The 72,089-nt window shown below is 46.0% G+C and overlaps 2 protein-coding genes across 2 annotated transcripts in view; both read right to left on the minus strand.

Moving 5' to 3' along the window:
* Positions 1-10,668: 10,668 nt before the first annotated feature.
* On the minus strand, positions 10,669-35,514 carry axin2 (axin 2 (conductin, axil)). Its single transcript, XM_064987050.1, has 10 exons — positions 35,007-35,514; positions 32,647-33,587; positions 28,188-28,319; positions 22,755-22,857; positions 20,388-20,528; positions 19,476-20,206; positions 18,990-19,214; positions 18,628-18,756; positions 17,914-18,099; positions 10,669-12,551 (listed from the first exon to the last, which is right to left on the minus strand). The coding sequence occupies exons 2-10, from the start codon at positions 33,474-33,476 to the stop codon at positions 12,425-12,427; spliced, it is 2,604 nt and encodes an 867-aa protein (XP_064843122.1). The 5' UTR covers positions 33,477-33,587; positions 35,007-35,514; the 3' UTR covers positions 10,669-12,424.
* An 8,738-nt stretch (positions 35,515-44,252) lies between these two features.
* cep112 (centrosomal protein 112) overlaps positions 44,253-72,089 on the minus strand; it is a 236,846-nt gene continuing 209,009 nt past the window's right edge. The window contains exons 24-27 of the mRNA XM_064987051.1: positions 61,654-61,743; positions 51,101-51,202; positions 46,200-46,264; positions 44,253-45,727 (exon numbers count right to left, since the gene is read on the minus strand). Coding sequence (XP_064843123.1) covers positions 45,724-45,727; positions 46,200-46,264; positions 51,101-51,202; positions 61,654-61,743 — 261 coding nt within the window. The 3' untranslated portion in view covers positions 44,253-45,723. The remainder of the gene's footprint in view (positions 45,728-46,199; positions 46,265-51,100; positions 51,203-61,653; positions 61,744-72,089) is intronic.

Below are 72,089 nucleotides of genomic sequence, written 5' to 3' on the forward strand. Positions count from 1 at the left end.
TTTAGGAAGCATCTATGGAGGGCTCATAAAGGCTTTATGAATGATTTAGGAAGCATTAAAGGCTTTATGAATGATTTAGGAAGCATTATGAATGAGTTAGGAAGCATCTATGGAGGGCTCATAAAGGCTTTATGAAGGCTTCATAATGCCTTTATTGGTTGATAACCTGAGGTTGAAAACATCAACAGATGAAAACATCTCTTACTAGTCTTTGTGATCCTGCAGTTTCTGTCTTTCCCGACCAACGCTCATTTTCCTGTTTTCTGGGTGAAACATTTCACGGTTCAGCAGATCAAACACTCTCATAAGCTCAGAGTTTGTTTATTCCTACCCACACCCACCGAGAGAGAGAGACAGATATGCAAGCAGCACTGCTCATTTTCCACATTTGCCTCAACCCTTCCTCAACCCTTCCTCTTTCACCCTAATCACTCTAACATTTTCCTCTCTCTGAACAGCCTGTCATTTTAAACACCTCCCTCTCCCTTTTTTCTTCACATATTTGTACCTGCTTTTGGGACTTTCCCCAATCCTCTGCCTCCTCAATCCTCCCAAACCCTTCTCCCTTCCTCAGATCCTTCCCAAACCACTTCTCCCTTCCTCCACGCTTTCCTAACCCCTCCACCCTCCCCTCCCTCCTCCTTCCACCCGTCCCTAATCCCTCTAACATTTCCCTCTCCCTCCCTCCCTCCCCCCTCCCCACCTGTCATTTTCTCCCTCCCTCCCTCCCTCCCTAACCCCTCCCTCCCTCCCTCCCCCTCCCTCCCTCCCTCCCTATCCCTCCCCCCTAACCCCCTCCCTCCACCCTCCCTCCCCCTCACCCGTCCCTAACCCCCTCCCTCCCCCTCCACCCTCCCTCCTTCTCCCTTCCCAAACCCCACCTCCCTAACCCCCCCTCCACCCATCCCTAACCCCTTCTCCCTCCCCCTCCCTCCCTAACCCCTTCCCTCCCTCCCTCCCTCCCTCCCTCCCTCCCTCCCTCCTCCCTCCCCCCTCCCTCCTCCCCCCTCCACCCATCCCTAACCCCTTCTCCCTCCCTCCCTCCCCCTCCACCCGTCCCTAACCCCTTCTCCCTCCCCCCCTCCACCCGTCCCTAACCCCTTCCCTCCCCCCCCTCCACCCGTCCCTAACCCTCCCTAACTCCCTTCCCCCTCCACCCTCCCTCCCTCCCCCCCCCTCCACCCGTCCCTAACCCCTTCTCCCTCCCATCCCTCCCCGCATCCCTAACCCCTTCTCCCCCCCATCCACCCATCCCTAACCCCCTCTCCCCCCTCCACCCATCCCTAACCCCTTATCCCTCCCTCCCCCTCCACCCATCCCTAACCCCTTATCCCTCCCCCCCCCCTCCACCCATCCCTAACCCCCTCCCTCCCTCCCCCTCCACCCATCCCTAACCCCCTCCCTAACCCCTACTCCCCCCCTCCACCCGTCCCTAACCCTCCCTTCCACCCGTCCCCTCCTTATCCCTCCCTCCCCCTCCCTAACCCCCTCCCTCCCTCCACCCCCTAACCCCTTATCCCTCCCCACCCGTCCCTAACCCCTTATCCCTCCCTCCCCCTCCACCCGTCCCTAATCCCCCCTCCCTCCCTCCCTCCCTCCCTCCCCCCTTCATCCCCCCCCTCCCTAATCCCCCCTTCTCCCTCCCTCCCTCTTTTCTCGGTGTGTACCTGTATCCCCTCCCCAGTCACCCCTCAACTCTTTTCCTGCCCCTCCCCTCGCCTCTATCCGTAAACACAGTATACACTACTTTAAACCCCATCTCTCTCTCTCTCTCTGTGAGAAGGTCTGGTGCAGGTTGAGGTGATGTGTGTGATCTCTAGCCAGGACCATTCCTTTCCCAGGCAGACGGTTGCTGGGCAGGCATGTCTGACTTAGATCTGAGACCTGCTATTCTCTCTCTCTCTCTCTCCTCCCACCCCTCTCTCTCTTCATCTCCTTTAAAGGAGGCAGTGGAGGAGGATGGAAGGATGGAGGGATGACAACACCAGGGGAATGCTGACAGACCGGCCTTTAGAACACTGTATCCCAGCTTATTAACACTCAATACCAAACAACCTCCACCATAACTCCTAGGGTAACCTCTCCCTCACACACCAAGCCAGGGGGACAGATGTATTCTCCCTCAGCTTCAGGTTAGTGCACTATGGGACCATGGAGATCAATATACTACATTCTGCAGTCATTAACTAGACAGAAGAAAAGGCTCCATCAACACCATTTGCAGCACCAGTGTCAGTGTAACAGCACCACATAGTACTCCACAACGATCTCCACTGTAAATATGCCTCTGTAAGAGCAGGAGTACTGTCTGTCCTTCAACATCATGCAGAGCCCTGGGCCACAGTCTGTTACCTATCAGTTACAGCCAATGGGACTTGGCTGTACAAATATACAGAATTGAAATATACACTGAGTGTACAACACATTAGGAACACCTTCCTAATATTGAGTTGCACCCCCCTTTGCCCTCAGAACAGCTTCAATTCATCGGGCATTGACTCTAACAGGTGTCGAAAACATTCCACAGGGATGCTGGCCCATGTTGACTCCAATGCTTCCAACAGTTGTGTCAAGTTGGCTGGATGTCCTTATGGTGGTGGACCATTCTTGAGACACACGGGAAACTGAGTGTGAAAAACCCTGTAGCATTGCAGTTCTTGACACAAACCTTTGCACCTGGCACCTACTACCATATCCTGTTCAAAGTCACTTAAATGTTTTGTCTTGCCCATTCACCCTCTGAGTGACAGACATACACAATCCATGTCTCACTTGTCCCAAGGCTTAAATCCTTATTTAACCCGTCTCCTCCCCTTCATCCACACTGATTGAAGTGTATTTAACAGGTGACATCAATAAGGGATCATATCTTTCACCTGGATTCACCTGATCAGTCTGTGCCATGGAAAGAGCAGGGGTTCCTAATGTTTTGTACAGTGTATATACAGTATACTGCAAATGTGCGTACTATACCATGATAAAAAAGGGTTTCAGTCCTAGTCTTTGCTCTTCTGATTTGAGATTGGAGAGGGTTGGTTGATTTATTTGTTATACGGTGTGTTGTGTTTCTGTCTGTTGTTGAGTGGGTGGGAGAAAGAGCAACATACTGTTTAATAATCAGGAGGATGTTTAGATTGCAGATGCACATTGGAGCGAACAAACCTAGTCTCCATGTCTTGACTCTCCAAACGCGACCCATGTATCTCTCTCTCTCTTTGTCTCGTTCTCTACCCCTCTCTATCCCCTCTCTCTCTCTCTCTCTCTCTTTGTCTCATTCTCTACCACTCTCTATCCTCTCTCTCTCTATCTCTCTCTCTCTCTCTTTGTCTCGTTCTCTACCACTCTCTATCCTCCTCTCTCTCTCTGTAACGATTGTCGTCTCTCTGTAACGATTGTCGTTAAATATCGGACCAATGCGCAGCGTGGTAAGTGTTCATGTTGTTTATTATAACCAGAACACTGAAACAAAAACAAAAGTGGACCAAAACACAACAGTTCTGTTAGGTACTCACACAAAACAGAAAACAATCACCCACAACTCAAAATGGGAAAACAGGCTACCTAAGTATGGCTCTCAATCAGAGACTGGGAAACATGGAATCACAGATATCCAAAAACACATGGTTAGCCATAAAACTTCACATGCACTCTCTGTACCCCCCCCCCCCCAACACATATCCCCACAAGAGCAGGCATGAGAGGAGACAGTGAGACAGTAAGACAATGAGACGAGAGGAAGAGGCAGAGGGACAACAATCAAGGCTGTCTCTGTGGTGGAGAGAAACTAACAGAGGGACAATAGAGACAATGATAGAGAAAGGAAGAGAGAGAGAGAAGTGACTGCAGGCTACCATTCCACCAGGGGTCCTGAACAATGACTATCCTGTTGCTCTACAGGGCATCACTAGCTTACCCCACTGAAACATTAGACAAGCGTAAACATACCAGGACAATGGTCCTCGGTCTCCACTGTCTCATTCAAAGGTGTCTTTTTGCTTCTGCCGTTGGCTGGGTGTAGAGGAGATATCCCACCTCGCCATGTGTCCTCAGTGCCCACTCCATATGTATCTGTTTCTGTGTATCGTGTTCCTGAACGTCAAAACCCTGTCTTCTGTGCTACCCAAAGCATTTATGAGATAGAGAATCTCCTCAGATCAGTGACTTGTGATGGGGAACAAGAAATAGAATTCCCTTTTTTCCAGTGTCATTTCAGAGCCTACAACAATGCACGTCTTCCAGTGTTCTGGGTACATACCATTAAGTTACCAAGACAAATAGTAATCTATCTAATGTCTGCTTCCCTGAGTCATAGATGTACAGTGCCTCGGAAAGCATTCAGACCCCTTGACTTTTTACACATTTTATTCTGTGACAGCCTCATTCTAAAATGGATTAAATGAAGTAAAAATCCTCAACAATCTACACACAATATCCCATAATGACGAAGCGAAAACAGTTTTTTTCAAATGTATTAAATATAAAAAACATAAATAATTTATTTACATAAATATTCAGACCCTTTGCTATGAGACTCGAAATTGAGCTCAGGTGCATCCTGTTTCAATTGATCGTCTTTGAGATGTTTCTACAACTTGATTGGAGTCAACTGTGGTAAAGAAGCCACTCCTCAGTAAAAGGCACATGACAGCCCGCTTGGAGTTGACCAAAAGGTACCTAAAGACTCTCAGACAATGAGAAACCAGATTCTCTGGTCTGATGAAACCAAGATTAAACTCTATTGGCCTGAATGCCAAGCGTCACGCCTGGAGGAAACATGGCACCAGCCCTACGGTGAAGCATGGTTGTGGCAGCATCATGCTGTGGGGATGTTTTTCAGTGGCAGGGACTGTGAGACTAGGCAGGATCGAGGGGAAGATGAACAGAGTGCAGTACAGAGAGATCCTTGATGAAAACCTGCTCCAGAGTGCTCAGGACCTCAGACTGGGGAGAAGGTTCACCTTCCAACAGGACAACGACCCTAAGCACACAGCCAAGACAATGCAGGAGTGGCTTCAGGACAAGTCTCTGAATGTCCTTAAGTGGCTCAGCCAGAGCCCGGACTTGAAACCAATCAAACATCTCTGGAGAAACCAGAAAATAGCTGTGCAGCAACTCTCCCCTTCCAACCTGACAGGGGATCTGCAGAGAAGAATGGGAGAAACTCCCCAAATACAGGTGTGCCAAGTTTGGAGCGTTATACCCAATAAGAATCGAGGCAGTAATCACTGCCAAAGGTGCTTCAACAAAGTACTGAGTAAAGGGTCTGAATACTTATGTAAATGTGATATTACCGTTTAAAAAAATATAAATGAGCAAAAATAAAAACATTTTTTTGCTTTGTCGTTATTGGGTTTTGTGTGTAGATTGATGATGGGAAAAAACTATTGAATCAATTTTAGATTAAGGCTGTAACATAACAAAATGTGGAAAAATTCAGGGGGTCTGAATACATTCCGAAGGCACTGTGTGCCTATAGATAGCTGCTTCTAATGGGATTCTGCTTGAGGTCATTCTACTTTAATCTGGATATATATGTGACGTTTTTGTTCCACTCAGTCAGTTGAACAGTAAGACTAAAATTGAAGAGTCCTCTGCATGTCAGTCTGAAATAATAAGCCTAAACCCTAAACTGTTTTTGATTGATACCTTTCTGCTCCTCTGGCCATAGCAGCCGTCATTCATGAGGGGTGTGTTTGTGTGTGTGTGTATTTATGTATGTGTGTGGTGAGTGTGTTACATCAGAAGACCGGAGCGTAAGTACCTAGTCATGTGATTGGTCACATGCCAGGGTTCTGTTACCACAGCGGCGCCTGGCAGTGGTCCAGACCAGGCCCGGGGTCCTGACCACAGTCCCACGGTCGTCTAGGGAGATGCCTGAGTGGAGCGCTGATCTGCAGACTCAGAGCACAACTCAGGCAGACACAAAATGACAGGGTTCAGGAGCCAAATTGGGGGACTCGCTCCCTCACATCCGTCTGAGGCGCGGTGGGGAATGGAGGAGGGAGGAGGGGGTTGGTTGGGGAGAGAAGGGGGTTGAGGATGGTGATGACAGATAGTGAGCAGAACTGTGTCTCACTACTGGGCTGGGCTGTGTTCTACTGTGTTGTGCTTTGTAATGTTGTGCTTTCTAATATTGTGTTGAACTTTGCGATGTGCTTTCTCTACTGTCCTGTATGGACCACCTGATGAAGACCTTCACTGTTGAAACAATGTTTGTCTGAGATTCCCTATAAAAACACCACTTTGATACAGCTACGACTGGAATGTATTTTTTTGTAGCAGATTATGAGAATTTACGCAGCAGGTCAGGAAAATGAACGTAGCAGGTTAGGAGAATTAGGTTAAGGTTAGGAAAAGGGTTAGCAAAAATGCTCTCCTAACCTGCTACGGAAAGTCACTTCTGGTCATAGCTGTATTAAAGTGGTGTGTTTTTAGGCAGCCCCGTTTGTCTCTATGACGACAATACAATTTCTGTATTGATACAATACAATTTCTGTATCTCGAGGCCTCACTTCCTGTTTAGTACTGTTGTCTCGCCAACAGTCTTTGATCTCTCCTGTGACAGGCAACACAAGGAGCAGATTAACAGATGCTAGGTATCTGTGGAGGAATAACAACAGAGAGAGAGAGAGAGAGAGAGAGAGAGAGAGAGAGAGAGAGAGAGAGAGAGAGAGAGACAGAGAGAGAGAGAGAGAGAGAGAGAGAGAGAGAGAGAGAGAGAGAGAGAGAGAGAGAGAGAGAGACAGAGAGAGAGATGTGGACAGTCCAGGCTCAGGAGACAGAGAGATATCAGATAGGCACACAGGCTGGCCAAGTCATTATGGATGTGTATTGGTAAGAAACACCCAGTGCTCCAGTGATAATGATCACTGTCACTATTCATTCCCATGGACAGGGAATCAAGCGCAGTATGGGAGAATGTAAGGGAAGAATTTAAATGCAAACAAATGTGTTGATTAGATGGATGATGATAAGAGGAGGATGAGGCGGAGATGGAGAAGGACAAGGAAGTGATGGAGGAGGAGGAGGATGAAGAAGAAGTGGAGATGGAAAAGGAGGAGGAGGAAGAGGAGGAAGAGATGGAGGTGAAGGAGGAGGAGGAAGAGGAGATGGAGGAAGAAGAGATGGAGGAGGATGAGGAGGAGACGGAGGAGAAGGAGGAAGAGATGGAGGATGAAGAAGAAGAGGAGATGGAAGAGGAGGATGATGATCTGGTGAAATGGCTATGACCTTCTGATTGAACAGATTTGGGTGTTGGGTTAAGGAATGAAGCATGCATGTCCTATACTTGAAAGAACAACACCATCACACCAACTGTCCTCCAATGTGCTCTATGAAACTTCCATAAGCAGGTTTCAATGATTCAATATGCCAGCTGTCCTCCATATTGAATAGCTACCGTATTCCACAGTAGCCAGGGTTTTGAAAAGCGATTTGGAGGTTACCTAGCTTAGTCCAGGCTTTTTAAAGACTGACCCTATCCAAAATAGCCTTTCATACAAAGAGCAGTTCACTGAGTCTTGACTCCACAGAGCCTCTCTGAATACAGCAGCTTGCCTGTGAAGACGGAAAAAGGCCTTCAACTGTATTAAGTAACCTTTGCGGATGAAAGCTGTGAAAATGGTATTTTAACAATATTGTGATGCCCTTTCAATATGAAAGGCGGCGGTATAAGGGATGCTCTCAGCCAATGAATGGATAGGAAGAAGGAGAACGGCATGTGTGTTGAGGAAGTGGTGATCATCCTCTAGTAATACAAGTCTGCCTCTAGTAATACAAGCCTGCCTCTAGTAATACAAGCCTACCTCTAGTAATACAGCCTGCCTCTAGTAATACAAGCCTGCCTCTAGTAATACAAGCCTGCCTCTAGTAATACAAGCCTGCCTCTAGTAATACAAGCCTGCCTCTAGTAATACAAGCCTACCATCCTAGTAATACAAGCCTACCATCCTAGTAATACAAGCCCTCTAGTAATACAAGCCTGCCTCTAGTAATACAAGCCTAGTAATACAAGCCTCTAGTAATACAAGCCTGCCTCTAGTAATACAAGCCTGCCTCTAGTAATACAAGCCTGCCTCTAGTAATACAAGCCTAGTAATACAAACCTCTAGTAAGTAATACAAGCCTAACTCTAGTAATACAAGCCTGCCTCTAGTAATACAAGCCTACCATCCTAGTAATACAAGCCTACCTCTAGTAATACAAGCCTACCATCCTAGTAATACAAGCCTGCCTCTAGTAATACAAGCCTGCCTCTAGTAATACAAGCCTACCTCTAGTAATACAAGCCTGCCTCTAGTAATACAAGCCTACCTCTAGTAATACAAGCCTACCATCCTAGTAATACAAGCCTGCCTCTAGTAATACAAGCCTGCCTCTAGTAATACAAGCCTGCCTCTAGTAATACAAGCCTACCTCTAGTAATACAAGCCTACCATCCTAGTAATACAAGCCTACCATCCTAGTAATACAAGCCTACCTCTAGTAATACAAGCCTACCTCTAGTAATACAAGCTCTAGTAATACAAGCCTGCCTCTAGTAATACAAGCCTACCTCTAGTAATACAAGCCTGCCTCTAGTAATACAAGCCTACCTCTAGTAATACAAGCCTACCTCTAGTAATACAAGCCTACCATCCTAGTAATACAAGCCTACCTCTAGTAATACAAGCCTACCTCTAGTAATACAAGCCTACCTCTAGTAATACAAGCCTACAATCCTAGTAATACAAGCCTACCTCTAGTAATACAAGCCTACAAGCCTGCCCTAGTAATACAAGCCTACCTCTAGTAATACAAGCCTACCTCTAGTAATACAAGCCTACCATCCTAGTAATACAAGCCTACCATCCTAGTAATACAAGCCTGCCTCTAGTAATACAAGCCTACCTCTAGTAATACAAGCCTAACTCTAGTAATACAAGCCTACCTCTAGTAATACAAGCCTACCTCTAGTAATACAAGCCTACCTCTAGTAATACAAGCCTACCTCTAGTAATACAAGCCTACCATCCTAGTAATACAAGCCTACCATCCTAGTAATACAAGCCTACCTCTAGTAATACAAGCCTGCCTCTAGTAATACAAGCCTACCTCTAGTAATACAAGCCTACCTCTAGTAATACAAGCCTACCTCTAGTAAACAAGCCTACAAGCCTACCAAGCCTCTAGTAATACAAGCCTACCTCTAGTAATACAAGCCTCTAGTAATACAAGCCTGCCTCTAGTAATACAAGCCTACCATCCTAGTAATACAAGCCTACCTCTAGTAATACAAGCCTACCTCTAGTAATACAAGCCTGCCTCTAGTAATACAAGCCTACCTCTAGTAATACAAGCCTGCCTCTAGTAATACAAGCCTACCATCCTAGTAATACAAGCCTACCTCTAGTAATACAAGCCTACCATCCTAGCTGATGGGTATGTCAGATGTGCAGTGTGATGACAATCATCATGGCCCAATCTAAAGTGTTTAGAGAAAATAAATCAGTCAGAAATCATATCCCCACAATCCACTCAATAAAATACTAATTGTATTAATGTAAGAAATGCACACACACACACACAGAGAGAAGGGCTCTAGTGGTCAAATTAGAGCTGTGTATTCATTTCCAGCAGGGAGCATATTAAAAGCTGATAATAGGAACACATATGACAGACTTCTCTCTGGGTCCTGAGAGCTCCAGCAGCCCACCACAGCAGTGTGTGAGCTCAGGGGTACCCAGCCTAATCCTCCAGTTATCTCCAGGAGGTCCCTCTGGCTTACCCAGGACCCCCCACACCTCCCTGGGTAGAGGTAGAACTGGGAAAGGAAACATGTGGACAAATGTCATTCAATCCATCATCTTCATGTCGACATGCAAAACCAGTGCTGGGCAATCAGTACTTTGAGGTCGGTTTGATAATTCAAAAATAAATAGGGTTGTCATTATTTTTCTAAAGATGAAATGCACTATTCATTGTGGGTTGAAGGATGTACCATAGAATAAAACAATTAATAAAATAAAGTCCCATGATGGCAGTGACTGACAATTACTTATTAACCACAAGTTATTCACATTTTCTTTGAAAATATTTTGTTTTATTTGAAGACTATTTAGTTCCAAGTCATCTCATCTCTATAGAGCTGCTGCCTATACTGTCTGGCAAAATGACTGTTTTAGTAGTTCTTAGTATTTTCAGGGAGCGCATGGAAGCAAGTACTCCATGTTTCCCTGGATCACGCATTCTTCAGTCTGTTATGCAGCAGGCGTAAAAGAGACAGACCAGACAAGTAGGCACGCACTGGATTATGGGCATTGTAGTTAATCATCACGTTTTCTGTGCAAAACTATGTTGAACACTGGCCTGCTGGAATCTACAACTCCCTACTACACCACACAGTTCAGACATTAACTGATTTATCTCTAGAGAATCTGCAGGGAAATATGAACAATGAGCTCACAGAGAAAACTACATTCAATAAAAATGATTGAACCAACTTTGGTTAATTAGTTGTTGAAATACCAAAAAATAACCAATATTTCTGTTAATCGGTCAGCACTAACGCCTTTTAGGGATTTCAGGTCAAGACACACACACACACACACCACGTCCCCAGTTTGTTAGACAAGTCTGAAACACACACGATCCCATACACTTGAAAAAAAGCAGAGTAGAGCATTCTCATTTCATTTGAAAAATATAACATTTTAATAAAGGCTACATCTCTTTACAATAATAATTACATTAATTAAAGTACCGAGGCATCTTTCCAATGGAGCTCTACAGAATAGAATGCATCATTTACAGTTTTAATACAAGTGGAACAAAAACAAAAAAAGCCATGAAAAATATAAAACAAACGTGATTACAAGGAGATCGTAAAAAGGCATAGTAATAAAATCTCTTTTGAACATAAGCCCCTTGTGAAAACCAAGGGAGTATCATACCCCGATAACAGGGTAGTAACATGGTAAAGGGACCCATGTAGGCACAGCTACTGTACTCAGTTAAACACTACGGCTTCCTCTCAAACGCCACCCTATTCCCTATGGAGTGCACTACTCTTGCCCTGGTCATAGGGAATAGGGTTCCATTTCAGACGCAGCATCGTAGTGTGTGTTAGCATCATAACCTCTTCCTCTGTCAAGGGTCAACAAGACACACAGGAGAGACTGGTCAATTCAACACAATCAGAGGTGTAAATACCACTAACATTTGTGGGGGGACAAAACATTTTTTTGGAGGGGGGGTGGCTAGTCTCCCAAAGGCAGACATACTCATTAGGACACGTATCAGAACTGGTTTTGCTAAACAAAATGAAAATGTGCATTTCTTATTGGACAGATCCAGGAAAGGTAGTCCCTCCCCGTTTGTCAGTTTCCTTCCGTTCGGCCTAATGAATACACCCCTAGATCTGTCGTTCTGCTCAGAAGCCTGGACATCAAGGAATGAGGGGTGGCTATACACAAAACTGTTGAGCTTGGCTGGTATAGATTCATTTGGTGGGCTTGTCTTTAACAGGTGTAAATCTGTGTTAGCATGTTTCTGCAATTTGGGGTAGTTTGGTGCTCTGTGCCAGTTTAGGGCCAGTTTGGGGGTAGTTTGGTGCTCTGGGCCAGTTTAGGGCCAGTTCGGGAGTAGTGTTGTCCTACGTGTGGGCTCGTTCCCTGTGCAAAGCCTGGGCAACAAAACAAAGGCACTGAGAGATGAGACTACAGGGCTGTGGTACCTGCGCTATATCACACTGTGAAGTTAGGGCAGGAAGTCACTGATCACAACAGAAAAAACTCTGCCACAGGATTAGTTGACAAGGCAGGAAAGTGGAGGGTGGAAAACTAAATAGTTTGCATGTGAAATATTGGAGATGACATCTCCCAATTCTCCAAGCAGCTTGTCCATCCACAGGACTATGGGAGGGGAGTGACATGTCAATAAATCATTTATAAACTCTTTACATTTAAAAAACATTATATGTCCATCTGCATATACATCTAGGGTTGTTGGTAGAGGCTGGCTCAGATAGGGCACCGGTCCCAACTTTCACCTCTCAACCTTTCACCTCTAGCAGTCTCTCAGGTATCAGAGGTCCCCGCCTACTACCTCAGATAGTGGTCATTCAATTCACGTATAGTTTCTGGAATCCAACACCCGTATCCAAACCCACAGTTTTCTCCTCTTTCATCTCCAAGACGAGATGTTGTTAAATAGTCCTGTAAAGGCAACTGTTGATGGCTCCTCCTCTCCTCCTCTCCTCCACTACTCCTCTACTCCACTACTCCACTACTCCTCTACTCCACTACTCGCCATCCTTCATTGGCCAAGCTTCTTCAACAGAATCTCCAGTCATCAGTCCTTAGCTTTAAGACTCTCTGGTGGAACAGGGGGGTGGTATCCATGGAGTGTTTCTGTTATACATTCCTCTGGTACTTCTGGAGGGGTATCAGTCCATCCTCTCCACCTTGCCCAGGATCTTCCCCTGGTACCTGGGCAGAACAGAGCTGTCATCCAACACCTCCTCGAACACAGCTCCACACTTAAACTCATCACTGGCCCTCTTGAAGTAGTACCTGTAACCCAGGAGGGGAGAGAGGGGGTTAGTGACAACATGTCAATCATCTGTACAGTACAGCCAACACAACCAGACCAGAGAAGACCTGGATTACATGGAACAGTACTATTGAACAGTACTCTATCCAACACATACGTGGAACAGTACTATTGAACAGTACTCTATCCAACACATACGTGGAACAGTACTATTGAACAGTACTCTATCCAACACATGGAACAGTACTATTGGTACTCTATCCAACACATACGTGGAACAGTACTATTGAACAGTACTCTATCCAACACATACGTGGAACAGTACTATTGAACAGTACTCTATCCAACACATACGTGGAACAGTACTCTATCCAACACATACGTGGAACAGTACTATTGAACAGTACTCTATCCAACACATACGTGGAACAGTACTATTGAACAGTACTCTATCCAACACATACGTGAACAGTGAACAGTCTATCCAACACATACGTGAACAGAACAGTACTATATTGAACAGTACTCTATCCAACACATACGTGGAACAGTACTATTGAACAGTACTCTATCCAACACATACGTGGAACAGTACTATTGAACAGTACTCTATCCAACACATACGTGGAACAGTACTATTGAACAGTACTCTATCCAACACATACGTGGAACAGTACTATTGAACAGTACGCTATCCAACACATACGTGGAACAGTACTATTGAACAGTACTCTATACGTGGAACGTGGAACAGTACTATTGAACAGTACTCTATCCAACACATACGTGGAACAGTACTATTGAACAGTACTATCCAACACATACGTGAACAGTACTATTGAACAGTACTCTATCCAACACATCGTGGAACAGTACTATTGAACAGTGGAACAGTACTATCCAACATTGAACAGTACTGAACTATCCAACACATACGTGGAACAGTACTATTGAACAGTACTCTATCCAACACACGTGGAACAGTACTATTGAACAGTACTCTATCCAAACAGTGGAACAGTACTATTGAACAATACTCTATCCAACACGTGTGGAACAGTACTATTGAACAATACTCTATCCAACACATACGTGGAACAGTACTATTGAACAGTACTCTATCCAACACATGTGTGGAACAGTACTATTGAACAGTACTCTATCCAACACTATTGAATACGTGGAACAGTACTATTGAACAGTACTCTATCCAACACATACGTGGAACAGTACTATTGAACAGTACTCTATCCAACACATGGAACGTGAACAGTACTCTATCCAACACATACGTGAACAGAACAGTACTATTGAACAGTACTCTATCCAACACATCGTGGAACAACTATTGAACACTCTATCCAACACACGTGGAACAGTACTATTGAACAGTACTCTATCCAACACCGTGGAACACATACGTGGAACAGTACTATTGAACAGTACTATGGAACAGTACTATTGAACAGTACTATTGAACAGTACTCTATCCAACACATACGTGGAACAGTACTATTGAACAGTACTCTATCCAACACATACGTGGAACAGTACTATTGAACAGTACTCTATCCAACACATACGTGGAACAGTACTCTATCCAACACATACGTTGAACAGTACTCTATCCAACACATACGTGGAACAGTACTATTGAACAGTACTATTGAACAGTACTATTGAACAGTACTCTATCCAACACATACGTGGAACAGTACTATTGAACAGTACTCTATCCAACACATACGTGGAACAGTACTATTGAACAGTACTATTGAACAGTACTCTATCCAACACATACGTGGAACAGTACTATTGAACAGTACTATTGAACAGTACTATTGAACTATCATACGTGGAACAGTACTATTGAACACTATCCAACACATACGTGGAACAACAGTACTCTATCCAACACATACGTGGAACAGTACTATTACTCTATCCAACACATACGTGGAACAGTACTATTGAACAGTATACGTGGAACAGTACTATTGAACTATCCAACACATACGTGGGAACAGTACTATTGAACAGTACTCTATACTATTGAACAGTACTCTATCCAACACATACGTGGAACAGTACTGAATTGAACAGTACTGAACAGTATCTATCCAACACATACGTGGAACAGTACTATTGAACAGTACTCTATCCAACACATGCGTGGAACAGTACTATTGAACAGTACTCTATCCAACACATACGTGGAACAGTACTATTGAACAGTACTCTATCCAACACATGCGTGGAACAGTACTATTGAACAGTACTCTATCCAACACATGCGTGGAACAGTACTATTGAACAGTACTCTATCCAACACATACGTGGAACAGTACTATTGAACAGTACTCTATCCAACACATGTGTGGAACAGTACTATTGAACAGTACTCTATCCAACACATACGTGGAACAGTACTATTGAACAGCATGCTATCCAACACATACATATATTCAGCAAGATACACAATGAAGATAATGTCATGTTGATTCAATATGATCTGGTTTAACCTCAGGTTGTGTGTGTGCGCGCCGTGTGTCTCTTCTCCTTCATTAAGCCCTACTCCCCTACTCCAGATAAAAGGAGCCATTGTGCAAGGGAACAGAGAAGACGGCCACTGAGGTCAGAGGTCAAGAGCTAGCCTCCCCCAGCCCTTTGGACTCTTGAGGGGAGGAGAGGCAAACTCCTGTGATCTACAATGCACCAACAACACTTCACACTCAACTAACCCTCAGACTGAACCAATGGCTTCTGTATTATAGGGGTGGTCTTTGATAGTCTCGGGTTCTACAGGGGCTTATTGGATATAAGAGGGTCTGGACTAATTCAAAATCCACCCGTTTCCTCTCATTTCATCAGTCCTGCCCTGGTACTGAGCTACTCCGGCTCCTGACTAACTGGTTATCATTAGGCCCTCAGTGAAAGGACCCTTCATATAAAGAAGGCTCAGATTTTGGGTGCCTGCAAGTCTGCCTGTTATAAACCCATCATATTTTCTCCTAGTCACTGCCCGTCCCTCTGAGAGGTATATAGGACGCAGTAGAAGGGTCCCGGTAGGCAGCCAGGGAGGGGGCGGGGTCATCTAATCTAAGCAGCCTCTTCCTGTCAGCCATGATGACTACACTGGCCCTGTTAATGACCCCCTTTACCCCCCAAAACTACCTCCCTTCTTTTTAGAGGAAGAGGAACCAGCGGGGGAGGAAGGGTAAGTGCTGTATACCTCAGCCATTAATTCTGTAATGGAAAAATGCCTCATTTTGCCCATGTGTGGGGTGGTGCACGTCGTGCGCCTTGGAATTCCTAAAGCTAGTGTTTTACGAGAGAGCTGACAGTCATACAAACAATGCTCGTAAAAATGGGGAAAAACATTTTTTTTTTTTTTACAAAAAAAGTATTCTCAAACACACACAAAAGGGTGTTCACTAATAAAAACCAGTCTCCATTTGAAACACAGGAAGAGTTCACTAAACGGGGTGCAACAGGGTCTCACACAGCTTCTATTAAATCAGAACAACAATACTCTGACTGGGGAAGTAATCCATTGTTCTCTGGCGAGACAAGTATGAACTGGGTAAATAAGAGGACATGAAAGAGGAACTAAGACACGCTAGATAATTGGAGCCTTATTTCTGAGAAGGGGCTCTATCCTTCTCCAAAAAAACTTCAAAGGAGCACGGATCTTATTTGCTCAAAGAGGGAATGAGAGAGAGAGAGAAATAACTATTTCCATTGGAACATGTTTTATGTGGCAGAATTTTCAGTGTGCAACATCTGGCAGCAATATTGTCTGGCAGGGCCGGGCCGTACTGTTCTTTGTTGAACGCAAGCCATGTTCAAATGACCCAACACCACCCCCCCCCCACCTCCCTGCTACTGCTATTAAAACCATAAGCTTTGAATCCCCCTATCCTCCCCTCTAACAATGTGGATGGTTAGAGAGAAAGACAAGACAATCAACTACATAGACAAGAGAGAGAGGATGTCCACTATGTAGCCCTGCTTCTCACGCCTTAGACCTTAGGTTCACATGACCGGGCCAGGAAAAGCTCGGGACCAGAGCTCCAGCCCTAGAGTGTTCCCTTGCTCCATGGCCTAAAAGAGAAACTATGTGTGATGCATTCCCATCATATCCCTACAAACCATCTGTACTAGTTATGAACCAATGCTTGACTCTTGATACCATTCTTGTACTCCAGATCACAATGGAACAGAGTTCTCATCTAAAGTGCGTTGGACACACCTCTACAATGAACAGGACCTGTAGTATCCCAAACAAGCATGTCTGTCGTTTAACAACGCGCCATTCAAACAAACCAAGCCTGAAATATGACTAATACATTTCCCAGAAAATGATGCCGACGTGTAAACCCAGACTACAGCGTGTGTTATTCTGTGTGTTACTGTAACGTGCGTGCACTTCAACGTGCGCATCCTTAAAGCAGGCTGCCTGATAGCATCAGTGAGGAATTTGCACGGCTGGCCGTTTGTGTGAGTCTTTGTTGGTTGAAATGAAAGGGGCCGGGTTCAAAGGCGTGCGTATTAAGTGTGCCTCGCCATGGAAATCAATACCAGATGGGACCCAAAACACTCCTCACTTCAAATTCTCTCCCTCCCTCCCTCTTTCCTCTAGTGGTTAGAGGCTGGTAGCCTAGTGGTTAGAGGCGGGTAGCCTAGTGGTTAGAGGCGGGTAGCCTAGTGGTTAGAGGCGGGTAGCCTAGTGGTTAGAGGCGGGTAGCCTAGTGGTTAGAGGCGGGTAGCCTAGTGGTTAGAGGCGGGTAGCCTAGTGGTTAGAGGCGGGTAGCCTAGTGGTTAGAGGCGGGTAGCCTAGTGGTTAGCCTAGTGGAGGCGGGTAGCCTAGTGGTTAGAGGCGGGTAGCCTAGTGGTTAGAGACGGGTAGCCTAGTGGTTAGCCTAGTGGTTAGAGGCGGGTAGCCTAGTGGTTAGAGGCGGGTAGCCTAGTGGTTAGAGGCGGGTAGCCTAGTGGTTAGAGCATTGCGCCAGAAACTGAAAGCTTGCTGGATTGAATCCCCGAGCTGACAAGGTAAATATCTGTCATTCTGCCCCTGTACAAGGCACATAACCCACTGTTCCTAGGCCGTCATTGTAAATAAGAATTTGTTCTTAACTGACTTGCCTAGTTAAATAAAGGTTAAATACCAGCTGGGGAGGAGATCTGGGAAACTAATGGAGCTATGAAGACACTTTGTGGGTGGCTGTTTTTCTAGTGTGTGTGTGTGTGTGTGTGTGTGTGTGGTGTTCGTACCAAGATGATCATAACAGTGACCTAGTGTGTGAGAATGTCAGACTGTGTATGCATGAATGTGTGTGTGTCCGTGCATTGAATGCGCGCCGTAGTCTCCCTTCTCCATACCTGTAGTGTCCCTTCTTGCGGAGCTGTTCTTTAAAGTGTCCCAGTGTGAGGCTGTGTGTCTTCATCCGCCTACGGTAGGGGATCTCCTCACCACAGAAGAAGTAGGTTACCTCTGTCTCACTCCCCATGGCTGGAGCAACATGGCAGCCTGTCGTCACCTGCAGCACCCTGTTGGTGTCTCTCAGTCTGAGGGGGAGAGGAGAGGTGTGAACACAGACCTTTATTTTCCCCTATAGAACACTATTATTAACAAGCTCGCTTGGTGGGTCGTAGCTATTGCTACACAGAAAGAGAGGAAGGGGACCAGGGCAGGAGTAAAGGCTGGTATATGATCTAGAAAAGACTGGTGGTTGAGTAGATAACATCTGTCTAGAAAGAGGAGCGAGGGGTGTGTGTGTGTGTGTTCTCTGCTCCCCTTCAGCCATGTCCAGGGCTCTGTAGTGTTCCTTCAGAAGGAGGGAGGTTAACTAGGGCCTGTTCAGCACCATGAAAGACGACTCTGCAGTCAGGGGGAAAGGACTACAACACACACACACACCAAAGAAAGAACAGGGAAAGAAAGATAAAAACTGCCAAGGTTGGCCTCATGCAAATGGAACTTCACGTGTGTTTAATGCATATCTTCCTCCTCCACATATGTAATATCATGTTAGTGAACAGAGGAGGAGAGAGAGATGAAGAGGAGGAAGATGAGCAGAGAGATGAGAGGCGTACTCTTCTGTTCGGAGAGAAGCAGCAGGACTGGAGCCGGGACCAGGGCTGAGGGGGGACGGCACTGGACAGGGCCCACTCTGGACAGGCATAGGGTGGCACTTCTCTCTCTGGAGGCTGGATGTAGAGTGTCTGGTGGGGAGAACAGAATAGACCAACGTTACAGTACAATGTGGTAGTCCAGTCTCCGGCATCACACTATCTAACCGCAGACAGGTTTCAACAGCAGGAATCACAATGGTATAGTAAAACAACTGATCAATGCATGAGAGTGTCGATATGTACTCCACTGTCTACAGGGAAAACTAGAGCCAACGTTTTAGTGAAAGTATCAACCTCTGTCCAGGTCGGCGTGTGGCTCCTACCTCTGTTTGGGGGGTTTGGAGACGGAGGCCTCCTCTAGTCTGCGACAGGCCTCCTCCAGCTGGGACAGGGTGTTGGGCGGGGGCAGGGGGGGCATGGCCGGGTCCTGGATGAAGGGATGGGCGGGCTGGTGGGAACGGAGATGGGCGCTGGCACCTCCGCCGCCCCACGTGTGTGTCTGGTTGGACGCCGCTCCGCCACCATACGCCTTCTTAGTGCTCTGGGTACTGTTGGGCGAAGATAAAAACAGCCAATCAGCATGGAAAATGGAAGGAAGCGGGAGGAGTCAATTGTGGGGAATGTTGGGAAATGTACTTTGCATGTAAAATGACTATGGGATGCAAATGTGAAACAAAATGAAAATTGTGTTTAAATGTACTGAGAGAACTACAATAAATAAGTTGCAATGAAAGGAAAACAAGTGAAGGGAAATGTAGCTCTGAGGCATTGGGAAAGGACTACAACAGGAAGTGGAGAGGCTGCCCTACCTGTGGGGTTTGTGGTGCTTGCCCTGCTGGTCACTCTCCAGGATCCACTGCCACACATTCTGGGAGTGGTCTGTGCTGTCGCTGGGTAGCTGGAGGGGCACGACCTCACCCCCCTCTGCTGCCCCCTCCTCAGCCCCCGACCGACAACCCCCTCGGGAAAGGGAACTGGAGCGCCCCATATTGGACTCTGCAGGACTGCTGCCACAGGACACCATCTCCCTGCCCAGGCTGCGACTGCGTGGGTAAGGGGGAACCCCCTCCGCCCCTCCAGACCGCAACGGACACAGACACAACACCCTCTGGGCTGCCTCTCTCTCCATCTGCTCCTTGCTCTTGGAACCGGAGTGGTGGTGGATGTAGTGGTGGTGGATGTGCTTGGTGCTGCTGCTGGGCCTGCCCAGGGAGAGGGCCCTTCCTGGGGTGAAACCTACTGAGAAGCCCCCTAAGCTGGAGGTGCCACTGGGGCTGGAGGCCCCGGGTGAGACCAGGGGCTTGAGACCGGGGCCTCCCCGGGAAAGAGTCCTGTGCTCTGGAGAGCGGGAGCGGGGTGAATGGCGGGCCACGGTGGAGGGGGACTGGCAGCCAGGGGTCTTTAGGACACGGGACAGGTGGTCATCCAGAATGGCCTGGGGGTCCTCGTCGTTGGGGCCGGTGGGCTGGAGGGACAGGGGGTGGGGGGAGAGCAGGGGGGCACTACTGCCGGGCACCTCAGCCTCGTCCCTCTCCTCCTCCTACACACAGCCAGAACAGAACGGTTAAGTCAGGACAGATCTCAATGACAAACATACACACATGGACAGGAAAGAAGAACAGTATTGAATGACACAATCAAGGAAACCATTAGACCATTGCCATAGACCTCTGAGATAAGGATTCCCACATCTATAAATCCAACTACTAGTTGATCCACACCTCTTGCATCTGCTGCAGCCTCTCCTCCAGGGAAGTCATGGTCTCCTGTTCTCTTTTGAGACGCTCCAGACGAGAGATGAGCTGAGACGCAAACGCTGCCGGCTCTACTGGAGTCATCTCCTTAGGACATCTCTGGGTCCGCTATGGAGGGAGAGAGGGGGAAGGAGAGAGAGAGATGGAAGATGGAGAGAGAGAGAGGGAAGGAGAGAGAGAGGGAAGGAGAGAGAGAGAGGGAAGGAGAGAGAGAGAGGGAAGGAGAGAGAGAGAGAGAGAGAGAGGGAAGGAGAGAGAGAGATGGAAGGGAAGAGAGAGAGGGGGAAGGAGAGAGAGAGAGAAGGAGAGAGAGAGAGAGGGAAGGGAGAGAGAGAGAGGGAAGGAGAGAGAGAGAGAGGGAAGGAGAGAGAGAGAGAGGGAAGGAGAGAGAGAGGGAAGAGAGAGAGAGAGGGGGAAGGAGAGAGGGAGAGAGAGAGAGAGGGAAGGAGAGAGAGAGGGAAGGAGAGAGAGAGAGGGGGAAGGAGAGAGAGAGAGGGAAGGAGAGAGGAGAGAGGGGGAAGGAGAGAGAGAGGGGAGGGAAGGAGAGAGAGGGGAAGGGAGAGAGAGGGAAGGAAGAGAGAGAGAGAGGGAAGGAGAGAGGGGGAAGGAGAGAGAGAGAGAGAGAGAGAGAGGGAAGGAGAGAGGGGGAAGGAGAGAGAGAGAGGGATGGAGAGAGAGAGGGATGGAGAGAGAGTTAAGATATGTAAAAGTTAAAGGAGGGGTCGGTGTCCACATTGTCTTCCACCTGAGCCCTCTTCTCCTATCCCCTCCCCATCCCTGCTAGCCATCTCATCCTTGCCCCAGTGCCCCCTCCACCCCTGGCAGTGCCACCCCTGGGCCCTGGGTCTGTGGTGGCAGTTGGTTACACTCCTTGGAGCCTGGGCTCTCTGCGTGTTCCCTCTGTAGTGCAACCAAGCCATCAGCGCTTCCCTCTGAAGTCTGTACACTTCAAAGGGCCCTCGTCAAATATCAAACATTCACTAGGGGAGGGAGGGAGAAGGGAGGGCAGTGGCTTTACATCTAGGAATAAAAGTCACATATCGACGGGGGGAAGGAGGAGAAGGAAAGGGAGGATTAAAGGAGAAGATGGGGAGATGTGTGCAGGCAGCAGGGGAGGGAGGGAGAGATGGAGGGAGATCAGAGAGGAGCAGGGGTCATTTATTTCACTGTTGCACGCTGGGCACCTCTGAGGTACAGTAGAGTCATTATACCCCTTATGTGTGTGTGTTATTTTATGATTGTCATTTTTGCACTGGGGCTTTCTTGATTCCTCTTCCTCTCTTTTTGTTCCTTCCATCTCTTTGTAGTGGAGATGAAGGGAGAGAAGGAAGACGGACAGACGGACAGGACAGACGGTCTGCCCGGCCCACTTGTCCTGACAATGGCAGCTATCCTCCAATCAGAGGAGAAACTAACACGAGAAAGGGGAGCGAGGAAGGGAGTGTGAAAGAGCAATGATGGAGTGAGAATCTTGGACTCTTAAGAAAGAATATATTTGTGAGGAGAAGAAAGGGGGGTCAAAAAGTTTGATTCAACTAGCTACCGATGTTGCTAGTTTGGCCTTCCCAAAACTAATTTTCCCATGTCTCCCCTCTCCAATTCTTCTTTCCTTTCTTTTGGCCTTTCCAAAGCCCGTCAGTTACCAACTCCCCCTGACACACTCCAACTCTTCCCTCAGATCCCTCGTTTTGGGGGTGCAGCCTGAAGAGGGGCGGGGTTGTGGAGGGGAAAAGGGGGGGACAAGCGCTGTTGGAAGTTGTCACTTTCCTCTGCGTTTGCTCCATTCATCCTCTGATCAAAGAGCTGTGTGTGTGTGTGTGTGTGTGTGTGTGTGGAGGAGCCGGCAGTTGATTCTAGAGCCTCCAGATAAAGCTGTGAGAGAGGGAGCTCTCCCCCATCTCTCCATTCTATGTATATTTTCATCATCAGTGTGTGAAGAGAAGACACTGGTCTGTAGAATGCACCGGATAAACAGCTTAGAAACAGTCTCCTGCAGACTTCAAGGAACCCAACGGGGGTGTGGGTTACAAAGGTAGCGGGGGGTGGTGTGTCGGGGGGGCGAGGCTTTGACATCTGCTTTGCTCTCAGATCTTTGTTGTTGTTGTTGTAGTAGTTGTTGTTGAATGGAAGACGTAGAATAGAGATGGTGGTACTATACATAGAACAGCAGACCTGAATACAGGCCATGGAAATGGATGTTGCACTACTGAAAAGCACTAATAAGTGGGGCAATAGGACATTTATGTGTGTGTGTGTGTGTGTGTGTGTGTGTGTGTGTGTGTGTGTGTGTGTGTGTGTGTGTGTGTGTGTGTGTGTGTGTGTGTGTACACTTACAGGGAAGGCAGGTAGGGAGACTTGGCTGTTCATCCTCATGTTGCGCTGCATCTCTCTCTGCATGTGCTTCTTGGAGCCCAGCTTGTAGGGAGGGATACCTTCTCTGTCAGGGAAACGCACAGGATACACAGGTCAAACAGCCAATCAGACACAGCAATACACACACCCAACCAGGAAGCAGCTCATTGGTCACCTAAAAGCTATTTCAATCACCCCCTATTTAACCCAGATAAAAAAATACAATATATTTCAGGTCAATTCTGAATCTGATGTGTAGTGAACAAGAGGTGAACATTGGATAGGGTTTCTGCTAGGTCTCAGGTCAGTGTGTCTGACAGAATAGGGGATTTCATCTGCCCTAAAACTGACACTCATCTCCAGCCATGGCTCCCTGAGCAGTGGGCACTTCACCACACACCCCTGCACTTCCTTTTAACTGAGCCCAGAAAGGATCACTCAGCCCTCTCAGAGAGCTGTGCCAGGCTTTAGCTATTAGCATTCATCACCAGCAGTATACACAAAGTTAGCATTAGCATCCTGCCACTGACTTGCCCTGGAATCCCACTGAAAAGACTAGTCTGGAAGAAAACTATACTGTTTGGAAGGTTAACACACAAACCCACTGATCAAAGTGTCAGTCCTACAGAGAGAATGATCATAACATGTAGGCTAATAAACATCTCCTCTCAGATCACCTACCATATACATTCTGCAATCATAGTATAGAGCCCATCACGCCGGGACAATCCAATCATAGTATAGAGCCCATCACGCCGGGACAATCCAATCATAGTATAGGAGCCAATTACGCCGGGACAATCCAATCATAGTATAGGGCCCATCACGCCGGGACAATGCAATCATAGTATAGAGCCCATCACGCCGGGACAATCCAATCATAGTATAGGGCCCATCACGCCGGGACAATCCAATCATAGTATAGAGCCCATCACGCCGGGACAATCCAATCATAGTATAGAGCCCATCACGGGACAATCCAATCATAGTATAGAGCCCATCACGCCGGGACAATCCAATCATAGTATAGAGCCCATCACGCCGGGACAATCCAATCATAGTATAGAGCCCATCACGCCGGGACAATCCAATCATAGTATAGAGCCCATCACGCCGGGACAATCCAATCATAGTATAGAGCCCATCACGCCGGGACAATCCAATCATAGTATAGAGCCCATCACGCCGGGACAATCCAATCATAGTATAGAGCCCATCACGCCGGGACAATCCAATCATAGTATAGAGCCCATCACAATCGGGACAATCCAATCATAGTATAGAGCCCATCACAATCCCGGGCCGGGACAATATCATAAACATCAAGGGCCCCGAACAATCCCATCATAGTACAGGGCCCATGTCTCACAGAGTTCTTAACCAGGCCTATGGAAACTTTGAGCCCTGCCCTATAAAACATCAGTGTCTCGGTGACCTAGCCTAGCCAGTAGTGCATCCCTTTGAAAGCTTTGAAACCATAGTCATCATAGTATTAGGGCCCATCACCGCTCCAGTCTTCATTTGGACAATCCCCCATCAAAAGGCTGGTTTGTGAGATAGGGTTTATCACTTCCCCAGCGTCCAAGCAAATCCATAAATAAGATATAACCCCCCCCTTTTATTTTCTTTATCTAGAAATGAGATTAACATTTTTGGTGTGCCGCCCAGCCTTTCAACAGTCATAAAGACAGAGATACAATCTTAAATGAGTAAAAGCCCCACGTGTACGGCGCAGGTGGCTTTGGGACAATCCCATAGCCTGTACTATCAGAGCCATCGGCGCAGGAACTCCTGTACTATCAGAGCCAGAGTATAGACTAGACCCACGGCGCAGGATACTAGGCCTGTACTATCAGAGCCAGAGTACGGCGCAGGATACTAGGCCTGTACTATCAGAGCCAGAGTACGGCGCAGGATGCCGGGCCTGTACTAGGCCTGTACTATATACGAGCGCAGGATACTAGGCCTGTACTATCATCAGGATACTAGGACTATCAGAATACGGCGCCCTAGGGCCTGTACTATCAGAGCCAGAGTACCGCAGGATACAGGCCTGTACTATCAGACTGACGCTGTACTATCAGGAAATAGCCTGTACTATACTACGGCGCAGGATCAGACCTGTACTATCAGAAGAGTCGGCGCAGGATCTAGGCCTGTACTATCAGAGCCAGAGTACGGCGCAGGATACTAGGCCTGCACTATCAAAGAGCCCCCTAGGCCTGCACTATAAAGAGCCAGAGAGCACAGGATACTAGGCCTGCACTATCAAAGAGCCAGAGTCCAGCCTGTACTATCAAAGAGCCAACCGGCGCAGGATACTAGGCCTGTACTAGAGCCTGATAGGCCTCCCCAGAGTACGGCGCAGGAAAGGCCTGTACTATGTCAGATCTAGGATACTAGGCCTGTACTATCAGAGCCAGAGTACGGCGCAGGATACTAGGCCTGTACTATCCCCAGAGTACGGCGCAGGATACTAGGCCTGTACTATCAGAGCCAGAGTACGGCCAGGATACTAGGCCTGTACTATCAGAGCCAGAGTACGGCGCAGGATACTAGGCCTGTACTATCTAGAGCCAGAGTACGGCGAGATTAGGCCTGTACTATTGCCAGAGTACGGCGCAGGATACTAGGCCTTTATCAGACACGGCGCAGGTAGGCCATAAAGACAGAGAGCCAGAGTACGGCGCAGGATTCTAGGCCTGTACTATCAGAGCCTACGGCGTAGGATAAGGCCTGTAACAGCCATGCGCATCAGAGCCAGAGCGCGCAGGATACTGCCTGTACTTTGGAGGCGCAGGATACTAGGCCTGTCGAGAGCCAGAGTACGCAGGATACTAGGCCTGTACTATCAGAGCCAGATACGGCGCAGGATACTAGGCCTGTACTATCAAAGAGCCGTCCAGAGCGGCGCAGGATACTAGACCTGTACTATCAGAGCCAGAGTACGGCGCAGGATACTAGGCCTGTACTATCAGAGCCAGAGTACGGCGCAGGATACTAGGCCTGTACTATCAGAGCCAGAGTACGGCGCAGGATACTAGGCCTGTACTATCAGAGCCAGCTGCAGGATACTAGGCCTGTACTATCAAAGAGCCAGAGTACGGCGCAGGATACTAGGCCTGTACTATCAAAGAGCCAGAGTACGGCGCAGGATACTAGGCCTGTACTATCAGAGCCAGAGTACGGCGCAGGATACTAGGCCTGTACTATCAGAGCCAGAGTACGGCGCAGGATACTAGGCCTGTACTATCAGAGCCAGAGTACGGCGCAGGATACTAGGCCTGTACTATCAGAGCCAGAGTACGGCGCAGGATACTAGGCCTGTACTATCAGAGCCAGAGTACGGCGCAGGATACTAGGCCTGTACTATCAGAGCCAGAGTACGGCGCAGGATACTAGGCCTGTACTATCAGAGCCAGAGTACGGCGCAGGATACTAGGCCTGTACTATCAGAGCCAGAGCCAGGAGGCCTTCAAAGAGCCAGAGTACGGCGCAGGATACTAGGCCTGTACTATCAAAGAGCCAGAGTACGGCGCAGGATACTAGGCCTGTACTATCTATAAAGAGCCAGAGTACGGCGCAGGATAAGAGCCAGAGTAGAGATACTAGGGCTGCAGGATACAGGATAGGCCTGTACTATCAGAGCCAGAGTACGGCGCAGGATACTAGGCCTGTACTATCAGAGCCAGAGTAGCGCAGGCCTGTACTATCAGAGCCGTACGGCGTCACAGGATACTAGGCCTGTACTATCAGAGCCAGAGTCAGGATACTAGGCCTGTACTATCAGAGCCAGAGTACGGCGCAGGATACTAGGCCTGTACTATCAGAGCCAGAGTACGGCGCAGGATACTAGGCCTGTACTATCAGAGCCAGAGTACGGCGCAGGATACTAGGCCTGTACTATCAGAGCCAGAGTACGGCGCAGGATATCTGTACTAAGAGCCAGAGTACGGCGCAGGATACTAGGCCTGTACTATCAGAGCCAGAGTACGGCGCAGGATACTAGGCCTGTACTATCAAAGAGCCAGAGTACGGCGCAGGATACTAGGCCTGTACTATTAAAGAGCCAGAGTACGGCGCAGGATACTAGGCCTGTACTATCAGAGCCAGAGTACGGCGCAGGATACTAGGCCTGTACTATCAGAGCCAGAGTACGGCGCAGGATACTAGGCCTGTACTATCAGAGCCAGAGTACGGCGCAGGATACTAGGCCTGTACTATCAAAGAGCCAGAGTACGGTGCAGGATACTAGGCCTGTACTATCTAGGGCTCTATACCGGTGCTTTGATTATGCCTGTCTAGATGGTCACTGGTCAGGCAGTCAGACTCGTATCAAACTCTTTACAACTGCTATACTCTAGTAAACCTTCTAAACCACTCCCTTGGCTGTAAAATAAAGTCATTGCGATTTCAGACAGGACTCTTTAACTAGGTTGTGATTCACAGGAACGACAGTTTGCGAGTTAGCAATTCCAGTGATAAGTGTCATGTGATCAAAAGGCCCAAGATCATCCTGAAGAGCTGACTTTAAGATTACATTACTGTCAAGGACAGGTGATGAATGGAGATGTCCTATAAAGGCTGTTTACCATCGGGGAAAATGTTCCCCAGTTCCAGTCTACTTAAGGGGTGGCTCTACCATAGGCACCAATGCATTAGCAGCTGGGTCTGGTCTACTTAGTTCATTGACTTTATATGAACCAGAGAAAAAGGAGCTCATGAAATGTATTGCTTTCTCTCGTGTCTCTGATTACGGCCCTGTGTCATGAGAAGCTACAGCCATGACTCGAAGACTTCAATTCTCCCACCATGGCAACACTTCTCCTCTAAATCAGACGACAAACATACTGTACTAGGAAATGGGGCTGGAGCATGCATTGTAAGGCTGGGGTCTAGGGCCCAAGGGGGGGCTAAACGGGGGTGTAGCCTAATAGTTAGAGCCAAGGCTAGGGCCTGGGGATGAGGTCTACAGGCCATCCTGTCCCTGGTCTGGTTCTACTCTGGCCAGTAGACCTCTGAGGTGTCAGGAGGAACAGCCAGGCTCATTTCACGTGGGGGGGGATCCTACTCTCCCATCCACTAGCAGGGCTGTGTGTGTGTAGATTGGTGGTCTCAAGAGGGTTCCCTATTCCTGACAGTGCGAGATTCCAGGTGAGCTGTACCGAGGCCTAGAACCGGAGAACCTCCTTAGAACCCCATCAAAGAGGAGCTAGCATCAGACCAGGACAAGTCAGGAAAACCACAAGCACTGTTCAGGTTCAGTTAAGAGGCTCTGAATCAAAACTCTTTCCCAGAACGTTCCCAAACATGACACTCTTCTCACGATAGTAACCATCAGTATAGTCCAAACCAGAGAGGCTCCAGTCCTTTCCCTCAGAAAACACACCATTTAAAACATGACCCTCTACTTACACACTGCTGTCGGTCATGGACATGGAGTCGTCTGTCGTGGCGTCGCTGGACACCTCGCTGTCGTTGGTGCTGGTGGCTGGGGCAAATGAGCCCACATGGTACGGGTTGACTGGGTCCCCTCGCCTGTGGGACCTACACACAAAGGACAATGCAGTTTGAATACGTGTGTCAGGTAGCAATATATCAGATATACACTAGTACCTTTCATCTGTTTAGACCACAGCTAGGGCCATAGGGCGCTTATTTCTCTTCTTGTGAAATAAGAGAAACTGTGTTGTAGATATTTGTGGACCTATGCTGCCAACTTGAAACTACTCCCTTGTGTGTGTGTGTGTGTGTGTGTGTGTGTGTGTGTGTGTGTGTGTGTGTGTGTGTGTGTGTGAGAAAGAGAGAGAATGTGTGTGAGAATGTGTTGTCACGACATTAGTATTTCTTTGGCAAAAAAATAAAACATGAAGCAGACTGAAATCTAAGGTCCTTCAAAACCTACTTTCGTAAGATATGTGCTATAGCTTGCCCAAACAAAACTAATGTGACTCTCGGTGACAACATAAGGCAGTTTTTTTCCAACATTAGGACCGTTTTCCTCAAGAAATTATGTCCACTTCATGTTTTGTTTTCTTTGATTCCTAGTATGGTGATAGTGGTATCGCGACAACACTAGTGTGGTGATAGTGGTGTCGCGACAACACTAGTGTGGTGATAGTGGTGTCGCGACAACACTAGTGTGGTGATAGTGGTGTCGCGACAACACTAGTGTGGTGATAGTGGTGTCGCGACAACACTAGTGTGGTGATAGTGGTGTCGCGACAACACTAGTGTGGTGATAGTGGTGTCGCGACAACACTAGTGTGGTGATAGTGGTGTCGCGACAACACTAGTGTGGTGATAGTGGTGTCGCGACAACACTAGTGTGGTGATAGTGGTGTCGCGACAACACTAGTGTGGTGATAGTGGTGTGATAGTGGTGCGACAACACTAGTGTGGTGATAGTGGTGTCGCGACAACACTAGTATGGTGATAGTGGTATCGCGACAGCACTGGTATGGTGATAGTGGTATTGCGACAGCACTGGTATGGTGATAGTGGTATCGCGACAACACTAGTATGGTGATAGTGGTATCGTGACAACACTAGTGTGGTGATAGTGGTATCGTGACAACACTAGTGTGGTGTGTGTCTCAGATAGGAGGGGGGCTAGTAGAAAAGTGGAAAGGGGGATACCTAGTCAGGTTGTACAACTGAATGACTTCAACTGAAATTTGTCTTCCCCATTTAACCCAATATCCACGTCTTCGGTGCCAAGGGGAACAGTGGGTTAACTGCCTTGCTCAGGGGCAGAATGACAGATTTTTTACCTTGTCAGCTCGGGGATTCAATCCAGCAAGCTGTCGGTTACTGGCCCAACTCTCTAACCACTAGGTTACCGATCATAGTCAAACTGGCCCTAAAACTGACCAATCTAGCTGTCTCTCACCGTATTGGCTTGGGAAATCTATGTTTACATTGCCAAAGCAAGTGAAATAGATAAACAAAAGTGAAATAAACAATAATAATAAAACTCTTGCTTCACAGCCCATCACCTCCTGCTGTGATGCATTCCTACCCAAGCAGAGGAAACTAAGAAAGGGGGGAATGAGAGAAGAGGAGAAAGAGGGAGAGAGAGAACCTGAGCTCACAGCCAGGTAAGAGAGGTAAGAGAAAAAAAAGAGGAAGTGTGAGAGTGTGTAGGGAAAGGAAAGAAAGGAGAGAAGAGAAAAGGGGGAAGCAGGGCCTCTTCTTTATGAGCAGCCCACTGGCAGGAGAGAGCCAGAGCACTGGAGAGGAAGAGAGAGAGGGGCCCAGCATGACTAAAGCCATAGGCCCCAGCTCCAACCTGACCTTCAGAGGGGCTTGCAAACACGCAGGTATTTAGCACAGCTGGCCTCACATCTCTCACCCCCCCCATTCATTATTTTGCTTTCTTTCAGGAAGAGACCCCCCACCCACCCACCTCCTCCCAGTCCCCACAACCCCTTTCTGTCCTTCCTTTCCGCTCGATATCCCTCTAAAGTACATCTAGTCCCCACATCCCAGCGTTTTCAAAGGGAAGAGATAAAAGTGGGGAAGAAAGAGGAGAGAAAAAAGGAGAAGGGGAAATCAGAGGAGAATCACAGTAAACAAGTGAGAGAGAGGGTGAAAAGAGAGCGAGGGAGAGAGAGGGTGAAAAGAGAGCAAGGGAGAGAGAGGGTGAAAAGAGAGCAAGGGAGAGATTGGGGGTTAAAAAAAAACATTGAAAGAGAGAATGAGTCTGCTGTCGCTGCTCGGTGGTTTTTGAGAATAATCTGATTCAGGGAGAAGAAATGAGTTCCACATACCAGGGAGAGGAAAGCAGCTAGATGGGGAGTCAGGGACACCAGTCTGATTCAGGGAGAAGAAATGAGTTCCACATACCAGGGAGAGGAAAGCAGCTAGATGGGGAGTCAGGGACACCAGTCTGATTCAGGGAGAAGAAATGAGTTCCACATACCAGGGAGAGGAAAGCAGCTAGATGGGGAGTCAGGGACACCAGTCTGATTCAGGGAGAAGAAATGAGTTCCACATACCAGGGAGAGGAAAGCAGCTAGATGGGGAGTCAGGGACACCAGTCTGATTCAGGGAGAAGAAATGAGTTCCACATACCAGGGAGAGGAAAGCAGCTAGATGGGGAGTCAGGGACACCAGTCTGATTCAGGGAGAAGAAATGAGTTCCACATACCAGGGAGAGGAAAGCAGCTAGATGGGGAGTCAGGGACACCAGTCTGATTCAAAACAACACCTAACCAGGTGATGGAATAATGGAGATGGGTCTGAACTGAAGCCTCACTGGGACACGAACCTGTGTCCTTCTCAATCCTCCTATGGGGCAGGCTGGGTTGTCAACACAAGTTCTTCCTGGTCCCTCCCCTATAGTGTGTTGATTCTATTGACACTTTCTAGCCCAAGCAGAGACAAAATCCAGCCAAAACCACTAAGAAGTTGACCAATTCCCCTCCCTGCAGGCCAAACACCAGTCTGGCACCAGGGCTCTAAAGCCTGATAGACTCCCTCTTTAGAAATGTTAAACTTAAGTGGTTCGCCTGACAAGTCAATGGCCATTGATTCATGACAACCATCTGGCCTTGGGTTGGGCCTCATCAGCTGATTTGGGTCCCTCATCCATATACAGACCAGAAAGTCAATGGCTTGTTGGATTAGCACATTAGCAAGTTGTCATATTTCACTCCCATTAAGATAAGGTAAATACAATCTGTTTCTATAGGAGCAGTAAGGGGAGGATACAACTGAGGTATGATGATATGAATAAATATGCACCTGTAGCTACGTGGTCTACATTCTGCAAAACACCACTCCCTTGTCACCCACTGAACATCTGACATGTATAGATATTACATACACATATGACCATGAAGTCCAGATAAGTGAAACCGAACCACTGCTCTGAAGTGGCTCGGAACATTTCAAAATGACTAGCCTACTATTTGTCATGTTTGAGATACAAGGAGATGTATCCCTATCCTTAGAAATGGCCAAAGCCGTGTGTGGCTGAGGCACAGCATAGCAGAGTAGTGGCATCATGTATTATTGGCTGACAGGCTGGGGCCAAGGCCAGGCGTGCTCTGTTAACTTCCCGTGGAAGGCGATCCCTCTATCTGCTGAACTATTTCAAAGCTCCGGAAACTGAGGCAAGCCAGCAGAGGGCTGCACTCAGTCTAGAGAACACCATTTATATACTACACACAGAGAGAGAGCGAGAGAGAGAGCTAGAAGGGAGCGAGAGAGCTAGATGGGAGAGAGAGAGCTAGATGGGGGAGAGAGAGAGCTAGATGGGGAGAGAGAGAGCTAGATGGGAGAGAGAGAGAGCTAGATGGGAGAGAGAGAGAGCTAGATGGGAGAGAGAGAGAGCTAGATGGGAGAGAGAGAGAGCTAGATGGGAGAGAGAGAGAGAGCTAGATGGGGAGAGAGAGAGAGCTGGGGGGGAGAGAGCTGGGGGGGAGAGAGCTGGGGGGGAGAGAGAGAGCTGGGGGGGAGAGAGAGAGCTGGGGGGGGGGAGAGCTGGGGGGGAGAGAGAGAGCTGGGGGGGAGAGAGAGAGCTGGGGGGGGGGGGGAGCTGGGGGGAGAGAGAGAGCTGGGGGGGAGAGAGAGAGCTGGGGGGGAGAGAGAGAGCTGGGGGGGAGAGAGAGAACTAGAAGGGAGAGAGAGAGCAAGAGGGGGAGTGTGTGTGTAAAGTATCTCTCAAACAAAGCTAACAAGCAAGGTGAGATGAAAACGCACCTGAAAACTGTCTATTTTGAGACAGTATATGCTCTTTTGATGTTATATCCTAGTTATTATCCATGACTTACAAAGAGCCATTGACGCTAGGCTAGTCACTGCATTCCCCAACATTTCCCTAATAGTTGGCTATAGTACGTGAAATAGGAAGGGACCAGTGTCTTACCTGTACCCCTTCTCCATCACCTCCACCGTCCTCATAGACACTGTTGCCCTCAGCGCCTGGGCAGAAAGTCCAACCACAGAAGCCAGCGCTTTGGCTTTGAAATCATTACAACTCCACTCCTCTTCCTCATTCAGGGTGGGCAGGTACCCACACACCAGCTTCAGGCTACCTAGCCCGTTAGGGTTCACATGAGCAGGGTTCTCGCCCCCGCTCCTCACATACTCGAGGTAAATGTCCGAGGTCAAGAACATCTGGTAGGGGCTCTCCTCCATGCTGGTCTGGATCTCAGTTTGTGCCTGGTCGAACATAGCCGAATCAATCTGTTGCTTCTTGATATTATCCCGAATGAAGGTTTTGGTCGCAGGCTTGAGCTGCTTGGCAACTATGCTGCTGGTGTCAATATAGCGCTTGTAAATAGCTTTGGCGACTCGCAGCGTTTTGGTATCCTTGAGGTCCATCTGCCTGAAACCATTACAGGCGAACCAAAAGTCTAAAGTGTCGACGCATTTCTCGCGCTCCAGGAATGTCCTAAAAAGATGAGCACCGTCTTGGTCCCCAAGAAGAGAATGCAACGACTTGGTCCACCGGGCTAGCGGCGAATCCGGTGACGCGCTCCCCTCGGGTTCCCCAAGTCCATCCTCGTTCCTCTTCGCAATGTAACCGGGAGGCGCGAGCAAAAGCGCTTTGACCGCGGTACCCTGGGGTCTCATCATGGCGAGTTTGCCAGGGTAGCACGGCAGCACCTCGCCCTCCTCCCCCGGGACTGGGGGACGGGGAGCATCTTCTCGGAAGCTATTGGCGATATGGTCCGATATAAGCGCTCTGCTCATGGCTCCGAAGGAGGCAGCAACAGAAATCCTGTGCGTTGTTCGCCTCTGAGCGCTACAACAATCTCTTCACTCTCTATAGTCAGCCGGGGAGCTTCTCTGCCAGTCTTCTCTCTGAAACAGAAGTATTGATCTAATCAAACTCAGATCCACCACAAACTTCAAAGGCATACATGCAGTAGAAGTCTTTTCAGAACCTTTACAGACTTTGAGAGAGAGAGAGAGAGAGAGAGAGAGAGAGGAGCGGCAGATCTACATAAATACTCATTAGATTTTATTTGGGTGCTCACTGATATATCTTCCTTAGCCAATGTTGGTGTTGAAATTGATCATTAACATAATACGGTTTAGCATAAACTCATAAAACAGATGTTCCCATCATCTCGCTCCACTTCATTAACTACATAGGGGAATTACAAATCCAAGACCACAGAAACATGTTCTGTGCGGAAATATCAAGTAGCCTAGATGTAATACAATAAACGTGCAAAAGAGAGACATTTGTACACAATAGCATACAGAAGATCGATATCTGCGAGCCGGTGTTCTCGTGAACACCTCAACAATTAGCTGGCCATCAAGGCCAATCTGATCGTGAACACAGCAGCACATGTCCAGTACACCACCGACCAACAGACACCAACCCACAACGAGGCGTGACGCCACTTTCCGCTCACTATTTTCTCATCATACGCGTCACAAAACAGCCAAACGATCCAAATGGAATAGATGACACAACCCTAAACATATTCAAGAAACAGACTAACGTTACTAAACTAGGCTACAGGACATGTTTTGAAAACGTGATGGAGAGCGTTGATTTTGAACTGAACTTGCCTTTTGAAGTAGACTAACCAAGGTAAAAAATGATCGGCGGGTTCTCTGATTTCTGTTCTACCAACATCATGAACCATACATTGATAAAAACATTTTTAAAGGCCTCCGAGAAGCAAGCTACGGTCCACGAGAAACAGGCTATAGCCATGGAAGCAGAGCCGACAACCGATGGCTGCTAAACCCTACACTGTATTCTCCGATCAGAAGCTGTAACAATATCACCTTTCGAAGTTGTAACACTTGCTTTGCGGCGAAAGCGAATAAATCACCTCAATCCATAAATCGGCCGAATCGAGATCATCATTAGCCTACGTCGCCGTTTATATTCTGCACCAGAAATAATATAAATGTGCAACTACCTAATTCCATAACGCTCTTGTATATTTAGTGGGTAAAATAGGCTACATTGCTTCATCCAACCACACAGAAAAGTATTCAGATCTCACGGGGGGAGGAATTCCAAATACTTATATCGTGATGAATAGTCCTCTAAAAAGCGTATCAAAGTTTAGATAAAGTTCCCAAATACTTATCACAACGAAACGTAATCGCACAACACACCAAATGATAGTTTGCTGGATACAGAGCTCAAACAACTAAGTTAATTGCATACAGCCACATTACTTCAAAGAAAGTCAACAGAACATCAAAGAACTCCAATGGGGCCAGCGCGAGGAACACACTCTTGTAACTTACCATCGATCCACGAGTTCGGTCTTCCAAAAGTATCCGTTTTTTTATCCACAGAAAAATAATCCACAAAAGTCGATTCCACGACAGACCCCTTCACAGTCCGATTTGTTTCGTGTTAGCTGCAGAAAGAAAAATGTAGTTTTCTAAGGGGAAAAAAAATCCTGCTTAGTTTCCCCCTTTTCTTTGCAAATGTTTCAGTCTGCCATGCCATACCGTAGGTCTCTCCTGTAGGCTATTCCAATACGTTCTGGGCTCAGCGTAAAACAGCGCACTTCAAAGTAAGGAACCGACAGCCTAGTCCCGGAAGCAACATAGAAAACAATACTCCCCCTTTCCCTTTCAAAAAGAACACAGCGCATTCAAATTCACCAACACATATTCATCCTTTATCTTTTCATGTTTTCAGAGGCTGGTGAATTGATGGCCGCGGTGAAAAAAACAAAAAAAATTCTAATAATTTTTACTGGCGATTTTACAGATCACAAAGTTACAACAAAGTTTCTAGGACCTTATCAAAGACAAGAACTCTTGAGCCAACTCCCTGAGGCTTTGGAACGTCAGAAGTAACAGATCTGCCGCCCCAATAGCATTATCCCTGCAATCCCTCTGTTGCTACATAAACTTTAAAGACACAGGCCTCTTTTCTTTTAAAGACTCGAATAGTTTCCTGATTAACCCATTTCTATCTTTGGGATGCGCAAAAGACACCGTTGTGTTGACTATCTAATCTGGTATACAATTTCCCCAGGGTAATTCTAGAATGCCAAATTATCAAATTTAAACGACATCCATATATGCCATGTGCAGTTGAAATGCATGTATGACACACATCTCAGCAGCACATTTTCCACAGCTCCTTCAAGTGGCCAGGTTGGGTAAAGGAATGATATACACATGGGTTATTAAAGATGCAATTTGCAATAGCTACTGCAATTCTATGTTCATTTCAATTAACAATATAATATAACCCATTGGTCATTGAAGATTATAAACTGGGTGGTTTGAGCCTGAGTGCTGATTGGCTGACAGCTGTGGTATATCAGACCATATACCACAGGAAATACAAAACATTTATTTCTACTGTGTTAATGTATTGTTGGCTTATTTTTATTTTACCTTTATTTAACCAGGCAAGTCAGTTAAGAACAAATTCTTATTTTCAATGACGGCCTAGGAACAGTGGGTTAACTGCCTGTTCAGGGGCAGAACGACAGATTTGTACCTTGTCAGCTTGGGGATTTGAACTTACAACCTTTTGGTTACTAGTCCAATGCTCTAACCACTAGGCTACACTGCCGCTATTATGAACTGGTGTTGGTAACCAGTTCATAATAGCAACAAGGCACCTCGGGGGTTTCTGATCTATGGCCTATATCCAGGCACTCCGTGTTGCGTCGTACATAAGAACAGCCCTTAGCCGTGGTATATCTCCTCGGGCCTAATTGCTTAAATATAATTTCTTAATGTCTCATGAGCTTAGAACAACTGCCTTACCCAATCATAACAGAAAATATAAATTAGTCTGTTTTACTCCATGGTTAACAGCTTGAAAATACATCTGTTTAAAACTATTATGTTGATTTCACACTAGAGAAATCTTTCCCTCAATGTAGGATTAATAGCTAGGCTATATCATATGGATAGAGTGGACCGAAGAGTACAACCACTATGTTTGATTTAGCATTCAGCCTCTTCTCCTTTTTATCAATCATCTCCTTTCTATTAATGTCCCATTTGCTCTACAACCCTGGCACACGAGGCCACCTTTTATATCAATGATATCAATGCCCGGCTTTATACATCACAAAAAGGGGGGAGGAGGAGTATGTGATGGGATGGAGAGAAGGCCCATAGTAGACAACCCAGCCATTCTACCCATAATGCGCTCATTGACTGACGCAAGCAGCTGTGGGGCTTGTTTTGTCTGTGGCAGACAGTGGTTTCATGGACATCTGGATGTTACTTTAGAAGACTGCCTTGTTTGTCCCCTCTGGGACTCCATACAGTGATTAGTAGAGCAACTAAGTACGCTGTAAACTAGTCTTTGAACAAGATGGCTGACTAGGTCAGTGTTTATTGGGATATCCATGCAGCTCCTTCTCAAAGCCATTGGCTGTGCAGATGTTCTATCTATCCCTTCTCACTCATAGAACATTAACCCAACACCATAACCCTTTGTTTACCGTAGGTGGTGTAACGGTCGGGGGGGGGGGGGGGTAACCTAACCTCTGACAGTAAACGCACAGGGATAAAACCCCATCCCCATGGAAATAGCCCTATACCTCCTACCTCCTGCTGCTGCCAGGGGCCAGATGGGCCCCCGTGTCCCACTCAGGGCCTTTGATATGGCAAGGCGCCATTCGAGGACACCTCAGTCTCCATCTTCAGGCCCTACTGAGCCTGACCTCTATTCTGACCTGGAACAGAGCTACCCTGGCCCTAGTGACCCCTATTCTGCCCTGGCCCTATAAAACGATACATAACTGGGGAGAGGAGCAGGGCAGGGTTAGCTACCCCTGATGTTTTGGTGCTTTTATGGCTGGGGGTATATTGTATCCTGAACAGCTCTGACCTGTCCTCCCCATGCCAGCTACCGGCCATCTCAGCTGCTGTTGTAAACTCCACACTAAACAGAGAGAGAGAGAGTGTGTGTGAGAATGTGTGTGTATGTGAGATTGTGTGTGAGAGTGTGTGCGTGAGCATGTGTGTGAGAATGTATGTGTGAGTGTGTGCGAGAGTGAACATCTGTGAGTATGAGTGTGTGAGAGTGTCTGAGTGTGGAAATCAGTGTGAAAGTGTGTCACTGCGTGTGTGTGTGTGTGCTAGTTGCCTTCTCCTCTCAGTGCTGTAGCCCTGTGATCAGTAACTGCTCTCAATTATCCTATTGTCTGCTGCTCCTTTTCAGCTCGGGGTTAAACTCTTAGCAGCTCCCTTTGAAGTCATCATCCCTTTATCTCAAGCCAGACCCAAGAATTTGGTGGAGGACAATGGAAAATGAAACCAAGAGGGAGGCTTATGGCAATTATCAGCGAGGGCCCGTGAGTACAAGTAAGTGTGAATGTCCATTTGGAGAGAAGGTGGGGGGTGGGGGTGGGGTAGAGTGAGAGAGAGAGGCAGAGAATTGAATTGAGAGGACATGGGTTTACTGTTTCTAATTTGTTTGGTGTGTACACACCAGAGGCAAAACAACTCCAAAGAGGAAATGGTGTCTCCCTCCTTTAAAGAGGTGACAACAAGGGGACAATGCCTTTAAAGGAGCCAGGGGCCGATGAGAGGAGAGGAGATGGGGAACGAAAGAGAGGATGACAGGGGGTGAGAGGAGAGGAAGAGAGATGGAAGGAACGGACAACAGCAACAGGCGGGCAGAGGAAGGGAAGAAGATATGGAAGGATTGGACAACAGAGGGACAGAGGAAGGGAAGAAGATATGGAAGGATTGGACAACAGAGGGACAGAGGAAGGGAAGAAGATATGGAAGGATTGGACAACAGAGGGACAGAGGAAGGGAAGAAGATATGGAAGGATTGGACAACAGAGGGACAGAGGAAGGGAAGAAGATATGGAAGGATTGGACAACAGAGGGACAGAGGAAGACAGAGGAAGAAGAAGATATGGAAGGATTGGACAACAGGGGGACAGAGGAAGGGAAGAAGATATGGAAGGATTGGACAACAGAGGGACAGAGGAAGGGAAGAAGATATGGAAGGATTGGACAACAGAGGAAGGGAAGAAGATATGGAAGGATTGGACAACAGAGGGACAGAGGAAGAGAAGAAGATATGGAAGGATTGGACAACAGAGGGACAGAGGAAGAGAAGAAGATATGGAAGGATTGGACAACAGAGGGACAGAGGAAGGGAAGAAGATATGGAAGGATTGGACAACAACAGAGGAAGGGAAGAAGATATGGAAGGATTGGACAACAGAGGGACAGAGGAAGAGAAGAAGATATGGAAGGATTGGACAACAGAGGGACAGAGGAAGGGAAGAAGATATGGAAGGATTGGACAACAGGGGGACAGAGGAAGAGAAGAAGATATGGAAGGATTGGACAACAGGGGGACAGAGGAAGGGAAGAGGGGAAAAAGAGATGGAACGAAAGGAGGAGAAGGAGAAGTGCAGTTGTTAGCAGAATCAGATGGCATGCTGTGAGAGAGCCGGGAGAGCAGACAATTAAAGTGTGGAGTTAAGAGAGGCTTTGAAGTTGGACATGGTGCCTAATACCCTTAGAGTGAGCTAAAGAAGGGCAACAATTCACCAGCTTGTTATGGGGCTGTTTGGAAGGGAGGAGGAGGAGGGAAGAGGGTGTCTTGTTAAAAGGTTCAATTTGAGGAAAATAACTTTAATTTCAACCCCAAATAGCCTCTGAAGGATTGTGGCGGCACAGCGGCAGCTGTAGTGTGGGAGTACAGGGGTTCAACAACAACCTGTGCATTCTGATGAGGAGTGACTGTGTGATAAATGTTGAGGCTGGGTAGAGGAGGGAGAGAGAGAGGGAAGAGATCATGAAAGAGAGAGAGAAGGATGAAGAGAATGAAAAGAGAGAATGAAATAGATAGGGAGAGAGGGGAGATGAAAGAAAGCGAAAGAAGAGAAGTAGGCCTCGAGAAAAAGAGAGAGGTTATTATTGAAGGTTATTTATTTGTCTCCACCCCAGTTTTAATCCCATTTTGCGCATGGCTTTTAAGTCTACCAATGTATAAAAACAATGTGGGATGCACAGTCAAATCCCATTTGGCCATGAAGCTCTCCTCTCAAATAACTTTCATTTCCTCTTACTGCCTTTCTCTTTCTGACCTCCTTTCTGGGGTTGAGGGCTGATGGACACCCGTTTCAGAGAGGACGTCACTATCTGGCCATGCTGGTAAGGACAGAACGTAGGTATTTTCTCAGGTGTTCACTACAATAAAATGTGTGGTTGGTCACAGATAGACATCCATATCTGGCCTGTGAGAAAAGGGCAGAAGTATGGAACGCTGTGACCACCAATCTGATTTTAACCACTAACCTTAACCCTAAGGATTTAAACCACAAACCTTAACCCTCACTCTAAGGATATCTCTATCTCTAACCCTAAACGTGCATTGGAATATGAACAAAGTCACAATTTTGTCCTTTCTAACATGATCATCTAGTGGCTACCTCTCCGATATATCCACTTTCTACTTCCTGTTTCTCCACTACCGTGGTCAGGAGCATCATCAGGATTATCACCATGGTGATGGTGGACCATAGTCTGATGTGGACACACAACCTCAGGGGTTGACAGGGGACAGGCCACCAAGGCTTTAGTTTAAGGGCCTGAAGGTTGACAGGGGACAGGCCACCAAGGCTTTAGTTTAAGGGCCTGAAGGATGACAGGGGACAGGCCACCAAGGCTTTAGTTTAAGGGCCTGAAGGTTGACAGGGGACAGGCCACCAAGGCTTTAGTTTAAGGGCATGAAGGTTGAGAAGGGACAGGCCACCAAGGGTTTACTTTAACGGCCTGAGGGTTGAGAAGGGACATGCTACCAAGGCTTTAGTTTAAGGGCCTGAAGGTTGACAGGGGACAGGCCACCAAGGCTTTAGTTTAAGGGCATGAAGGTTGAGAAGGGACAGGCCACCAAGGGTTTACTTTAACAGCCTGAGGGTTGAGAAGGGACATGCTACCAAGGCTTTAGTTTAAAATCTCGTACTAGGCATAGACTTTTATACCTATATGCTCATATTCAGTATCATTCTAGCTAATGTATTTCATAACATTACTACACAAATGAATGACTTCTTTAAAATATGTACTAGCCATGCCTAGTTGTAGACTGCCTGGGCTGATAAAATGTGGTGATGGGGTGTGTCTATAAATATATGATAGGCGTTTTGAGGTACATTTTAAGTTCATACCAAGTGTATTGCTGGAGGGTAATACAATGGGTCAAACAGTATTCTAGACAGAGAAAGGGAGGAGGGAGGAAGAGAGAGATGGAGACAGACAGATATCGGTACAGAGAAAGAAAAGAGAAAGAGAGAGAGAGCACAAGAGAGAGAGAGAGAGGTACAGAGAGGGAGAAAGAGAGATACAGAGAAAAATAAAAGAGCGAGAAAGAGAGAGAGAGAAAAGACAATCTCTACAAGCGTATGTGACTGATAATCAGACATCTCAACCCAAGACTTGACTGGAATCAGACCTTTCTGTTCAGGTCTGGCTTGGGTGAAGTTGAGTTGAACAGGGTGGAGTAGAGAGGAACTATACTAACGCCCTGCACAGCGTTCTGTTCTGGGCCTCACTTCAATTTATACTATCAGCACTGACAAAACTCCATCCTGCTATCACACAAATTCACTCAGACAGACACCACAGCTAGCTGCTATCTATCCCAGTGTCTAACAGCCATCCCCGGCCTCGTGTGTGTGTGTGTGGGCCTCTCAGGTGGCTACCGTATCAGCATTACTGCAACTCAGGGACAACTCAGGAGTTGAGGGATGGCCTGGAAAAAACTAGCAACACTGTTTGCCGTCAACATCAGCGATCATCGCCATATCAACCTCTAGAACCTCTAGGAGTAGAGGAAAAACATGATGGGAAACAGAATAAATAAATAGTGAGGAGATAAAGAGTTTGGAGACACTGCTTTGTGTGTGTGTGTGTGTGGAGATGCTGTAGTGATAAACAGGGTTATTTATGCAGGCAGTTTGTGCAGAGCGGAGCAGCCAAACACAGGTCTCCTGGGGACTAAGTCAGAAAACAACTCTATAAAAAGATCCACTGACTCGCGTGTTCTCTCACACACACTCACACACACACACACACACACACACACACACACACACACACACACACACACACACACACACACACACACACACACACACACACACACACACACACACACACACACACACACACACACACACACAAACACAGTCAATCAGAGACAGTAGGCTTCCACACATCACCATGCATAACCCACAAAGTTTACTAGCAAGACAACTCAACCTCAAATCACCTTGCAATTCCCTAAACAGTACCCCTATGACCTTTCTCCATCACAGAGACCATATCCCAAAACAAAAATCACTCAAGACACCAGTGCTTCATGGATTTGGAACTAACAAATCCCCAGCACACACTTTCTTTGGGATTGCCTGGGTGTGCTTCGGTTCTGTGCCACCAGGCGGAGGGATACAGAACTCTGGGACAGTGGAACATCCGTCTCCCTTTTATGATGTCACAGTGTGGGCACTCTGTCTCTGATGGGGAGATAACACAGAGAGGCGGGAGGAGAGGAGGAAGACCTTTGATCTATGCAGTTGGGTTGGCTGTGTGGAAGAAGTGTCATAAAGGTACTCCCAGTTCTTTTATGTGCAGACAGATATAAAAGAGTACATTCTTGGCATCTCAAAAGTATGAAGTGACTTGTTGGAACTCAGTAAGTAAGATAATATGGTGGAATGTCTATCAGGAATTTGACACCTGTCTAGTCCATTCACATCAATGTAGATGAAAGTTACTTTAGACTATTGAGATGCATCCTAAATGTAAATGAGCGAATCTGGTGTCACTTCCTCCTCTGACCTTTAGCACCAATGCTTCAGCCTGGGCCTCATGCAAAGCCTCAGTTATTTTTTATTTAACCTTTATTTAACTAGGCAAGTCAGTTAAGAACAAATTCTTATTTACAATGACGGCCTTCCCCGGCCAAACCCTAACCCGGACAATGCTGGGCCAATTGTACGGCGCCCTATGGGATTCCCAATCTCAGCTGGTTGTGGTACAACCTGGAATCAAACCAGGGTCTGTAGTGATGAACACACACACACACCCTAAAGCTGAGCTCATTCAGACAACCTAAATACACACCTTCACATCCAAAACCATTGACTCCATTCTTCCCAAACACACCCTAACCTCCAACCACCCACCAACCCCAGCTTCTCTGCTAGCACATCTCATTGAGAAGGGCCACACATGTTCTCTTAGGACAGTGGTTCCCAACCTTTTCTTACTGTACACCAACTGAATTTACCCTGCCCGGAGCACCCTGAAGTACCCCTCGTGCATTTTATCAAGAAGCCAATGGTTGAATGAGTCTTCTCAAGTACCCACTGTGGATAGGCCAAGTACTCCCAGGGGTCCTAGTACTGTCTTAGAATGCAACTGTGGTGGAATGAGAGTCCTCCGTGCTCTCCTTCCACAAACAACAGACTCTACAAAGGCTTGGTGCCTAAAGACTAAATTCCTGTTCCTGTCGGTGTGAAAGTCTCTCTCTCTCTGCCCAGGCAGCAGAATCAGCACATAAAATAAATACGGAGTGGTGTAGTGTTACGCTTGGAAACCGTAGAGCAGGTCATGGACAATGGGAATTTGAGGAAGTGCGCAACAGCACGCGTACAAGAAAAGCAATTCCAATGCTAATGGGGACGCAGGGCTCGTTTGAAATGAAATCTGCTGTTTTGGAACATCATAATAATGCCTCAAACCTAACCCGTCTTCTTCCAGGAAATGAGGATTCCCTTGAACCGGCCAGCATTGAACCCCATGCATTCCTCCTTGTCCAGCATAATAGGATACGTAATAAGAGTGGTAAACTATACAGGCCTCTCCCTAAACACACAAACGTTATCATCCTTACCAGCCTCGCTCTGCAGGCATCTGAGACTTGGCCTGGCATTCAATCAAACCCGCTATGCAGTAGCAATGTTTATGCTGTGTCTGTTCACAAAATATTGCTCTTGCACAGTCCTTATTCTTACATCTTGAAGCATCTACTTGTGACAGGAGTTTGAAAAAGTAGTAATAGTACTAGTTGTTTTCATGTCATTCAAAACCATTGTGTTATTATATTTGACCAGGGGGGACTGCTTAAATACAGCAATGCCACAAACGGCTGCCATTTAATGGACAGGAACGTCTGAGGTCATCATGGGTTTCCAGTGGAGACAATGGTATAAGCCAGAGTCATTCAGAAACACTACTAAACTACTGTTCTGTTTGGCTGGATGTTCCACCATTACTACCAGAGGTCTCTATCTGCACCAACCACAAACCCTCCAATACAACAGAACTACTGTTCAGAATAGAAAATGGCTGCCACGCTCCAATGGGAGCAATGAAGATTCAAGGTCTCTGGCTTGGTCGTAAAGAGTAGATCTCAATTCGTTGCAAGCTGAGGTTGTGTGTCAACTCAAAAACAATACAATATTTTTATTACATATGGGATCAAACACTGTTAAGATGAGAAATGATGTGTTCATTGACAATCAAACAAAGTAATATGATGAAAAAATGACTTTAATAAAACAATGCATCCGGTATGTACATTCAGTATGTCTCATGGAATCACAAAAACAACATACACTACATGGCCAAAAGTACGTGGACACCTGCTCGTCGAACATCTCATTCCAAAATCATGGGAATTAATATGGAGTTGGTCCTCCTTTTGCTGCTACCACAGCCTCTAGTCTTCTGGTAAGGCTTTCCACTTGATGTTGGAACATTGCTGTGGGGACTTTCTTCCACTCAGCCACAAGAGCATTAGTGAGGTCGGCACTGATGTTGGGTGATTAGGCCTGGTTTGCAGTCGGCTTTCCAATTCATCCCAAAGGGGTTTGATGTGGTTGAGGTCAGGGCTCTGTGCAGGTCAGTCAAGTTCTTCCACATCGATCTCCACAAACCATTTCTGTATGGACCTCGCCTTGTGCACGGGGGCATTGACATGCTGAAACAGGAAAGGGCCTTCCCCAAACTGTTGCTACAAAGTTGGAAGCACAGAATCGTCTAGAATGTGATTGTACGCTGTAGTATTAAGATTTCCCTTCACTGGAACTAAGGATCCCGAACCATGAAAAACAGCCCCAGACCATTATTCCTCCTCCACCAAACTTTACAGTTGGCACTATGCATTGGGGCAGGTAGTGTTCTCCTGGCAACCGCCACACCCAATTCGTCCGTCGGACTGCAAGATGGTGATGCGTGATTCATCACTTCAGAGAACGCATTTCCACTGTTCCAGAGTCCAATGGCGGCGAGCTTTACACCACTCCAGCCGACGCTTGGCATTGCGCATGGTGATCTTGTATGTGGCTGCTCGACCATGGAAACCCATTTCATGAAGCTCCCAACGAACATGCAACGTACTTCAGCCATCGGCGGTCCCATTCTGGGAGCTTGTGTGGCCTACCACTTTGTGGCTGAGCAGTTGTTGCGCCTAGATTTTTCCACTTCACAATAACATCACTTACAGTTGACAAGGGCAGCTCTAACAGGGCAGAAATTTGACAAATTGAATTGTTGAACGTCACTGAGCTCTTTAGTAAGGCCATTCTAGTGTCAATGTCTCCCTATGGAGATTGCATGGCTGTGTGCTAGATTTGAAACACCTGCCAGCAACGGGTGTGGCTGAAATAGCAGAATCCACTCATTTAAATGGGTGTCCACATAATTTTGTATTTTTAGTGTATGTATGGATAGTACGCACATTAAACATCCACAAAAAGTTATGAAAAATGATTGATTTCTAACGGGGAATGTGAAAAAAAATCTGACAGTGAATAAATATGAACACATCCATAGTGGTTAAAAACAGCGTGGGTGTGGCCAACATAACTGGCACAACTGATTGGTGCACCCATGGCATGACAGATGTGTGATGCCTGGTAACTGTGGCGATGATTCTCACATCTGATAGTCTTATTCTTCATGTCCGGATAATGGGTGTGGCCAAGGGAAGAACAGTCCATGGTTACCTAGATTGGGTGAGGGGAGGGGTTTAGGACAGGAGAGAAAACGGAGGGTTGTTTAAGCACATGTTTCATGAACTTCACATCTCTCAACAGTCTATTATATTACTCAAAGAGGATAGAGAAGATTCCGTTTTGACTACCTGCCTGGGACTACAGATGGAAAATCTGGCACATTTACAGAAATATTGATTGATGTGCATTGTCCCTGTCAAATCAATGTAGTAAATGAAATGACTGAGTTGGGTTTGGGTGGTGTAATTTGAGTGACTTCGACGCCTCCTATGTTCACCCAGATAGATCACAGCATTGTCCCAGGTGGCAGTAGCAGACTATTTGAATGGCCACTCTCATCACAGGGTATGTATAGATGCTTTCCATAAACACATCCAGTGTCTCTGACAGCATGATGGATGGACGAGACATCAAAGGCTTCCACCGCCAGGCCTCGATCACAGTCACGTTACAGGACATTTACCTCCTGCTGTGACAGGCATCCAGGTCCTCCTGTAACACAGAAGCTCTCTTCTGGAGGAAGTTCACCTGCAGCCAACACAGAGTAAGGGGTCAACACACACAGTAGGGGGTCAGGGGTCAATGCACAGTAGGGGCTCAGTAAGAGGGTATAGGAGTAGAGTGATAGAGAAGGGGTTGAGATAGAAAAGGGTTAAGGCAATAGGGGGCAAGTATTGGAGAGTAGGGGGGAGTAGGGGTTGAAGGGAGCAATTCATAGGGGAGTAGGGGGCTAGGGAGTAATTCATAGGGGAGTAGGGGGCTAGGGAGTAATTCATAGGGGAGTAGGGGGCTAGGGAGTAATTCATACGGGAGTAGGGGGCTAGGGAGTAATTCATAGGGGAGTAGGGGGCTAGGGAGTAATTCATAGGAGAGTAGGGGACTAGGGAGTAATTCATACGTGAGTAGGGGGCTAGGGAGTAATTCATATGGGAGTAGGGGACTAGGGAGTATTTCATAGGGGAGTAGGGGGCTAGGGAGTAATTCATAGGGGAGTAGGGGACTAGGGAGTAATTCATAGGGGAGTAGGGGGCTAGGGAGTAATTCATAGGAGAGTAGGGGACTAGGGAGTAATTCATAGGGGAGTAGGGGGCTAGGGAGTAATTCATAGGGGAGTAGGGGACTAGGGAGTAATTCATAGGGGAGTAGGGGACTAGGGAGTAATTCATAGGGGAGTAGAGGGCTAGGGAGTAATTCATACGGGAGTAGGGGACTAGGGAGTAATTCATAGGAGAGTAGGGGGCTAGGGAGTAATTCATAGGAGAGTAGGGGACTAGGGAGTAATTCATACGGGAGTAGGGGGCTAGGGAGTAATTCATAGGGGAGTAGGGGACTAGGGAGTAATTCATAGGGGAGTAGGGGGCTAGGGAGTAATTCATATGGGAGTAGGGGGCTAGGGAGTAATTCATAGGGGAGTAGGGGACTAGGGAGTAATTCATAGGGGAGTAGGGGGCTAGGGAGTAATTCATATGGGAGTAGGGGACTAGGGAGTAATTCATATGGGAGTAGGGGGCGAGGGAGTAATTCATAGGGATGTAGGGGGCTAGGGGGTAATTCACAAAAGAGTAGGGGGCTAGGGAGTAATTCATAGGGGAGTAGGGGACTAGGGAGTAATTCATACGGGAGTAGGGGGCTAGGGAGTAATTCATAGGGGAGTAGGGGGCTAGGGAGTAATTCATAGGGGAGTAGGGGGCGAGGAGTAATTCATAGGGGAGTAGGGGGCTAGGGAGTAATTCATATGGGAGGGGGCTAGGGAGTAATTCATAGGGGAGTAGGGGGCTAGGGAGTAATTCATAGGGGAGTAGGGGATTTAGGGAGTAATTCATAGGGGAGTAGGGGGCTAGGGAGTAATTCATAGGGGAGTAGGGGGCTAGGGAGTAATTCATAGGGGAGTAGGGGACTAGGGAGTAATTCATAGGAGAGTAGGGGGCTAGGGAGTAATTCATATGGGAGTAGGGGACTAGGGAGTAATTCATAGGGGAGTAGGGGGCTAGGGAGTAATTCATAGGGATGTAGGGGGCTACGGGGTAATTCACAAAAGAGTAGGGGGCTAGGGAGTAATTCATAGGGGAGTACAGTGAAAGAGTTAACTTCCAAAGGGGACTAGGGAGTAATTCATACGGGAGTAGGGGGCTAGGGAGTAATTCATAGGGGAGTAGGGGGCTAGGGGGTAATTCACAAAAGAGTAGGGGGCTAGGGGGTAATTCACAAAAGAGTAGGGGGCTAGGGAGTAATTCATAGGGGAGTAGGGGGCTAGGGAGTAATTCATACCGGGGAAGGGGGCTAGGGAGTAATTCATACGGGAGTAGAGGCTAGGGAGTAAAACGACTGAGTGAGATTATAGGTGAGAGGTTAGGATTTTGATACAGTAGTGAAACCATGAGAATCCAAGACATGGGGTCAGTAAAGCTAGTCCACTAGTACTTTACGGGGACAGTGAAAGAGTTAACTTCCAAAGGGTTCGATGAGGCAGCATCAGGCCTTAACTACATACAGTGAAAGAGTTAACTTCCAAAGGGTTAGATGAGGCAGTATCAGGCCTTAACTACATACAGTGAAAGAGTTAACTTCCAAAGGGTTAGATGAGGCAGTATCAGGCCTTAACTACATACAGTGAAAGAGTTAACTTCCAAAGGGTTAGATGAGGCAGTATCAGGCCTTAACTACATACAGTGCCTATAGAAAGTCTACACCCCCTTCAACTTTTTCACATTTTGTTTGTCAGTGCCTCAGTTTCATGCATTTTTACAAATATATCTACACACCATACTCCACACTTAAGGACATTTTTTTTAATAGTGAAAAAAGTATTTATTAAAAATACAAAACTTAAATATCATAATTGGACATGTCACCACCCCCCCGAGTTAATACTTGGTGGAAGCACCTTAGGCAGCCATTACAGCAGTCTGTTGGGATAGGTCTCAACCAACTTTGCACACCTAGATTTGGCAATATTTGACCATTCTTCTTTATAAAACTGCTCAAGCTCTGTCAAGCTCCTTTGGGAGCATAGATGGACACCAATCTTCAATCTTACATTTTTAATTAAATTTAGGTGGGACGCTCTAACTGGGCCACTCAAGGACATTTGCCTTTTTATACCTTAATCACTCCACCGTAGCTTTGGCTGTGTGCTTCAGGTCGTTGTCATGCTGAAAAGCGGAACTTCCGTCCCAGTTTCAGCTTTCTTGCAGAGGGTAGCAGGTTTTCCTCAAGGACTTTTCTGTACATTGCTTCATTCATTGCCCCTTCTATCCTGATAAGTGAGAAAAGTGAGGATCTCTCTGTACTTTGCTCTGTTCATCTTTCCATTGATCCTGACTTGTCTCCCAGAACCTGCCACTGAAAAACCTCCCCACAACATGATGCTACCACCACCATGCTTCACAGTAGGGATGGTGTTCTTTGGGTGATGGGTTTGCGGGTATGATGGGTATTGGGTTTGGCCAAACGTAACGCTTTGCATTTAAGCCAAAAAGTTCAATTTTTGTTTTGTCAGACCACAAAACGTTTTGCCACATGGCTACTTTGCCTACTTCAAAACCGGTGGGCTTTCTTGAATAATGGCTTCCATCTTGCCACCCTATATGGCAGATTTGTGGAGTGCTTGGGATATTGTTGTCAGATACACACTTTGACCAGTCTTGGCCATAAAAGCCTGTAGCTCTTTCAAAGTTGCCATTGGACTCCTACTTGCTCGGTCATCCAGTTTGGAACGACAGCCTGATTTAGGCAGGATCTTGGTGGTGCCATACACCTTCTACTGTACTTAATAATCGTCTTGACCGTGCTCCAAAGGGATATTCAGGCCTTAGGATTTTTTATACCCAGAACCTACAGGAACTGCTGAATTGATCCTGAAATCATGTGAATCACTACAATTCAACACAGGTGGAGGCCAATTAAGTTGGTGTGTGATTTTGAAGGTGACTGGTTCCACCTGAGCTAATTTAGGATCGCTATTAGAAAGTGGTGGAGACTTCTACAACCAAGATATTTCAGTTTCATTTTGTATCGATTTTCTTTTTTTTTCACTTGGAAGTTGTGTGGTAGGATGTGTAGATCAACAGAGAAAAACAACGATTTGAATGCATTTTACTCCAGGCTATAAGGCAACAAAAGGTGAAAAGTTTGAAGGGGGCTTTAGACTTTCTATAGGCACTGTACATACTACTGTCTTCCACAACAAATGAAAACAAATAAAAATCCTTCTCTTTAGATCAAATGAAACAAAAAGGTTATAATATTTATTGATGTGTAACTACTGTACTGGAAGACAATGGTACATTCCATTCTCTTGGATGGAAACCTCAGGAACAGATTTAGCGTTTCATTTGGAGAGGCGGAGCTGCCTCTTTCAGAGGAGTAACAGCACCAGTATGCAAAAACAGAACTGCGGTCGGATGCCATGGAGTCACTCTTTCTTTCAGTAAAATAATGCGTCGTAATGTGCAAAACCCAAGACATCCTCAATGAAAAGGGAGGCCGTTCTGGTCGTGAATTACATCGTATAAACATATCCGATGATAGAGGCTTGTGGTGGCAGGACTGGAAAGAGATCCAGCCGGAGCTATCCAAAGCAGCCAGGCGTTGGGGCCAGTTTGAGTTTAGAAATGCGGGCCCCCTCCAAATGTTGTTGTTGGTTGGTTAGTGGGGCCCCCCTCTCCCTCTGCCCCCTCCACCACAGCCCGACACAGAAAGGCCTATTGTTTACATTCGAAATTCCCGTCCCTCCCGCCGCCCACCACAGTTTTCTTGTCGAACAAGGCCCAGTTAAACTAATAGGAGACTGTCCGCGGCGGCCGGGCGGCAGTATTAATGTGGTTAAACGCGGGGTGTAATTGATAATAATAATTGTGTGTGATCTGATGGAGCCTAGAGAAAGAGAGGGAGCTTCAAAGTGGACCGGTCCAAAGCCATGTCTATGGGCTCTGGTGTCTGGTCTACACCACCATATGATATCTCCTCATCACGGCCGAGGAATCAAACAAACAATGCTGACACTCACATAGAGACTAAGTGTGGGTTCAGTCTGGGATGGTTTCTATCAATATGTAGAGAGGGAGGAAAGCAGAAAAGAAAATGGCAGCAAAGGAAAACTGTTCATAGTTGGTATCTGAAGAATCACTGAAAAGGAAAGCAGGTCTATAAGGTGAGATGTATGGAGTGTATTGCCCAGGTACAGGGACCTCGGTCTGTATTACTACATATAGGTCAGGGGTCAACAACTCTAGGTCACTAACATATTAATCAACTAACCAAGATCTTGACAGTTAGTTGATATGTGGATTAGTTGAATCTGGTGAGTTAGATATAGGCTGTGCGTGTCCTGTGTATAGTGTCCCATGCAGGACTTGTTCCTACCTGAGACTTGAGAGAGGAGATGGTGTCCTCCAGCTCCTGTCGCAGCTCAGCTGGCATCAGCCCTTTCATTTTCATCGCACACTCCTGAAGCACCACCGTCACCTGCAGGGAGAGGAACAGGAGGAGGAACAGGAAGAAAGAGAGGATGTGGTTCAATACACTTATTGTAAGTGGCTCTGGACAAGAGCTTCTATTAATTGACCAAAGAGTAATTATACACACATCGCCCCCTATTGGCTAATAAAAAGATAACGGCCGCCATAGACCACATGTGGCCAACTCAGCGTAACCCTTAGGGTATGCAGTTGCTGCAGGTTTGTGTTCCAGCTCAGCACAAAAACACCTAATTCAAATGAACTAATCACCATATTAATTTTAGAGACCATCATTATCTGAATCAGGTGTCTTATTAAATCTGGGCTTGAGCAGACATTTACTTCCACCCTCCTGGACCAGAATTGACCACCCTTGACTTTTAGACCCAGGCCCAGCTGGGTTTGAAAGAACAGACAGAACACATCAAACACACCAGCCCTCCCTATGTTGGGCACAGAGAGGGCTGTCTGGAGCTAAATTACACTGGAGAAAACCATAGTCTGATTACAAAGTTTAAAACGTTTGGTTAGCCATTCCTCCATGCCCACAAACACACACAGAGCATGTACTGAAAGTTCAGTAGGCAGACATGCTGTAATGACAAACAGAGGTTTCACCCCTCAGAGCCTGGTTCTGCTCTACGTTTGGTCCTAGGTTCCTACCTTTCTAGGGAGGTTTTCCTAGCCACTGTGCTTCTACATCTGCATTGCTTGCTGTTTGGGGTTTTAGGCTGGGTTTCTGTATAAGCACTTTGTGACATCTGCTGATGTAAAAAGGACGTTATAAAGACATTTGATTGATTGATTGACTGATAACTAGGGAGAGTCCCAAACTATTCCTACTATTACATTTTTAGCATGCCGAAGTCCAGTTATTTCCTCTTTATTTTTCTTTAGATATTCAGTTTGAGAGAGAGAGAGCGAGCGAGAGAGGAGAGAGAGAGAGGCCAAGTAGTAGAAAATTGGTTTTCCAAAAATAATTTTCCTGTTGTGGATTTAACTGATTGATCTGGTTTTCTGTAATTAATCTTTCAGGGGCACAATGAAAGGGATTTGGACGCACTTCAAAGGGGGAGAGTATAAATGATCCCAACACAGAACAGCTCTTTTTGTCTCAGCACAGTGTGCAGTAGATTAGGCCTTTGCCACTTAGCCCAAAATGTTCTCCCTCCCACCTCATTTAAAAGTGTCGGGCCAATAACATCATCAGGAGAAAAAGTCCATCAATTTTCTTTTGTTTCTTTGCTCCGTGAGAAAGGGAGCCATGGGTAATTTGAGAATGAACATTTTCAAACATATGAAAAAAAAACATGTTTTACAGGCTGTAATTTGGGGTGCCAACAAGTTACAAAAAAGAGTGTAGAACCCCTGAGAGGGAGGCAGTTATAACAAGATGGCACCCAGACAAAACACCCAAGACCAAAAAACACAGAACAAACAAACAACGGTCAAATGATCACTGTCCTCATAAGCCACATCCAATGTAAAAGTATTGGGATTCTTTGTAAGCTTTCCATTCAAGTTCCCTGGCTGGATTCTTAATGCATATACAGTACGTACAGTGCTGTATTTAAGTTACCACAGCAGTAAGGGATATACACACTTCAATCTAAATGACTAGCGCCCTCCCGACAACTCCCTCTCTGTTTTCGGTCCCATAGATCAGATTCAGGGTAACTAGAATTCACTGGGCTACACTGCAGGGTGGACTGGAGCCTCTACTCACAGGCTTGAAACTAATCAAAGTAGACAGGCCATGAATGTTTAATTTAATAACTATGAGTACTAGAGAAGGGGGAGAAAGAGAGAGAGGATGAGAGAGAGGACGAGAGAAAGAGAGGACGAGAGAAAGAGATGACGAGAGAGAGGACGAGAGAGAGAGAGAGAGAGAGAGGATGAGAAAGAGAGATAAAACAAAAATTAGAGAAAGAGAGCAAGAAAGGAAGAGGGGATAAGTGAAACAGATCTCCTAGGGGGTAAGACATTACCCCTTCACTTTTCTTGTCTGACAGCGAGAGGGTATACTGTATAATAGAGATGTCTACCTGGCCGCCAGCCTAATGATGTTTCAGCCAGCTGTATTAGATCATCATTAGCCTGGGCGCTGTACTGTAGGACAGACACAAAGAGCTCTAGATCACATTATAGAGGATATGCTCTGCAGCTGGAATGCTATGTAATGCGATGTAATGGCTGCAGGTGGACTTAGCCAAATAGCGCCCGTTAGCAGAACACTGCAGTGCTTAATTGTGTTGTCCCCTGTTAGGTAAGATGTGAGCTGTATGTACTGCCTGTTTGAAAAGAGAGTTCTCTAATACAAGTCTGATTCATATATATATATATATATATATATATTTCATAATACAGTTTCCTACTATGCTAAGCTGATCAAGGGTTCGAAAATGTAGATATTGCCAGATGTTCACTGTCCGAGGAACAGGCCGTGGAAGCTTTATTGCTGGGTAAAATGTCCATAAGCAGAGGTAATTAAACTGTTCTGTGTTCTTTTTCTCTCTTCATCTCTGCCTGTCTTGTTGTACATGCAACCTGTCTCACATGCATTCATTAAAAAACCCATAAGATGTCAGCTGCTAATTTTCAGATTTACAAAACATAAACCATTTTCACTGGACTATCTGTTGCTATCTGTTGCTGCCAAGTTCTGATTTCCCTGGGGGTTCGCCTTGCAATACCCAAGTGGTGAGACACAGCCCTCTATATTTAAATGTTTCAGGTACACTATGATAGGTGTCTGCGTCACATACAGTATCTTCTATTGACATTATCCTCTATTGTTTGTCCTTATGTGTCTGTTTTTCAGCATAAAGTACTCTGTAGCCACTTAGTGTGGACACCAGTACTTTATGCTGAAAAACAGACACACACACAGAATAACCATCTCTCTTCTTCACTTCATCCCTCTCCCCCTTCTCCCTAAATCCTCTATATTATATCAGCGGCTTTGGTGAACCCCTCCCGCATCTGAACTGGCTGACACAGAGGGCACAGCATGGTCATAGGCAAGAGGTCACTTGGTCGGGACAACAGGAAGTATTATTAAAGAGATGCTTACATTGAAATACAGACAGATGTAGTAGTCCCAGAGTTAATGATCCAAGGTCAGTTTTGAATTTCACCTCCTGATGATTATGATGACTGACCGTGTTAGAATAAAAGAAAAACAGGGCTTAATCATGCTCTCTCTCTATCCATCTGTCTCTCATCTGCAGGTATGTTTTGATGTGAGAGAGGAAGCCAGTCCCGTCATCGTCAATTATCATAATTACAATAAATGTATTATGTATTCATAACACCTGGATAATGAACTTCTTTCAATAAAGCGTTTCACATTCTCCACTGGTTGAAATTTTGTATCTCATTGAAATACTACCCTGGTTCCTCAGATTAATGCAGATGAAGGGAGTTAGATATGCATAGTTTTTTTCTGTATATATGAATTACAAATCAATCATGTTTCTAGTCTTTTGCATAGTTAACCTTTTGCGAGTAGGGGGCAGTATTTTAGTTTTTGGCTAAAGAACGTACCCATTTGAAACTGCCTATTTCTCAGCCCCAGAAACTAGAATATGCATATAATTGTCAGATTAGGATAGAAAACACTCTAACGTTTCCAAAACTGTAAAAATATAGTCTTTGAGTATAACAGAACTGATATTGCAGGCGAAAACTTGAGGAAAATCCAATCAGGAAGTGCCTCTTATTTTGAAACCTCTCTGTTCCTATGCATGCCTATCGTCCATTTAAAGGGACATCAACCAGATTCATTTTTCCATGGCTTCCCTAAGGTGTCAACAGTCTTTAGACATAGTTTCAGGCTTTTATTTTGAAAAATGAGCGTGAAAGATCACATTGCATAAGTAGATAGGTGGGGGCCCTCAGAGTGAGTTTTGCGTTATAGAGTAAAGCGGCCATTGTTTCTCCCGGTGTTATTGAAAAACCTACACATGCGGTTGATATATTATCTAATATATATTTTAAAAACAACCTGAGGATTGATTATAAAAAACATTTGACATGTTTCTGTGGACATTATGGATATTATTTGCGTTGACCGCTCTTTCCTGTGGATTTCTGAACATAACGCGACAAACAAACAGAGGTATTTTGGGTATAAAAATAATGTTTTTGGAACAAAAGGAACATTTGTTGTGTAACTGGGAGTCTCGTGAGTGCAAACAACCGAAGATCATCAAAGGTAAGCGATTTCATTTATTGCTTTTCTGACTTTCGTGACCAATCTACTTGGCTGCTAGCTGTTTGTAATATTTTGTCTACTGAGAAAGATGATCTTACATAAACGCTTGGTCTGCTTTTGCCAAAAAGCTTTATTGAAATCTGACACCCCAGGTGGATTAACAACAAGCTAAGCTGTGTTTTGCTATATCGCACTTGTGATTTCATGAAAATTCAATATTTTTAGTAATTTAATTTGAATTTGGCGCGCTGCAATTCAAATCAAATCAAATTTTATTTGTCACATACACATGGTTAGCAGATGTTAATGCGAGTGAAGCGAAATGCTTGTGCTTCTAGTTCCGACAATGCAGTAATAACCAACAAGTAATCTAACTAACAATTCCAAAACTACTGTCTTATACACACAAGTGTTGATGTTGATGAAAATGATCCCGGTAACGGGATGGGTGCGTCAAGAAGTTAAACACTGTTTTCCATGCTTGTTCAATGAACCATAAACAATTAATGAACATGCACCTGTGGAACGGTCGTTAAGACACTAACGACTTACAGACGGTAGGCAATTAAGATCAGTTATGAACACTTAGGACACTAAAGAGGCCTTTCTACTGACTCTGAAAAACACCAAAAGAAAGATGCCCATGGTCAGGGAATGTGGCCAGGGAAATATATTGCAATGTCCGTACTGTGAGACGCGTAAGACAGCGCTACAGGTAGACAGGATGGACAGGTGATCGTCCTCGCAGTGGCAGACCACATGTAACAACACCTGCATAGAATAGGTACATCCGAACATCACACCTGCGGGACAGGTACAGGATGGCAACAACAACTGCCCGAGTTACACCAGGAATGCACAATCCTTCCATCAGTGCTCAGACTGTCCGCAATAGGCTGAGAGAGGCTGGACTGAGGGCTTGTAGGCCTGTTGTAAAGCAGGTCCTCACCAGACATCACTGGCAACAACATTGCCTAACCCACCATTGCTGGACCAGACATGATTGACAAAAAGTGCCAATCTTCACTGACGAGTCGCTGTTTTGTCTCACCAGGGGTGATGGTTGGATTTGCGTTTATCGTCGAAGGAATGAGCGTTACACCGAGGCCTGTACTCTGGAGCGGGATCGATTTGGAGGTGGAGGGTCCGTCATAGTCGGGGGCGGTGTGTCACACCATCATTGGACTGAGCTTGTTGTCATTGCAGGCAATATCAACACTGTGCGTTTGAGGGAAGACATCCTCCTCCCTCATGTGGTTCCCTTCCTACAGGCTCATCCTGACATGACCCTCCAGCATGACAATGCCACCAGCCATACTGCTCGTTCTGTGCGTGAATCCCTGCAAGCCAGGAATGTCAGTGTTCTGCCATGGCCAGCGAAGAGCCCGAATCTCAATCCCATTGACCACGTCTGGGACCTGTTGGATCGGAGGGCTAGGGCCATTCCACCCAGAAATGTCTGGGAACTTGCAGGGGCCTTGGTGGAAGAGTGGGGTAACAAGAACTGGCAAATCTGGTGCAGTCCATGAGGAAGGAGATTCACTGGAGTACTTAATGCAGCTGGTGGCCACACCAGATACTGACTGTTACTTTTGATTTTGACCCCCCTTTGTTCAGGGACACATTATTCCATTTCTGTTAGTCACATGTCTGTGGAACTTGTTCAGTTTATGTCTCAGTTGTTGAACCTTATGTTCATACAAATATTTACTCATGTTAAGTTTGCTAAAAATAAACGTAGATGAAAGTGAGATGTCGTTTAGTTTAGTTAGCTAGCTATGTTACTTCAGCTGCATTGCAAGGCAAGCTTACACAATTGTATATTCAATTTGCAGTAAATGCTTTAGCTTGCTAGATTCTTTATATCCACTGTTTCACAAGACGACAGCCTGGTTTGCTGGTTTTCTCAGGAGTCCCTAAAACATTAAACAACACGAATTACAAATTAATTCTCCTGTCACAACACTAGCTAGCTAGCTGGCTAAAGTTAGCCAGTCAGATAACTTGCTAAATAGCGATTTTCGTAAATTAACTTTATGACAAAAATATGCACAAACGTTTGTCTCTACATTAACTAACATATTCCTCTCAATTGTACATGTTTTGCTTGACTCGTTATGACATTATAACAACTTACATTTGGTTCCACCGTAATGTTTTGTCAGCCATCTTTGTTGAAGAAAGCCCCAGGGACGGGTGGCTTACATCAAATTCGTCATTGGAACCACTCGATATGATTGGTCATATGAAAACCTTGGGACCCAAATGCATAATGAATGCTCTAACTCCCCCTTGCGGTGGCCTGGAGAAATGAAGCCATGATGCTCGGTACCTCTAAGTCCCGCAGTGTAAGCTCACAACTTTTAAAGGAGGAACCACTGTAGGCCTGAGGATGGGTAGATATATAAACAGCTCATCTACACTGATCTATAAACAACTCGGGAGTGCCTTGGAGACAAAGCTTTAGTGATTATAAGGATAATGTATGTCTCACCAAGGCAATTGGGTGTCCTGGTTTACTGGGCAATGTGCGGGGGTGGAGAGAGGCAGAGCAGCCATTTTCTATGGCAGCACCTTTGTTGTGGCTAATACACGCTAGCTATGCTAACCCAGACATAGATACTACACTACAGTAGGTCAGGCAAAGGACCTAGTGAACTATTTTCAGCTGTGTATATATTCAACACATATGGATAGAATAGAAGTCAATGACATCAGTCAGAACCAGGTCAATTCCATTTCAACTGCAACATTTGGTGGCAGCGGTGGGATCTGGGATGGTAAGCAGTCTGGGGCTCAGGGTGGTGAGAGCAGGTGAGCGATAGTGAATTGAAATTCACTGAATCTCCCGAGTTGGCTGAAGGATCACATCAAACACTCCAGCTGAATATGGAAGCCTTTTTCTGAGAGACATCACTCTTTCTTTCAGTTCTGTTTCTCACGGGCTGTTCTATAACTCATTTATAATATCGCTCCCTCGCTTCATCTCTCTCTTTCTGAATCCCTCTCTGTACAGTAAAGGCCTGTTTAGTCTTTAGACAGGTGGATGGAGGGATGTGAGGAGAGGAGGCTTTTAAAGAGGCTCCTCGCCGATCACACAGATGTTAGGAACTTTTGAAGAGTGGCTGATCAAACCGAGGCGCCAGGTTTTGGCCATTGACAGACTCAGGATGTAAAACAGTGCAACTGTTCTCCAAAGCATCCGTCAGAGAGAGAGAGTGAGAGGAACAATCTGACTTTCCACACAGAGACAACGGTTTCATCTCCACCCTCTTTTAAAAGGAAAATAGGAGTTTATTGTTGTTCCTGATGAAGCGTTAGATTCCATTTTGAAGCTCCTGAGGGAAGCAGAAGTCTTTTAACTTGTTCTCCTGCAATCCTCTTAAAATGACAACATTTCATCTATATATAGTCTTTAGATTGTGCTGGTGGTTTTGACTTTCCCCCAGCGCTTGATACTGTCTGTCACACACCAAGGTTTTTGACAGCTGCCAGACGAAAGAAACACGGTGTTGACACTTTGAACATTCAAATGAAGTTTGCCACGTAGCTTGAGTTATGCTAATGACGGGGGGGGGGCAGATTGTGCTGTTGGAAGATTCTGGAGTGACAAAAACCTTGTCAGATACAAGGGGGTACATCAAAAACCACGCCGCTCACAAAGTTTGCGCCTCCACATCTCTCAGTTGCACTCTGAGAGTTCGTTGAGAAACACTTTGAATTCAAAAACGCTTCGCTGCCTTGAAAAAAATAAAGAGCTTCACAGAGAAGTGACTAAAAAGAGAAAGAGCGATAAGAAAACAGATCTGTGTGAACTGTTACAATCCAGGATGGGTTAGTTACTAGTGCAGTGAGTTACACACAGAACTGCACAACACCAGCGGCTGATTCATCTGTAAATAACCCGTGTACTTTTGATTGTCTTCAGACAGACTGAACCTCACCGTGAGGTGCAGCCGAGCCGCCATTTTACAGCGGGGAGTCCGAGAGGCCTCTGGAAGAGGCAGGCGGGAAACATCTGTGTGAAGTCTTGGGCAGAGAAGCTGTTTTAGTGTGTGAGATCAGATTACAAAGACATGTCTTGGCAGATAAACTTGGGCAATATCACAGAGAGTTAGTAGGCCTCAGGTTTTATTAACACACACATCATTCACACAGACACACACACAGACATGCAAAACACACACACACACACACACACACACACACACACACACACACACACACACACACACACACACACACACACACACACACACACACACACACACACACACACACACACACACACACACAGACATGCAAAAACACACACACACACACACAGACATGCAAAAACACACACACACACACACAGACACACACACACACAGACACACACACAGACATGCAAAAACACACACACACACACACACACAGACACACACACAGACACACACACAGACACGCAAAAACACACACACACACACATGCAACACACCAGCCTCCGAGAGCCTCTCTCTCCTAGTAAGGAGGTATAGAGAACAGTCTCACTATCACTACACTGAGAGGGCCCATCTCCAGTCAGACACAGACCACCAGGTAAACACAGTCTCAGTGAAGCCCATAGGAATGAGTTGACTTTAGACATAGTTATAGGCCAGTCTCCCAGACACAGATTGAGTTTGTTCCTAGACTAAACGCATGTTCAATGGAGAATCCTACACGCCAAACACACCTTTGACGATTTGCATAATGAAAGTCTGTACAACCTTGGAAAAAGTTCACCTTGCAGAAGTTTAGGTTAAGCCCTGTCCTTTTAACTAGGTTGGATGAGAGGAAAAGCATCTAGGACTGGGTCAACCCACCGGCTGGTGGCCCTACTACCCTTGGACCACTGACCCATTCTGGGGAGATTTATGTCCGTCCGACATGGAGCTGTTCCAGCAAAGTGTGTGTAAGGGTCACTGGGCGGCTCCCCAGGACCAAGAGTTGTCTCCATTGGTACATAGCAGCCTGGAGGTACACAGGCCCAGCCAGAGACAGAGACCACCAGCCAGCCTGCTACGTGGTGATTACTGCCTTTCTTCTCTGTGTGTGTCAAGGTCAAAGCAGACCTGTGATTACAGAGCTCACAGGGGCCATGGCTCCGGGGCTGGTGTGTGTCTGTGTGTGAGTGTGTGTGCAGTGGTTCAGGATTCCCAATGAACATTCCTGCCCCATAGTGCTGGCTTTTGAAGCCGGATCTAGAGGAATTTGGAAAATCTCTGCCTCTGAACTAGGGGTTGGGAAGAATAGAGGGGAGAGAGAGGAAGAGAAGAGAGGGTGAAACTGAAGGTTGACGTAGGGGGTTGAGGTTGAGGGATGAGGTAGAGGGTTTAAGTAGGGTGGATAAGGTACCAGGGTGAGGCTGAGGGGTGAGGTAGAGGGTTGGGGGTGAGACTGACGGGTAAGTCTTAGGGGTGAGGGGGTGAAGTTGAGGATTGCGGGGTGAGTCTTAGGGGTGAAGTTGAGGGGTGAGTCTGAGGGGGTAAAGTTGAGGGGGATTGCGGGGCGAGTCTTAGGGGTGAAGTTGAGGGGTAAGTCTGAGGGGTGAGGGGATGAAGTTGAGGGGTGAGTCTGAGCGGTGAGGGGGTGAAGTTGAGGGGTGAGTCTGAGGGGTGAGGGGGTGAAGTTGAGGGGTGAGTCTGAGGGGTGAGGGGTGAAGTTGAGGGGTGAGTCTGAGGGGGTGAAGTTGAGGGGTGAGTCTGAGGGGTGAGGGGGTGAAGTTGAGGTTTGAGTCTGAGGGGTGAGGGGGTGAAGTTGAGGTTTGAGTCTGAGGGGTGAGGGGCTGAAGTTGAGGGGTGAGTCTGAGGGGTGAGGGGGTGAAGTTGAGGGGTGAGTCTGAGGGGTGAAGTTGAGGATTGAGTCTGAGGGGTGAGGGGGTGAAGTTGAGGGGTGAGTCTGAGGAGGTGAAGTTGAGGATTGAGTCTGAGGGGTGAGGGGGTGAAGTTGAGGGGTGAGTCTGAGGGGTGAGGGGGTGAAGTTGAGGGGTGAGTCTGAGGGGTGAGGGGGTGAAGTTGAGGGGTGAGTCTGAGGGGTGAGGGGGTGAAGTTGAGGCTTGAGTCTGTGGGGTGAGGGGGTGAAGTTGAGGGGTGAGTCTGAGGGGTGAGGGGGTGAAGTTGAGGGGTGAGTCTGAGGAGGTGAAGTTGAGAATTGAGTCTGAGGGGTGAGGGGGTGAAGTTGAGGGGTGAGGTTGAAGGTGAGAAGAGGGAATCTGTTACCTGCTCCTGGTTCTCTAACTCTTTGTTCAGTAGTTTCTTCTCGGAGGAGTGCAGCTGCCTCTGGAGATTCTCCACCTTCTCCTGCAGAACCTAGAGAGACAGAAAAGGGAGAGCACATTTGAACAAGGGAAAATGAGAGAGAGATTGGAGAACAATATAGTTTAAAATAGAGAGAAAGAGGACAGAGATAAATGACAAATGATAGAGAGCGAGAGATGAAAAAGAAAAAAGAGGAGGGAGTGAAGGCAGAAAGAGAGATGTGACTCTCAGATTAACAGTGTATTAAAAGGCTAATGATAAAGTGGTGACAGTCATTATTGGAAAGCTGGGCTCATTACCCAGAGGCATTCACAAGGAGATAGAGAGAGAGGCACACAGGGAATTAACTACTGTTAACTGTCTGGGCTTTAAACATCACACACACACGTCTCTTGTGAATACATTGTGGATCATTATATTGGTGCAGTTTCAGATATGAACACTGAACACTACACCTGCATTATGAGTGTAGGCTGGCTACCAGATACCTGAGATTCAAACAGTTTACCGGGGATTCTACCAGAGTACACAATGCCCTCCATGAATCTACCGCCAGAACCGCTGGGCAGGCATACAAAAACTACTGTTATGGCATAAATACCAGTAAAGGAAGGCTTCCCCATCTAAGCAGTGTATTATTTTGCATCCCCAAACTCTGGATGGAATATAAAGGACTAAGCCTTGTTCACATTGGCAGGTTGAAGTGACTCAAATCCATTTTTTTGGCATATCAGACTCTAATCTGTTCTTTTTCATGCAGTCTGAACAGACAAGAAGCTTGAATCAGATATTTCAAGACAGATTTCAAACCACCTTCGTAGATGGTTTAAAGACAGATATAAATCGGATTCCTGGCCATGTGAACCCTGAACTAGCTGACTGCTGGGGCTTTGCCAAAAACAACTTGTTTTGAAAGTCGGATTATTCATATGAGGCTTTAAAAGTGTTCTTACACTATGATTTTGAACATTCAAAGCAACTGGGACACGTCCATGGCAGGCACTGTTGTCACCTTAGCTTGTTACGTAACTTCTGAGTGATAGGAACCACGAGCATCAACACCATTCAGCCTACACCACTGCGCACACACCCGCCATTACTATGACAACTTGCATAGCCATGACTGCTGTCTGAACCGATCTGGTCACTTGTAACTTGCTGTTTGGACAGTCAGTATTCCAAAACGGATTGGAAAAACAAAACTGATTTGAGCATTAAGGCCATCAGTGTGAACAAGGCTTTAGAGGTTTGTGTGAAGAATAGCAGATGAGAGAATAGTGGCGGACAAAAGATAGGAGAAAAGAACAGAATAGTGGAGATGAAGAGGATAGGAGAAAAGAACAGAATAGCAGAGAAGAAGAGGATAGGAGAAAAGAACAGAATAGCGGAGAAGAGGAGGATAGGAGAAAAGAACAGAATAGTGGAGAAGAAGAGGAGTGGAGAAAAGAACAGAATAGTGGAGAAGAAGAGGATAGGAGAAAAGAACAGAATAGCGGAGAAGAAGAGGATAGGAGAAAAGAACAGAATAGCGGAGAAGAAGAGGATAGGAGAAAAGAACAGAATAGCGGAGAAGAAGAGGATAGGAGAAAAGAACAGAATAGCGGAGAAGAAGAGGATAGGAGAAAAGAACAGAATAGTGGAGAAGAAGAGGATAGGAGAAAAGAACAGAATAGCGGAGAAGAAGAGGAGTGGAGAAAAGAACAGAATAGCGGAGAAGAAGAGGAGTGGAGAAAAGAACAGAATAGCGGAGAAGAAGAGGAGTGGAGAAAAGAACAGAATAGTGGAGAAGAAGAGGAGTGGAGAAAAGAACAGAATAGTGGAGAAGAAGAGGATAGGAGAAAAGAACAGAATAGCGGAGAAGAAGAGGATAGGAGAAAAGAACAGAATAGCGGAGAAGAAGAGGAGTGGAGAAAAGAACAGAATAGCGGAGAAGAAGAGGATAGGAGAAAAGAACAGAATAGCGGAGATGAAGAGGATAGAGAAAAGAGAATAGCGGAGAATCTGGAGTGGAGAAAAGAACAGAATAGCGGAGAAGAAGAGGATAGGAGAAAAGAACAGAATAGCGGAGAAGAAGAGGATAGGAGAAAAGAACAGAATAGCGGAGAAGAAGAGGATAGGAGAAAAGAACAGAATAGCGGAGAAGAAGAGGATAGGAGAAAAGAACAGAATAGCGGAGAAGAGGATAGGAGAAAAGAACAGAATAGCGGAGAAGAAGAGGATAGGAGAAAAGAACAGAATAGCGGAGAAGAAGAGGATAGGAGAAAAGAACAGAATAGCGGAGAAGAAGAGGATAGGAGAAAAGAACAGAATAGCGGAGAAGAGGATAGGAGAAAAGAACAGAATAGCGGAGAAGAAGAGGAGTGGAGAAAAGAACAGAATAGCGGAGAAGAAGAGGATAGGAGAAAAGAACAGAATAGCGGAGAAGAAGAGGATAGGAGAAAAGAACAGAATAGTGGAGAAGAAGAGGAGTGGAGAAAAGAACAGAATAGTGGAGAAGAAGAGGATAGGAGAAAAGAACAGAATAGCGGAGAAGAAGAGGATAGGAGAAAAGAACAGAATAGTGGAGAAGAAGAGGAGTGGAGAAAAGAACAGAATAGTGGAGAAGAAGAGGAGTGGAGAAAAGAACAGAATAGTGGAGAAGAAGAGGAGTGGAGAAAAGAACAGAATAGTGGAGAAGAAGAGGATAGGAGAAAAGAACAGAATAGCGGAGAAGAGGATAGGAGAAAAGAACAGAATAACGGAGAAGAAGAGGATAGGAGAAAAGAACAGAATAGCGGAGAAGAAGAGGATAGGAGAAAAGAACAGAATAGTGGAGAAGAAGAGGAGTGGAGAAAAGAACAGAATAGTGGAGAAGAAGAGGATAGGAGAAAAGAACAGAATAGCGGAGAAGAAGAGGATAGGAGAAAAGAACAGAATAGCGGAGAAGAAGAGGATAGGAGAAAAGAACAGAATAGCGGAGAAGAAGAGGATAGGAGAAAAGAACAGAATAGCGGAGAAGAAGAGGATAGGAGAAAAGAACAGAATAGCGGAGATGAAGAGGATAGGAGAAAAGAACAGAATAGCGGAGATGAAGAGGATAGGAGAAAAGAACAGAATAGCGGAGATGAAGAGGATAGGAGAAAAGAACAGAATAGCAGAGATGAAGAGGATAGGAGAAAAGAACAGAATAGCGGAGAAGAAGAGGAGTGGAGAAAAGAACAGAATAGTGGAGAAGAAGAGGAGTGGAGAAAAGAACAGAATAGTGGAGAAGAAGAGGAGTGGAGAAAAGAACAGAATAGTGGAGAAGAAGAGGAGTGGAGAAAAGAACAGAATAGCGGAGAAGAAGAGGAGTGGAGAAAAGAACAGAATAGTGGAGAAGAAGAGGAGTGGAGAAAAGAACAGAATAGTGGAGAAGAAGAGGATAGGAGAAAAAAACAAAATAGCGGAGAAGAAGAGGAGTGGAGAAAAGAACATAATAGTGGAGAAGAAGAGGAGTGGAGAAAAGAACAGAATAGCGGAGAAGAAGAGGATAGGAGAAAATAACAGAATAGCGGAGAAGAAGAGGAGTGGAGAAAAGAACAGAATAGTGGAGAAGAAGAGGAGTGGAGAAAAGAACAGAATAGTGGAGAAGAAGAGGAGTGGAGAGGACTGTTTTCCTCTCCTGCTCTAAATGATAGCAGTGGAAAGAAAGAAAGGCTTGGCTCCTGAATGCGACTCAGAACCAGATGTCTCACACACACGCGTGTTAACTTCACGTTCGATTAGGCCTCACGAGAACCAGAGCACACGCACACAAGGTGAGTCCACTGGTATGGGTGTTGATGGTTTGATGGGGGCTGTGTCTGTTAGGCAGAGAGGCACTGCTAAGCATCAGCATTATGACACTCCCTGCAGTGTGTGTATGTATGTGTGTGTGTGTGTGTGTGTGTGTGTGTGTGTGTGTGTGTGTGTGTGTGTGTGTGTGTGAATGAGTAAGGCAGGTGTTCCCATCCATTCCTATGGTTGAGGGAAATATAGCTCAGGTAATAACCATGACTGACTGGTGATATACAGTCCATCCACTCAACATAACTGACTAACATCATGTAGGTTTACCATTAACTGCAGCTCCTGGGAAGCACAACCCCGACACATTGAACGCAGATCACGAAAAGGTTAAACATGTTGGGTAACACTTTATGTACCTACAACGTTTTTACTAACTACAGTTATTACTGTGTAGTTACATGGGTATCAGGGTTAACTTAAGATAAAGTGTTACATTAAACTATCTTTCTTCAAACTGTCTATCCCTTCGCACAATATTATGAGACAACAACAGACATCAAAAACGAGTGCAAAGATCTGAATTCAAAGCTCAGTCAAATTTCCATGGTTGAAAGTAACTTTAGGAATGATTGATGCGGCCGCCAGCACACATTCCTCTTCCAAGTGGTTCTGTTTATTAATGCATTAAAAGGATCCGTCTGCTTTCCACTTTTTGAACTGGACCCTTCCTGTTCTAAGTCAACACAGTGTGTCGCCCAAATGACACCCTATTCTCTATCCAGTGCACTACTTTTGACCAGAGCCGTGGGCAATTCCTTATGGGCCCTAGTCAAAAGTAGTGCACTAAATAGGGAATATGGTTCCATTTGGGACTCTACCACAGAGACTCACTGGATGAGGTGAATAAGTGGATTGGCAGATGAATATGATACTGGTTGATGTTATTCTATTAATCAGGCTCTGTCTTCTTCAGTCACGGTCCTCTCTGCTTCCTTCTGATCACGTCAAGCACTTCACTCCAACTGACTTGTTTACAATGACCATAAAACTTCAATTAGCCGGGCATCTGCACACATTTCAGCAAACAAACGGCTGTTCCAGATGATTGGTCTAAATGTGTAACGAATACGCTGGGAGTCAGGAAGCAGATGCAGAATGGGAGTTTAATGAATGAATAAGAAAAGGCAGATAAACAAAACAGGAGAAGTGTACTGGACGTGATCAAAACCAATACTGTCTGATGAGGGCACTGAGGGCTAAATAAAGGGAGGGTAATCAAGGTGATGATGAGGTCCAGGTGTGTGTAATGATGGGGAGCAGGTGTGCGTAATGATGGGGAGCAGGTGGTTAGTAGACTGGTGACGCCGAGCGCTGGAGCGGGAATAGGCGTGACAAAACTGTTTAGGAGCTTACCATGGACACAGATCTGATATTCTCACGGTCAAGTGCATTCAAATGTTATGTGATTTTATTCTGTCATCGTTGCTAGCCATGGTGCCACCAAAAAATGTATGGTGCTGAAGCACGAAAATGTCTGAACGCTAATAATCGGGATGCAAGTTCAGGGAGTGAATTTAATAAATAAACAAACATAGCGTAGAGACATGAAACATATAAACAGGAACAATAACACCTGAGGAAAGAACCATAGGGAGTGACAGACATAGAGGAGGTCATCAGGAAGGTGATGGAGTCCAGGTGTGCGTAACGATGGTGGCAGGTGTGTGTAATAATGAGTAAACTGGCGACAACGAGCGCCAGAGAGGAGGAGCGGGAGCAGACATGACAGACAGGCAGCCTTTCCAAGTCTGATTTGCTTATCTTTGTTATTATAATGTTTACATTGGCCGTACTGGTCACAATAAACAGTGTGGTAGTCTTTTCAAAATGTTATTGAGCAAAAGCTGTGTGCATTAAGGAAATAGAAGCCTGTCTCTAATACGCGCCGGTTGTGTTTAGTGATTAAAGAAAATAAACGCCCAAACTATTAATTGAAGTTTTACGGTATCCAACTTGCCTCGCATTTCATCAGTTGAAGATTGTTTGATTGCTAGTCTAAGGCTTGAACTTTTTAGCTTCTGGTCACATATTACTGTGATTGGGGTGTTGTGTTCATGGACTTTGTAGCATGTTTAATATGAACTGTGTGATACATCATCTATGTGATGTTACACACAGAGGTTATGTGTGAGGTGACAGAACTCTGGGATAGGAATAGCAAGGGTGTAGAGAATGAAACTCTCTCTCTCATACACACACACACTTTCCCCCCTGAGGATAGTCCAATTATCCCACCATGTCACCCCCCCTCTGGGGCCCCCTGACCACCCCTTCCTCATTCCCAGCACCATGACACAGCGTTTCCTGAACGTCTGAGTGAAGGCTTCTGGGAAGAGATGAAGAGCGTGCTGACTGTACTCTGATCTCTTCATCTGGTTGATGAAACACTACAGCAGGGCCAGAGCATCACTGCACAAACGCATCAGTCCTGGAAGGAATCATTAATAGATGCATGCTAATGAATGACTCCATGGCTTCATAATGGAATCCTTGTATGAATCAGACAGACCTTCCTCCAGGCCTCTTCACTGATCACCATCACATACATGTATCTGTGACAAATAACATTTGATTTGATCCATCCTCATCATCTCCTAAAGTAAAAAAAAATCAGGGATAAGTCTCCAACCACGCCCTATTCCCTATGCAGTGCACTTCTTTTGATATCTGGTCACACTACTTTTTTTTTTCTCAAATATTTTTTTATTAAACACACAAGAATGGTGTATAGGTATACAAGACAGGTATACAATTCTTATCTAAACATAAAAGAGCATACAGGAACAACAAAACGAGTTCTGGGTGCAAAACAAATAATACAAAACACGACCCCCCCCCCCCAACTGCCCAGGTGGCAGGACCAGCACATGCTGCCCAAAGGTAGATTAAAATATTACAGTTGAGAGTGCGTTAATAAGTACAAATTCACAGCGCCGACTCGTCCAAGTAGGAGAGGAAAGGCTGCCAGATTTGATCAAATGTTGATAATTTATTGTTCAGAATATATCTAATTCTTTCTAAGTGTACAGTGTTTGCCAATTCACTGAGCCATAGTTTGGTAGAGGGCGCTTCCCTCTTTTTCCAAAACAACAAGATTAGTTTTTTTGCAGAAATGAGACCATAAGAGATGAGTTGTTTTTGGGGGTTGGTTAATCCGTTTAGGGACTCAGATACTCCCAGGATTATCAGAAGTGGGTCTGGATCTGTCACACTACTTTTGACCTCTGATTAAACGTAGTGCACTATATATTAGGGAATAGGGTGCCATTTGGGAACAAGAGACGGTCTGTCTAGGACAATAGAATTGTAGTATCTGAAGATTGTTCCTCGATTGTTCCTCAACAATTCTATAGAATATAAACACAAGATTCAATAGAATAGATCCAATTCAACTGTTGTGGAGGATATGGGTGATCCTTCCATCCAGACTCCATACTACTGTACCATAGCCGGAGGACCAGGAGAGTCCCTCCTCAGTCTGGTTACCCCAGTGATCCTGCTCTCCCCCTGGGCACAGATCTCTAGGCTCAGCCTCTCTCACTGTTCTGAAGGGATAGGACTGGATCAGGGCCTGATCCATGGTACCTTACTGAGAAGAAACATCCTCCCCATTCCCAAACCTGCTCCCACTGCACAGATCTCACCCAGAGGCCATCCAGATTCCCCACCCCTGGTTGATCCTAGATACACCTTAGATACCCCATCTGTTTTCCCAAAACTTTGAAGAAGTGTTATGGTTAGCGCCTCTCCCAGATGCTACATCTGTGATCCATCTCTATCTTCATCTCTCTCCTTCTCTCTCACACACACTCATTCATTCTCTCCATCCCTCCCTCTCTCCTTCTTCCTCTCTATCTGCCTGTGAATGTGTGATTTTCTATGGAGGATAATTCCAAAGTGTCTCCAGATGGGTTAGGGTGATATGGTCTCAGCCATCCAGACTGGAATCAACAGACGTGGCAAATTCTATTTCCTGAGGGAGAGGATGAGGGGGAGAGGTGGAGGATAAGGAAGGAGAGAGAGGGAAGGAAGAGGAGGAGCGGTATTGGGAGATGTGGGAGGAGCAAGAGAGAAGCTGGAGAAGAGAAGGGAGAGGGAGAAAGAAGGGAGATGAGGAAGAGGAGGACTGCAGGGCCACTGCTGGAAGGGCCTTCTCCCCTCTGTATCAGCAGTGTACTTCTCTCTAAAGTGGAAGTTGGTCTCAAAGTATTACCTCACACACATAAACCCACACACTCCTCAAAGCATTACCTCCCACACATAAACCAACACTCCTCAAAACATTACCTCACACACTCCTCAAAGCATTACCTCACACACAAACCAACACACTCCTCAAAACATTACCTCACACACATAAACCAACACATTCCACAAAGCATTACCTCACACACATAAACCAACACACTCCTCAAAACATTACCTCACAAACATAAACCAACACATTCCTCAAAACATTACCTCACAAACATAAACCAACACATTCCTCAAAACATTACCTCACACACATACACCAACACACTCCTCAGAGCATTACCTCACACACATAAGTCAACACACTCCTCAAAGCATTACCTCAGACACATAAACCAACACACTCCTCAAAACATTACCTCACACACATACACCAACACACTCCTCAAAGTATTACCTAACACAAACAAACCAACACACTCCTCAAAATATTACCTCAAACACTCCTCAAAACATTACCTCACACACATAGACCAACACTCATCAAAGCATTACCACACACACATAAACCAACTCTCCTCAAAGCATTACCTCACACACATAAACCAACACTCCTCAAAGCATTACCTCACACACATAAACCAGCACAGTCCTCAAAACATTACCTCGCACACATAAACCAACACACTCCTCAAAACATTACCTCACACACATAAACCAACACATTCCTCAAAACATTACCTCACACACATACACCAACACACTCCTCAAAGCATTACCTCACACACATCAACCAACACACTCCTCAAAACATTACTTCACACACATCAACCAACACATCTCTCAAAACATTACCTCACACACTCCCCAAACATTACCTCACACACATAAATCAAACACACTCCTCAAAACATTACCTCACACAAATACACCAACACACTCCTCAAAGCATTACCTCACACACATCAACCAACACACTCCTCAAAACATTACTTCACACACATAAACCAACACACCTCTCAAAACATTACCTCACACACTCCTCAAAGCATTACCTCACACACATAAACCAACACACCTCTCAAAACATTACCTCACACACTCCTCAAAGCATTACCTCACTCACATAAACCAACACACTCTTCAAAACATTATCTCACACACATAAACCAACACACTCCTCAAAACAGTACCTCACACATTCCTCAAAGCATTACCTCACACACATAAACCAACACACTCCTCAAAACATTACCTCACACACTCCTCAAAGCAGTACCTCACACACATAAACCAACACACTCCTCAAAGCATTACCTCACACACTCCTCAAAGCATTACCTCACACACATAAACCAACACACTTCTCAAAGCATTACCTCACACACTCCTCAAAGCATTACCTCACACACATAAACCAACACACTCCTCAAAGCATTACCTCACACACATAAACCAACACACTCCTCAAAACATTATCTCACACACATAAACCAACACACTCCTCAAAACAGTACCTCACACATTCCTCAAAGCATTACCTCACACACATAAACCAACACACTCCTCAAAACATTACCTCACACACTCCTCAAAGCAGTACCTCACACATATAAACCAACACACTCCTCAAAGCATTACCTCACACACTCCTCAAAGCATTACCTCACACACATAAACCAACACACTTCTCAAAGCATTACCTCACACACATAAACCAACACAGTCCTCAAAGCATTACCTCACACACATAAACCAACACACTCCTCAAAGCATTACCTCACACACATAAACCAACACACTCCTCAAAGCATTACCTCACACACATCAACCAACACACTCCTCAAAGCATTTCATACAGGTACAGGCATGCCTTAATATTAACACAAGTTCTAAAGGTGAGTATAAAATCAAACAAAATTACACACACACACACACGCACGCATGCACGCGCACGCACACGCACACGCACACACACACACACACACACACACACACACACACACACACACACACACACACACACACACACACGACCTGAGTCATCTTTCCTGGGTGGTCTCCTCCTGCAAAGATAAGGTCAGTACACTTCCCTCGGGTGAACTAAAATCAACAGCAGAGAGAAGAAGAAGGGGAAGGAAAGCAGCAGTGGTTGTCTTCATGTTTCTATTTGCAGTATGCTGTCAGAAAGCTTCTCAGAGTCAGATTAAAGAGATACTCTGATGACCCTGAGGTGGTCCTCTGTAGGCCACCTATACATAACAAATGTATGCACGCACGACTGTAGGTCACGTTGGGTAAAAGTGTCTGCTCAATGACATTGAATTGAAGAGTTAGCTAGGCAGAACTACTGCAGACTGACTGCTGCAGGAGGAACCTCCAACTGGCAGCACAGC

This window comes from Oncorhynchus masou, chromosome 14 (genome assembly GCF_036934945.1).
Source record: "Oncorhynchus masou masou isolate Uvic2021 chromosome 14, UVic_Omas_1.1, whole genome shotgun sequence".
NCBI lineage: Eukaryota > Metazoa > Chordata > Actinopteri > Salmoniformes > Salmonidae > Oncorhynchus > Oncorhynchus masou.

Bases quoted from the DNA above. Each gene is read 5' to 3' on its own strand.
- axin2 (XM_064987050.1), bottom strand. From the start codon at position 33,476: ATGAGCAGAGCGCTTATATCGGACCATATCGCCAATAGCTTCCGAGAA. The intron at 28,320-32,646 runs GTAAGACACTGG...CTTTGTGTGTAG, and splicing joins GTGATGGAGAAGGGGTACAG to GTCCCACAGGCGAGGGGACC. The intron at 22,858-28,187 runs GTAAGTAGAGGG...TTTCCCTGACAG, and splicing joins TCCATGACCGACAGCAGTGT to AGAAGGTATCCCTCCCTACA.